Below are 65,489 nucleotides of genomic sequence, written 5' to 3'. Positions count from 1 at the left end.
TTGTTAAATATATGCTACCAAGTAGCTGGAAAAGGCTGGCTGAAAACCAAAGTCTAAAAACTAGGCTACATGAATTCAAGGCTAGGCTGTAGCTTATAGTAAAATAGGTCCTGGGATAAGAAATTCGGAATGACCTGCCAAAACCCTTTGTTAAAAAAAGAAAAAGCTGGACAATGAGCTGTGGTTTGTAATAAAGGCCTATAGGCACCAATGAATAATTTAATTTTTGAATAGCTATAGCCTATTGTTTGCTTGTTTTGTATAGGCCTAGTTATTTATTTTAAAGGCCTAACTGTTCAAACACATTGGGTATCCATAGACAGGTAGTCTTCTCTTCCATATGCCAGTCTATTGGCAATACATAGCCTTTCAAGTAGCCTATCTAATGATCACTGACTCTAAAACTCTTGTTTAGGATATGATGTGAAATAATATAGTTCACTCTGATCTCCTTAGTTCCCAGCTTTTATTTTGAAATATAATTGCATTCAGTCCTGGTGTAATGCTGTCTAACTTTTGGTGGTTTGACGCAGCTCTCCTCGCCCCAGGCGCGCCGTTGCAAACACCACTCTCTCATTCCCACTTTTAGTAACTCGGCACTCCCTCTAGTGGTGAAGCCGTGTCTGCAGTGTCCCGGGCCGGTAGCGCTAGCATGCTCCCAGAAAAGAGAAAAAAAACAGTGATATGGAGGAGGGTGCAATAATACATTTTGTTGATTGAATAGTTTGTAAAAAGCTGTTCCGTTGAAAAATGTGATCAGCTGTTAATAGTAGCAAACTTCAGTACAATCTTTTGGCACTTGTACTTCACAGTGGTTCAGTTTGTGTCCATTTCTCTAACTAGATCATGACATTGATTAATAAGAAACAATATCAATAAATCAACATTTCTATATAGTGAAACAATAGCTTAACAGTATGAGTGAGAACTTACTTCTTTAAATATTAGATCGTTTTATGTAAATACTTAGGCTACAGACCATAGAACCACTTAATTCTTGAAAACTGCCAGTGATCAATATCAATCAGATGCGATATGGCCAGGTTAACATTGGCGTCAGACGGCTGACCAATATGTCATTCCTATGACTGTGAGGCAAAATATGGAAGACAGCGCATTATATTTTTAAGGGTAATTAATTAATAAAACACCAACCGGTGTGCAGATAACAAAAGAATACCTAAAACGAAAGGGATAGAAGAAAGAAGAAGGGTAATTCCATTTTAACACAATACACACAACAAATAGGAGAAGATGTGACTGAAGAGCTTGGGGCAAAACATTGGACTTACAGAATACAATGAAGGTGTAAAGGGTTTTTTTCAACTTTAGGTTCACACAGTGAGTCACAGGTAGACAGGAGAAGTCAAGAAAAAAAAACTTTAACTAGGCCTATCTAAGGAACTCCAGCAACTGTTAGAAAAGGGAAGCAGAAGGACAAATGAAATTGCAAAGTATCATATGCTAAATAACGAGAATTGACGAATGAAGATAACGTCTCAGCAGGAGGACCGCAATGTCTATTTCTAAAATTCAAAAATACATTGGATGGAAATCTGATGAGCTAGGCCTGCCAGGCGGGCTTACAAATCCAGTTTTAACTGTTGGCCTATACTGTGCAGTCATAGGGCCTTTATAAACAGAAAGACAAATATTTTAAAGTAGGCAATGTCTTGTAAATATTATTAACATACTCAATTATACATGTATTGTAAAGGGAAAAAGCTTTTAAACTGAATTTGTAGAGGAAGCCTATCTGTAACTTTAATGAATGAACACTTAGAGATTTGAAGAAATGGTTGACAAGACAATCAAAATAAATGAATTTTAGAAATTGATACAGTAGTTATCAGAAGTGTTTGGTCTGCTTAACTGTTGATAAAGAAGCAGCTCACATATCCAAAACTACAAATATAAACACTAGGGGGGGGCCCTGACATGGTTTTATTTTATTGAATATTTCTCATGTAAAAACAAGATCATGGATTTGAGAGCTTCCTCAACAGACAAGAGGCTGACATAATAAAGAAGACGAGGGCAAACATGCTTTCAGAGATGAAATTCTCAGCGGGGAGGCAGAACTGGGCATAACACCTGCTTTCGGATGCTGGAATTAAACTTGACATTACTATTTAGGCTTAATGCATGAACTGCAACAGAGTAAAAACAACTAAAGTAGTGTGTTCTACAAATCACTTATTGAACATATTAATAGCCTAAATGAAGGATACGTAGGCATAGGCTATATTAGGCCTATTATAGCTTATCATTAGCCTGGCACCGCCCGCCTACTACTTCCACTCAATTTTCATTTCCCTTCAGTAGTCAGTCTGGGTGTGCGGTATATTCTTAGGTTTTCTCCGGACAGATTTCTGCCGGTCCAATCAGTGAACAGAAGGAGTGGCTCAGAAGCCGGCGCATGACATGGTTGGTTGGCAGATCCAGAGTGGCACTGGGCAGATCCAATAGTTTTAAACTTCAACAGACACTTCAAGTGAGTTCACGTTTATCAATTTTTTTTGTCGATTCCAGACCTTCTGTACAAATGAAATTAAGTACGATGGGCTGGTAGAACCAGGCTAGCCTATCATTGTATTACAATTACTAATGCATAATATAGGCCTACAATACTCAATAAATTACAAATATTGCAAAATTGTAGGGGAGAGTGGGTAGAGTTGTGCCAGCGGGGAAGTAGTAAAACCCCTATTTCTAGAAAACCATAGAAAATATTGGAAATGTGACCACATATTTAAGGATAGCCATCCATTAGACTCATCCTGTAAATAAGGGAGACACATGGAATAAGATTAGCTCAAAAAACTGTTTTTTGCCTTCCAAGTAAAATTTCTGTGATCAAGGTTTTTTAATTATTGTGTCTGAACAATTATAGACACATTTGAAAACATTTGACACAAGTTTTAGTGCTTTAGTATGCTACACTTTGAGTCTATACAGTTAGCACAATGTTATCTCTAAATTGCTGCATCATGCTAATTATCCAAAAAGCTGGGATTGGGGTGATTTGTTCCAAAGTGCCTGGGTGAGTTATAAGTAAGTAGGTAAGTAAAATGTATTGATAAAAGCACATTTACAACAGTTCGCACTGATCAAAGTACTGTACATAGTGCATTCAGTAGGTAAAATATGAAGATAAAATAACAATAACAAATATAAAATAAGACATAAAACCCAGACATCCACATATAAACAAATGTAGTAGTGCAGAGGTAAGATAGTTTATGGAGGAAAAGTCAGGGTGTACAGATGGGTTTTGAGCCTTGATTTAGAGGCAGAAATGGAGGAGGAATCACGTCAGGTGCCAGTTGGTTCAGCAAGCATGGAGCAGCTACTTCAAAGTAAATTTCTGAGAGTTTTGCCAGTGGCATGGCTGTATGCGCTTGTCACCAAAAAAAAAGTGATTGTCTACAGTAGCTCAAAAGAGACTTACATCTCCATTCCACTTAACGACACCACTGATGAGAGTTCAGATGGCCAGAAAGATGATGATGGTAACTTTGTCATTGTGAGCTTTGCAGGTAAAACCATTAGATCTGCTAGGCCTTGTTTAAGAAAATTGTCCTTCAATCTTTGTCAACTATTTACTTTGTTTACTTTAAATAAACCTTAAATGAGTAATTGTCTAATGGATTTGTCTTGCATTACAGTTTATGAGATATATATCAATGGCACAATTTACCCCATGGTATTCTCTCCAAAGGCACAACTCACCCCGCACAGGGGGCAAGTTGTGCCACAAGACAACTTTTTTTCCGAAAGCTATATTTCTTAAACAGTTAATTTCAGATCCAAAGATATTGTTGCCGGGGATGCACCACATCCTGAAATATACATACAAGGCCTCACTTAAAAGTCACTGAGTAAAAAGGTTGCACAGCTCCCCCACTCTCCCCTATATAAGTGCAGTGCATGAGTAAATGTAGCCTACTAGGCTACTTAACACCAGTGGTTAACATCAGCCCAGACCTAGCATACAGTATTGTGTGCTACCTCCATAGACTGTAAAAGTGTTCTACATATAATTGTTTTAATCTTTAAAGGTGCTCCAAGGAACTTTCAGTTGTTGTTCATTCTTGCAGTGGTTTTACAATGCCAGCTAATGCTATAGTTCCTGGGTGAAATGTATATACTGTTACATGTGTGTTACATGTCATATGATCATCAGAGGATAAACGAGAATGCTTAAGAAATATTTAAAGGTTCCTCATAGCACCTTTAAAGAAATATTAAATTAATAATTATGATAATGATTATTATTATTTGTATTTATTTATTTATTTATTTATTTATTTATTTATTTATTTATTTATTTATTTATTTATAGGTTTGAAAGAATTCCGAAAAAAAATTCGATCCCAGATCTCCCCTGCATTATGAATTCAGGGGTCCACTCTTTGAAGAGTCCACACATCGGCTATTTGTCAGTGTTAATTCAAATATTTTGCGCACACGAAAGGAAAGTGGGAATTCGTATGAAGCAACATACAAATAAATAAAGCAAAAGTCAAACTGTATTCCTGAAGTTGTGTAAATGTGTTTTTTGTTTCTGCAAAGCCAACCTTGACACCCCCGGAAGATACTCACACTTAGTACGGACCCCTCAAATGGTGTCTCGCGCGATGACGTTCTGTAGCACTCCTCGCTTTACTTTCAGTCCCTCTCCTTCTTTCCCGATGTAAAAAAATAAATAAAAATCCCACCCGGTAGCCAAAGCTACACTTCCCTTGGATATTAACAGCTGTCTTTGTTACCGCATGTCGATGTATTTGACGTCCCTTGTTTGCTCCGGTTACCCCATGCCTGTGCGCATCCCACCTCCCTGCGCTCTCAATAGATGGTGCAAGTCAAAATGTCAAAATCGCCCGTAGACCCACTGTCTGCTGTGGAAACAGGCTCCCAATCGCACTATTTTCAGGTAAAATCCACACACACTTTATACACACATCGTGTTATTATCACTGCCACCGAGTAAAAAATGCGGTGTAGGGAAAACGTTTGCTAATGCCTTTGCTACTTGTGCAAAACCGAGGCGTCGCGTTTTTGGCACCGGAATAGGCTACTTTTATATTTTAACCTTTATCCTTTTTTCCCACCTCCACCTTCACTGCAATTGTAGGTTGACGCTTGATAGATTAGAGAGCCAGACATCATAAAGTAGGCTCCATGCTTGCTTATTGTAGGCTAAACACACACTCCTTACGTGTTTATACATTTGCTGTTTGAGATCAGGCCTTTTTGAAGTGTTTTATTATCTACCGCTATGCTTTTTCTGCCCTAATGTAGCACAATTGGACCTTTTTCTGCTGATATTTTTATAGATGGTACCGACAGACCATGACTCTGACTCACCTGTAGCCTGAATCCACAGGGCCTGAACACACACACACACACACACACACACACACACACACACACACACACACACACACACACACACACGTATAGCAACATCCACACTGTCTTATTAATGGACGTTGCAAGAGGCTTGAGAGAAGTCTGTCATGTCAGTTTTCATTACACAGACCAGTGCGTGTTATGCGGCTAGATTATATGTGATATTTGGCAAAGCTGCTGCTCATGCTTATAGTAATTTATGTGTATGTGAGATTACAAAGAAAAGCCATAAAATCAGCACAGTGCAAGCTTATTTCATTATTTCTATCTATCTATCTATCTATCTATCTATCTATCTATCTATCTATCTATCTATCTATCTATCTATCTATCTATCTATCTATCTATCTATCTATCTATCTATCTATTCTCACCTGTGTATGTCTCTTTCATCACAGCTGCCCAGAAAGTTGCCTAAACGCAAGAGCCGCTTCAAACGTTCAGATGGCAGCACGTCTTCTGATACAACATCCAGCTTCATCAAGCGGCAGGTAAAAAGCCATTTGAGACATTTGTTGGTGTCTCTTTCCGTATTTATGCACGCATCATAGCCTAGCCTACTGTACATCATGCCATTGTAAAAAGCAGTCACAGGGCTCCATGTATACACACAGAGCTGCTTCCTCAGTTTTAGTTGTTGTTTTGCCCAATAGAGAACAGCAACATGCTTGAAAAGTGCCCCCTGTGTTACATCAACATCCTAACATGCAGCAATTTTTTTTAATTAATATTTTCAGGTCACGGAAGTGCAGAAAACTCTAATGGAGATCTGGTGATGTTTCAGATGAAAAAATAAATAAAGAGAGCGTCAGATTCCCCTGATGCTGATTTGATGGCATGTATGTAATCAAGACCATTTGAATGGGTATAAAGAAGAGCTGCTTGTAGTTTCACTGAGAGTCCAGCAGAGGGGGGAACTTGATCCCTGGTAAAAACAAGGTTGAAAGGAGTCCAGAGGTTTTTAACAAAACTTTGCATGCAGTGCTCATCCCAAACCGCTAGATCCCAGAGGTTCACAACAAGGCTCGATACATCAAAGAGAGAAAGTCGGGGAGAGTTTGGGAAGGATTCAAATATCTCTTATTCAAAAGGAGCGCTGTGTACTAATGTCAGAAACAACAAGCCGCTTCCTATAATCCTGCAGGCTTCACACCGTTTGTAGAAAATGTCTATCTTTTTAGTCCTGATAAATTAGTCTAGACATACAATAATAAGAGTAGAATAATATAGAATGGATTAGAACCAATCAAAACTTTATTGTTCACCAATGTAGGAAATTGTGTTGTGTTCACTGAAACATTTAAATATACACATCCATAACACTGACAGCATGACATAGTTGATAGATAGAAAATGAATAAGCAACTATTTTGATAAAGAATTATTAATTTAAGACATTTTTCAACCAAAAAGAAAAAAACACTTTTTGGCATACATCATTGACTAATCAGTCTTTAGGTTTTGGACTGTTGGTTGTATACAATAAGCAATATAATGATGACAACTTGAATTTAAGGAAATGTTTTATTATTTTCAGTTTAATGACTTTTTATGGAAAAGCAAATTAATCAATAATGAAAATAACTGGTAGTAGGAGACCCACGTACAGTATAGTGCTTAAGATAGCTACTACATCCTAAAAGTGAAAATCTAAAATGTTGATGGGAAAGAAGTTTCAATACCTCTTCAATAACTGTACTGTGAAGTGAAAAAGAATTTCCCCTAGGGGACAATAAAGTCTAAGTAGTGTCTAAACAATAAGGTGATTCATTGGCAGATAATTGCTTAATTTCTTTGAAAATTAATAATCTACAGTGATACTGTTGAAAGTTTGATAAAATGGTAAACTCATAAGCAGTTCAAATCAGGTGTTTTGCTGCCACCTCTTTACCTGGTCTTGGATGACCAGGAGCTTGATTTTGCAAGAAATGATAAATCATTTTTCCAAATAGTTTTTTTGTTTTGTTAAGTTGACTGAAAAATTACAGGTACTTCCTTGTTCCAATTTTAAAAAATTTCATAACTTTGTGACATTTTGTGGACCAAACCATTATCTTCCAATTAATTAATAAGGAAAAGAGCTGTTTTATTATTATATTTGATATGTTCAAAAATGTTAACCAAGCCTGTTGTATTCAACATTCCATTCCTGAAACATATAAATAAATACGTTGTCTCAGTGAAGTAACATTTAAACAGTGCAGAAAGCAACTTTTGTCCATTGCTGATGATTATTATAATTCATTGATCAATCTTCTGGTCAGATCCTTGATTAGTTGATCAATTGTTTAGTCTATGAAATGTCAAAAAAGTTGTGGAAAACACCCGTCACAACTTCCTGAAGCTTTGTCCTTTTTTACATTTTCTTTTATAAGTTGTATTTGTTTTCAGGAATACATCTCCTTATATCCATCCATCGACATCGATGCACCTATAGGTTTATGTATAGGATCATTCATACAATCAACATGCAGTTTTTAAAGCATAGTTTAAATGGTGTATCATATCACAAACAAGCAGCAAATCTTCCTATCAGAGAGGCTGGTCCAAACACCTGGTATTCTTGCCATGCTTGTAAAGCTTCAAACAATGAGTCCATCATCGAATCATGATCTTTTGTTGCAGCTTATGATAAATGTAGATGAAAAGGAAGTTGTTGAAACACTTCTTTAAAATAATGTTCCTTGTTTAAATGTGGGCATTGTGGGGTCAGCGATTCTGTCAAAATCACTTTTTAACAAAATATCAGTATTAATAAACAGCCTAGGCTCTGTAAACAGGCAGGATGCCAGCTGTTTAGATACCCTTTGTTTACATACCAGTTTACAGAGCCTATGCTGTGTATTAACACTAGATTTTTTCTATGCACCCAGAGTATGAACAGATAGTGGATTGTGAGGAGATAATCACTAATTCTGACAAAAAGTTAATTTGACAATAAGCGTTCTCCGACAAGCGTTCTCCAACAAGCGTTCTCCAGAATCGCTTACTCCACCTTTACATTCATTCTCCTAAGGTCTTGAAGAATACAGCTTTCCTTTCTTTCCAGAAGGAGCCATTTGTGTGACACATTATGAAAAATGCCTTTTGTTTCATGCGTGGCGCCAGTAGCGTGAAACGTTAGTGGGAAGGAACACAAAAGGCTGAGCAGGCATCTTTTTCAAGGGGTACCGGGGGAGGGAGGGGGGGGACATTAGTTATCGTGATCGAGGTAGGGGCAGAGGTGGGGGCTTAATGACAATATCCTGATTCCCTGAGAATATTGCACGGCTTAAAATATTCATGATGCTCATTTTGGAGTCCTCGGGCGATGTGATGAGTTGGTTCACCGTGGTTAACACGAAGAGTCCCTTTTACTTTACTTTCTTCATTTCAAATATTACCCTCTCTCTCTGCATGCACAACAGGCGACCCCCACCACACACACACACATACACAAACACACACACACACACACACACACACACACACACACACACACACACACACACACACACACACACACACACACACAAACACACACACATATACACACACACATACACACACACACACACACAGTAGGTGATCTAACAACGTGTTTACTGTAATGCAGAAGGAGTGAATTTCATAGACAGAGCATATAGTTTCTTGTCTGTGTTAGGGGTGGGGTGTCTATGGGGGAGAGCAGTGGAGTATGACTCATTTCTGCAGCAGGATACAATAAGCAGTATGCTATGCTGCCATAAGTGTGGATATATGTGTGATATGTTGGACATGAGGCTTTGAAAACGGAGGAGAAAATCTGGACTTAAGTGTGCAATTATAACATCAGTTTTGTCTCTACATGTGGATACCTGAAATGAACTTTTAATAACTAAGAATGTGATGTAGATTTATTTAGAGACGTGGTTTGATCAAGTGACGCAAAAACGGCGGTGTGTGTGTGTGTGTGTGTGTGCGTGTGTGCGTGCGTGTGCGTGTGTGTTGGGGATGAGTAGAAAAGAAGGTGTTGCCGGTGTCTGCTCCAGTGCAGGTCGTCCCTGTATAGGGGATGGGACACAGTGGTGCGGTCTGTCTGCATTTAGAGCATGTAGTGTGTTGAGAGAGGGAGGGATCGCTAGCAGCAGCATCACACCACATTAACCGAGTAAGTACAAATGACTCCCTCTACACAGCCAGCTTTCTTCTTCCTCTCCCACTCATCTCTCTGTAGCTTTTCCATCGTATTGTTGCCATTTGTCTCTCTCCTTCACCTTGCCTTTGAAACATGCCCCTCATTCCTTTACCTGCTTTACTTTTTGATTACAGACATCCCGTGTGCACTCCTTACAGAGTCCTGTTGTGATTGATCTGTTAACATACAGTACGCCTGATGTTGACTTTGATATTGATGTAACCACAGAAATGATTTATTGCTTTGTGTGTATCAGAGAGCCCAGCGCATGTGTGGAACTTGCTGACGTTGTATTAATGCCGCACAGTTAATCGAACACTTTTTGAAATTGGATATTTGCCTACTCGATTTCCAAATCACTGGAGCTTGCAGTTTTCTTTTTCTTTCCTTGTTTTGCTGTGAGGGAAAGGTTTTTCAGCCTCCTGAATAATATATTCTGCTGTACGGAATCACCTTCCTGCAAATAAAGGAAGAGATTTAAGCATAAGCATGCACTCCCTGCATTTAATTATAGATAATTTCAAATGGACTTTACAACCGACCCTCATAAAGCATGAGTAGTTTTTGAGTCATGTTTTTCCTGCTATCCACTTGCCCATTGGGTTTGGCCATGTTAGCTAGCATCCTAGCTCTATGCATATTGGTCTGTTGGTCAGTCCATTGCTTTAGTCCAAATGATGAACCATGACGTTCATTATATGTATTGTCAAAAAATCTTCCTATGTAACCCAACCTCAATTACATTAAATATAGTTTCACTGAGCAGCTAGCGTGGCTTAAGAACCTAGTCTTGTTTATTATATAATTCTCAGTTTTGACATTGACATATCGAAAGTAGGTTGTGCAATGAGTTAATTATGTATAATTGACAATGAAACATACTGCATTGAATGTCTGGAGTCTGCCATTATTACAATTGCCGTGGCCCTTGACCCGAACATGAACCCTTTGTTCACTCAGTGTGTTACTAAAAAATAATAATAATAATTTAACATGTTTATGTGTAAAACAAAGATCCCAGTGTTGATCTAGAATTTGTTTAGAAATACCTGCTGATGGGTTACAACGTTACAGACATAAATCATTAATCTCCATGTTATGCTGCATGACCTGTGGTTTCACTGTGACACCCAGCGTTTACTCAGCACTTAACAGAAGAGAGTGTTTCGACTAGCTGGTGGATGTAAAGAAGCATTTAGCAGTCAAAGAGCTAGCCAAGTTTCTTAGGAGTTGGTGGAGACCAAAAATGGAAGATATATTGAATACATCTTAACTCGTATTCAGAGGTGGACACAAACAAGTCTCCCAATATGTAGTAATGTTGAGTGACTCTTATATATATATTTTTTTTTTCACAAAGACTAGTTCCAAGAGGCTCTCCAGTTCTTCTGTTTTTCATATAGTAATGATAGTGACATAATGTTGATTTGTGCCTGGTCGGTGTATGAATAAGCATCAGTTTGCTAACCCATTCTCAATATAAGCTTTATAAGGTGATACTATTGTCAGTGTTGTGTTTACAGTTGTGTTGTGTCTGGCCCCAAGTGGCTCACAAATTAATGGAACTGAGCCAATGGTGAAGAAGACATCTCCACATGTCTTGCCATAAGAGAACGGGAACATCTGGGAAAATGTCAATTGTTAAACCACTGAACGATGCATCAGTGCCACCAGTGATTGAATTAACGCAGAAATTCCCCCGTGTTCCATCCCTAGACAGCAGAATGGCCCGCTTCGAGGACTCGACTAGCTGGATGACACACTTCCTTGTTGGCCCCTCCCTGTGGAGCCGAGGCCATCAGTGTTGCAGTGTGAAGAATAATCACAGAAGCAGAATAGGAAGAACCACAGTTAAATTTAGCCCCCAGACGGGGTCATTAGCAGTAAAAAAGAACAAAAAAAAAGATATCTTCAGAGCAGACGATCAGAGATGTATTAACGTTGTTACGCTCTGCATTGCAGCTTCCCTTCACCTTCAAAAGACACTGATTTCTGTTAAGTAACAATGGTGGTAACACTGTAGTTGTTTTTGTTGTGGTTGACTTTTAGGGTGGGTGGGGGGTTTGACAGGTAGCCAGGGAACAGAGTGTGCAGGTCCACAGTGTCATATCCAAACATAAATAATGAATAGCAATCACAGCCCAGGCAGCTCTTTGTGTTGTAATGTTCATTAGAAACAGCTCTCTGACATAACGCCTTTCCCCTGCGCCCACCACCAGCACCACATTTATTCCACTTTTATGTCTGCATGTGTTTGAGTGGGTTCCCTTCCCAGTGAAGACAGGGCAGCCGATACATTGAGAGAGAAAAATTCCGATTCATGTCTGTTTCAGACTCTAGCGCCGTCCTCCTAATCAGCCAGGTATGCAACTCTATCTGACCGTCCCTCGATCCGTGTGTCTATGTCCCCCCCCCCCTCATGCTGTGTGGATAGATATCTAGGTCTCACTCCACTCCTTCATAGCATTTTATTATGTTCTAATCTCATCTTCCCCGTGAGATAGCCTCGCATTATCTTGTCGTATAAATTGCTTATACCTCTCTGGCTTCTCCAACTGTCCTTCAGTCACTCTCCATCCTTGTAAACATCTGTCTCTTTTCAGTATATCTTGTCAACGTCTATCCCCCCCTCCCTCCTCCTCCTCCTTTTCCCTGTATCTCTTTCTATCTATCCCGTTCTCCCTCCTTTTCTCCCTCTCCGGCGCTGGTGCAGTGTTGCCTTGCGGAGCTTGTGAGTGCTAGAATTCAGATCCAGTTATCTAACGTAGACACACACACACACACACACAAAGAAAATAAACGAGGAGTGAGTAGGGTACGCTTGCCGTTTCTCTGGGACTTTATAAGTGGTATTGTGGATAGATTTTTTTTTATGTTTGTATCATATGTATGGCATGCATTGTGAAGTGCAGAGAAAGCAAAGGTGGTGGTTGTTTTTCATGTATGGGCACTTTTTTTTAGCCTGAATTTCCTTTTGTTGTGCCACTGCTAATTGGTCCTCCAGAGGATTTGTTTGTATATGTTGGCAAGATGGATGACCAGGACTAAGTCACTGCACTCTGGAGGAGAGGAAAACCAACGTGAGAACTGTATTATCTGCTTTTTGTATACTAGACCTGTGAGGGGGTTTATCTGTTTAGCTTTTCACTCATCACTTTATTTTTCGAATTCCTTGTTTGTCTCCTGTCTCACCTACTGTATCTCTTGCCTGACTTGGATTTGTTCTTACTGCAGCAGTTCTCTTTACTGACATATTCAGGACTGAGTTCCTTTTAGAGAAGCCGAACAGATGCCAAATATAGGAGAATTACACTCACAGACACACAAACACACACACACACACACACAGTTCATGTTATTTTCTCTTTGGAAATCAGCATCATGGTTACTGTCTTAATTGGAAATATGATTATTTTACATTATATAAAAGCTGCAACTAACAGTTACTTTCATTATCTTAATTATGTATTAACCTGCTGATTGAATGACTCGTTTTGGGCTATAAAATGTCAGAGCATAGGGGCCAGTACACAGTGTTGTTTTAAAAAAAAAATCTGCGCTAACAATATTCCAGTTACCAATACATAACTAGACAAATAAAAGTGTGAATAAAACCTTCACATTTGAGAAGCTGGAAACTAGCCATATTTATTTCATAAATGATTTCAATGATTATCAAAATATCTGCTGTTGATTAACTGATCAGTCGTTCTAGCTGTGACAGACATTAAGGACAATAATTGCAATAACCACATTATATATTTTGAGTGAAAGCACACAGCAGCACCTATGAAGTCATGTTCACCATTTTACCTTGTGAAAATTTCTCATTTTTTCATCACTTTATCTGTTGCTTTCGGTATATTGTGCCAGTGTCATGAAATCGCTTACAATGAAAAATGATAGCTAGCATATATTTTGCTAATGAGATGTCCTTGGAGAATAAACAGGGGTATAAAGGATGTATACAGTGCTGCACTGTGGGGGATGATGGAATGGATTGGGGCCAAGCAGGAGAGAAGAGGAAGCAGTTGCCTCCTTTGTGCTATATTTGGTCTACCAGAGGATGGCTGCTGTGGGAGAGCAAAGCCTTGTGGTGTAGATGCACACATGCTCACACATGAATGGAGACGGAAAATATTTGCATGCAAACCTGCACACAAAGACTGCAGAACAGAAAGACATGTGAAAGACAGAATTAGAAACAGAAGCAGTGGCTCTCCTCATCTGACCTATACCTCAGTAATGTTGGCAATATAAATCAAGTGATGAAATGGTTCATTCTTATAACACAACTATAATCCTTAGAATGTTCTCCTCTGACTCTCTCTCCTGACAGGGGTCGGCTGATTCGTACACCAGTAGACCGTCGGATTCAGACCTGTCAGCGGAGGAGGACCGCGAGGCGTATCGGCGTGAAGCCGAGCGCCAGGCACAACTGCAGCTCGACAGAGCTAAGGTACATCACACAAATCGCACAACACTACTACTTTTAAAATATGTAGGCCTACAGGTGAAGTCCCACCCCTAAAGTGCCACGATGGAGAGCAGCAAGTCATCGTTCACAGGCAGACCCTCCTCTTTATAGTGCTCTGTCTCCTGATTGGATAAAATCGAGCAGGATACTCGAAATTTTATCTGGCAATTACTGCAAAGCTGAATTACTGGGAGACTGCGTGTACTGTTTAAGTGATTGCTGTATGATTATTTGAGTGTTTTAACACATATTAACAAAGAAATATCACTCAAAAACTCTACTTTTCTTGGTCCATGCTGGTGTTTATTTCAACCAGTAAGAGTGAACACTGCTGACCAAAGTTTTTGGTCTGTTCTTAGTCCTCTTGTACTACTCTGAATTAGGAAATAAGGAACAGCAAGAAGTTATCTTTACTGTTGGCCTGCCATCTTTGACAGATAGCTTATTTCAGATGTTTCTAATTGTTGTTGGTTTGAAATTACAACATGTTAGCTAAGAGATCTTGAATGCAAAGATCTCATTCCCACACTTGCTGTGTTAAGAGCTCATTGATTTCATGTCTGCAAAGTTAAGTCGTAGTTCAGTTAAATAAGGTTAAGAACTTATTTCTAGCTTGTGCCGAAGCTGGACAAAGAACAGGCTAACTTTAACGGTCTTTGTGTATTATTGAATGGTTCAACTTTTCACTCCTGCTCGTGCTACACACTGCTTTCAGGTTGAATCGAAGTATAATTTGTTGATTTGCTGCACTGTATTATGTATTATAATTTTTCATGTTTGGGCTTTAGGAGAATATCACAGGTCACTGGTGTTAAAGTCAGGTCTAAAGTCACACAGTCTTTTTACTGCCATTTCTATGACCGACATGTGTTTTCCTTGTCCTTATTTATTGTTGCTACAGTCCAAACCTGTAGCGTTTGCAGTCAAGACGAATGTGAGTTACTGCGGAGCTCTGGATGAGGACTGTCCTGTCCAAGGAGCTGCAGTCAATTTCGATGCCAAAGACTTCCTGCACATCAAAGAAGTGAGTACTGATCTGTTGTAAATGACATTAAAACAATACAGATGATATGTGACAGCAGTTCTGTTGTCCCTTTGAACTTAACAGAAGTATAACAATGACTGGTGGATCGGCCGGTTAGTCAAAGAGGGAGCCGACATCGCCTTCATCCCCAGCCCGCTACGACTGGAGGCCATGAGACTCAAACAGGAGCAGAGACAAAGGTCCGTCAATAGAATCAAGCTTCTCAAAAGGACTCAATTCCACAATGTAAAAGTGATTTAATTTAGTACTTTGTTGTTGCAGGAAAACAGGGGGTAACTCCTCTAGTTTAGGAGACATGGTGACTGGGGGCTGGAGGACCACGCCGCCATCTGCAGGGGAATGTAAGTACTACATATCTTCCCCTTATTTATGCTAGAGCAAAAACCAAACTTAGTGCCCTTTGCTGTCTTCTATCTTTTTTTCTTTCATTGATTGTTATGTTCTTGTCTTTACAAGCCAAACAGAAGCAGAAACAGGTAGGTTTTGCAGAGATTTTAGATTTATTTATTCTATTCAAGCAAAACACATCATCATAAGGAATTATCAAGTTTGAAATTTCATTTACATGGGTGTTGAATCATTTTTGTTGCCTGCCGACAGAAACATTAGTTTGATATTTCATAAATGAGCTGCCTCGATCCATCCATTCCTTTTTATTTATTCCTTTTTTAATTACAAATGAGAGTGTTGCAACAGTGGAATGTGCGTTATTATTTTTATTAATGAAAGTCACAGTAACAAGGGGGCTCATCCACTTATAATGGGAAGGAGACAATTGTATCATTATTTTCTAAGCGGTTAAAGCTGGGGTATATATGATTTCTGATTGGTCAAAGTTAACATTAGCTATACACTTTGACCAATCAGAGCGAGACCGATTCTCTGTTCTTATTGGCTGTTGGGACTGTGCATGCACTTTGGCACGACTTTGTTGGTGTAGAGCGTCAGGGAGGGACCATAGGGGAGGGACCAAAGAGAACAAGTGGAGCTGTTGAGGTATTTGAATTCGAATCTCTATCCCAACTGCCATTTTCTCCCCAAATCCTCCACCCCAGCTTTAATCCCATTTTATGTTTGTATTCAACGTTTCTCAACAAACCAACCGTACCCGCATCCTTTCTAACCCTATCTCTCTCTTTGTTCTCCATCCCTGTCCCCTCATCGTCCCTTATTTCTGGCAGGAACACATCCCTCCTTATGACGTGGTGCCCTCTATGAGGCCGGTGGTCCTCGTGGGACCATCGTTGAAGGGCTATGAGGTCTGACTCTCTCCTATTTCACCTCCAGAATTTCTGCCTCACACTGCACTTTCTTCTCTGTTTAAGCTGTTTCCTGCACTGATGCATATTTCTATTGTTTTAACCCGAATCAACTTTATTGGTAGAGTATGTTCAAGCATTCATGGAATCTGACTTTGCTTTCTAGCAGTTCTTAATGTACGCACAGGTTAGGTACAAACTAGGTTTGTTTGACTAAATTGTAATCTCCGGAGTAGTTTTAATACAGTTTAGTGATAACTCTTTTTGTACTACATTTTGGCAGGAATATCTATGCTTCTACAACGTTAAGTTTGCATTTGTCACTACATTGAATGTGATGTATTGTACACTTTTTTTTATTTTGAAGGTTAGTGCTGGGTCTGATTAAACAAAACTCTGTTTCTTATCTCCTATCCTCCCATATAGGTGACGGACATGATGCAGAAAGCGCTCTTCGACTTCCTTAAACACAGATTTGAGGGAAGGTCAGTAAAATGGAGGGAATTGCAAAATAATCTCTGTAGCTGTAGTACAGTCAGGCCTTTTAATCAATTTGATCACAAAGTTTCGCTGCATTATATTTTTCTTTCTCTATATTTGCGTCCACCTGCAGAATCTCAATCACCCGTGTAACTGCCGACCTGTCTCTGGCCAAGAGATCCGTCCTCAACAAAAGACCCATAATGGAGAGATCCAACACTCGCTCAAGCCTAGGTGAGTGTGCTAATGTCTGCATGAAAATATATATTTTGGTGTAAAGAAGCAACAATGTGTTAAAACCCACAAACTCTAATTTGTCTTGTGTGTGCAGCGGAGGTCCAGAGTGAGATCGAGAGGATATTTGAGCTCGCCAAAACCCTGCAGCTGGTGATTCTGGACGCGGACACCATCAACCATCCAGCGCAGCTAGCCAAAACCTCCCTCGCACCCATCATCATCTACGTTAAAGTTTCCTCACCAAAGGTACATTCGGGTTAAAGTCGGGTGTAATTAGAAGGAAAAAAGAAAATAATATTAAACCCAAAATGTAACAACTGCTCCATAGTGTAACTGTGGGCTGAGTCCAAAACATAATATCTTATTGCCTATAATGTAACAACTCATTACATTTTCGGTCAGTTACTACTACATTATGGAGCAAGCAACATTTTATATTTTTCTCCTAATAGTTTAATAATTGTATTACATCATAGAGTGAGCCAATCATTTATGGATTAAATGGCTCATTGCTTCAATGTATTGTATAGTATCATAAACAAAGGGTATAATTTTGTTACTTGATTGACAAGTAATCACATTTTGGGCTCTAACAAGGCTGCTCTCTCTTCTTTGACTCTTTTTGAAATCTCTCTGTCAGGTGCTCCAGAGGCTGATCAAATCCAGGGGAAAGTCCCAGAGCAAGCACCTGAATGTGCAGTTGATGGCTGCAGACAAGCTCTCTCAGTGCCCCCCTGTGAGTGGACGGAGAGGGTCATTTTCTTTCCTAGTACTATAATATGAATATGTTATTTGAAGTACTACAATTAACAAGGTGTAGAAGAGATTACATGTTAGCTTTCTCACATTAGCATTTAGCTTATAGAAGGTGTTTAAATTTGAGCGATCCCCATTTAGGTATTGTTTTTTATACTTACTTTGTATTTGCTCAGGAAGATGGACCAATAACACCCTCATTCAGATATACATTTAATTTCATAAATATGATTCAAAAAGTATTGCTGGCTTGTAAATATGTTTATTTTGGTAGTCCTTTACAGTTAAAAACATTCAGCTAGCCTTGAACTTTTATTTTGATATAATGTAGAAAAAAAAATCCATGTCGATGGGGACATGACAGAAAACGTTTTATATATGACCTATTTTTAAAGTTTCACGTCCTCAGGGTGGGGAAGTCAGAAAGTGTTTAGAGATTGACTAACACGCTGTTGACAATAAGTCACATTTTAAAAAAACAGCCTTACCCTTTTACACATCATGAAAAATGACTTGAATGGATGTTTTTACCTTTGTACCTTTGTTTCTGCTGCATGTGTTTACCAGTTTGTCAGCTGCAGATACAATTATCTAATTCTATGAGTACCTTGATGTTTCAGTATGTTTTTATCCACTTGCAGGATATGTTTGATGTCATTTTGGATGAGAACCAGCTGGAGGATGCTTGTGAGCATTTGGCTGAATACATGGAGATCTACTGGCGCGCCACTCACCTCCCTCTCAACACCCCTCTCAACCCCTTATTGGAGCAGACTCTGATGACCCCACCCTCTGCCATCTCCAGCCAACAGGTGAGTCTAAATCCTCTGTCTGTTTAAAAATCAGGAGCCCAGGGTTTTTTTAATACTGTTTAAGGAGTCCTGTTTTTGATCATGTGTTATGTTCTCGCTGTTAACCATCAGATTCTCACTCCTTTTTTTTGTTTTGTTTTGATTGTCTCCAGTTGTCTTTGTCTTGGTCCTCTCACTCATCCATGATTAACATTTTTGCAGTTTTCTGAAACACAGGAATTAATTCAATGACCGCTTACAGAACAGGGTAAGTAGTAGGGTTTATATGTATACTTATATACATATATATATACTTATTTATATATGTATATTTGCACTCTCAACCCCAGCTATCCCCCTCACAAACCACCAGACAACTTGAAGTTACACAGCAACTGAGACAGTAAATTAACAGCATTTTATTCATTCAGTTCTCAGCACAGAAAAAGATGTCATTGTTCATCGCACCGTATCACTTTACACTTATTCCTTTAGCCAATGGTCTCAGGTGAATCGCTGCTCCTCAAGCTTATTCTAGGAGAGAAATTCACAACGATCCAGTGTAACGCCATAACCAAGAACGTTGTGTTTGAAATTCATGAGACATTTGTGTGACAAAAATCTGACCGTGGTGTGGACCATCCATTTTTGTCCAAGCATGCTTTGTGAATGGTGCCCCCCCCCCCTCCTCCTCCCTCGCTCGCAGTGGCACCCAATGCTATCTTGAATGACAATGCTAATTAAATGCATACGATTAATGCTTAACTATCCCGTTCATCTTATCTAAAAGCATAATTTACACAACAATTAACTGAGACCATAACTTCTGTACGATAACATTTCTGCCCGAGAGTAACCCCCTGACCATCCATTTCATGTGTCTTATTGGCATTTTGTTTTTGGTGTCTGTGATTTTAATCTGTTCACACGAACAAAATGCTGTCCACACTGAGAAGGACTTTGAAGAGACTTAACGCTGCTGCATGCCAGTTATTAACATCAACCCTGATATATCAGTGCATATATTGTACTAATAATCCTACTGACTTGTTGTGACTTGGATCACTGTCTTTTACTGTAGTGCCACTATGATCTTTACATTTTTGGTTTCTAGTTCAATGTCTCTACTAGTGGACATAATGCGATGAAATCACTTTGCAACACTTAGCATGTTAGCATTGTCATTGTGAGGTTTTAGATCAGTAGAAATAAAACGGTTAAATATCCCAGAGCCAGTAGTCCATTATTTGTAATGTACCTAATCCTTTTGTTACTTGCAATCGAGTCATGCATGATTCCTCACTTATACTGTAGGTAAGCATAGTCATGTGGGTTAGGTTTTTACTAGGGCTGTCAAGCGATTAAAAAAATAATCTAATTAATTACAGGCTCTGTGATTAATTAATCTAAATTAATCGCATACTTATATGACACTTTTATGCCTGTTTATAAACAACTGTAGGCCTATAGGCTACCGTTCGTCTCTCTCTCTCTCTCTCTCTCTCTCTATCTCTCTCTCTCTCTCTCTCTCTCTCTTGAATCCTAACACTCTCTATCTCTATCTCTATCTCTCTCTCCCCCCGTCTCTCGTAACCTCTGTCTCCTCCTCTCAGCCAGGTTTCTATATGAAATAAATTTAGGAACTACTAGCGCCGAAAAAAACCCACAAAAAAACAAGCAGGCTAAATGACGACTGTCTATCTCCCATAACAGACAGCACTGTGCTGCCACAGGTGCGGTGCGCATAGCCTACTATGCCGACTCATTCACCGTCCTACTCATAGCCAAACATATTGACAGACACACACACACACACACACACACACACACACACACACACACACACACAAAGGAGGAAAAAATACAGGCATATGCTAGGAAGAGTGAGAGGGGGCGGGTGTCCGTTTGCAGCTAGCAAACAAAAGTGAGACACGGAGGAAGATTGAGAGATACTGTTTTGAACCTACATTGTTAATTAGGCACCCACTAAATCAATAATGCACAGACACTGCGGAGAATAACATAAGACGTATTCCTACCTTCATGCTTATTTGCCCGGAGCAGCCCGTAACACATCCATAGAGCCCTCGGCCCCTTTCCCCTGCTTCTTTCTTTACTCTTTAATCCCGTGCGGGCCGTGTCCGCAAGCTACAGTGCTGCTCCGCTATTGCCTCACCTCTTTTGCACCGGGTCAAACGGCAATATAGAAGTGCGATTAATCTGCATTAATTTTTTTAATCGCGTTAATTTTTCTGTGATTAATTAATCGAAATTATCGCGTTAATTTGACAGCCCTAGTTTTTACAAAATGTATGTACAAAAAACATCAATACAAGGTGTACCCACACACTGGAATCACAGCTCCCTTTAATTGTATTTACAATGTTTTGAAACATCACTAAGAATTAAAATGAGCTATGGTTAATTTTTGGGAAATAGAGTCAAAGGAGGTTTTTAAATTTCTAAACAACACTGGGATTTGTGTATAAAGGTTGAAACTGGAAGCTGTGATTGTTCCTCCTGGTTGTACTGGGTTTGAAGAGATTCCTTCCTAAAGCCATTCCAATGTAAGAGATGGTAGAAATCCATAAACTTATTCTAGCTTCAGCTGATCTTTGATCTCTTACATTGCAAACCCTTCAGGGGAAGGATCTCTTTGTGGCCTGTGGAAGAGGAGGAACAGTTGCTGCTATACCATAAGCTTTTTCAATACACATACGGGTATGTATGTGAATGTTGTTCTAAGATGGACCTCCTTCAAAGTCCTCCATGATGTAGTGTTTGTGGATGAAAACCAAATAGAAGAATACAAAAGAAGTCACCAGAAAGTGACAGCAAACCTCCTTTTGAGATGTTGCCTTGGTTTCAGAGCTGTTTTGTTTTGACTCTCTTTCCTCCGTGAATACTCCATTTCCTCCAGAACAAGAACCAGCCTACGCCCCGTGAGGCGGCAGTGGCGGGCCTGGTGGGTGAGGAGGAAGAGGAACCAGGGGAGGAGGCCCACTCCCCCCTGGAGCAGGACAGTCTCATGCCGTCTGACGAGGCCAGCGACTCCCTGTCCCACGGCCTGCGCCTCAGGGGGAGAGAGGGGGACGCAGGGGAGGTGGAAGAAGAATTGGAGGAGGAAGAGGAGGAGGAGGATGAGTATGCCTCCCCCTGCCACGCTCGCTCACACAGGGACATGTACCCCCCTCACCGTGGGCACGCAGGCGGGGCCCACAGTGCCAACGGCCACGAGTCTGAGGACAGGCTGCTCCAACGCGAAGCTCATCAAGGTCACAACCAGAGGAACAACCGCCAACGCAGCCGCCCCTGGCCCCGAGACACCTACTGAGGAAAGGAGGTCCTCCCCCCCCACCTGCCCTCACAGCCAGCCCTGCAAACATCATACTGTCCCCAACAAACCCAAATAAGTAAATCAGCTCCAAAGTTTAATTGGAAACTAACAGAAGTAGATGCCCAGTTAATCAAGCAGACAACTTGAAGTCTATTTTTTAAAGTATTTCCAGATGCTCTCTTCCAAGTTCCCAGTTCGGTCTTCCGATAGCAGTCAACAGGGCTACTCACCTCTGCATTTGAAAGGTTTCAGGCTATCAGCTGTACGCAAACGCAAGCTTTAGCTGCTTTGCCTAAGGTCTCTATTGTAGGATGTCTCATATACTGGCCTTAAAATTCCTAAGACTTTAAAACTATCTTTAGTATTGCATGTATGAGTATACTTATTTTAAGACTATTTGCACATTGACGTCAGAACAGGAACTGAATGATCTTTTACGGATAAACTAATGTAGGAATGTCTACTGTTATGGGAAAAAGTAATGCATTCGATTACAATGTACATACTGAATGGGCACCTGGTTTTGTTCCATTGCTACTATGTCTGTTTGATTTTTGTTAATATGGACTTGTACTTGTTGTTTCAGAGAAATGTTGCGATCCATGTGTTCGGTCAGTTTGAGGTCTGAAGACGGCGAAACACAGTTAATCAGACTATATGTCTGAACGGTAACAGTGTAATGAATCTGCAGCAGTGTCTCCTGCAGTACAGTAGGCTACACTCCGGGTGTCGCTTGTCTTTGTTGTTGCACAATCACTCTCTCTACGCCTCTAAAATGGGGCACAGGAATGTAAAACACAACAGAGAAAGGGGAACGTTATCATTTAAAGGGATGAATTATTTGCCAAACTGCTCGTTTACATCGAATCAATCCCATATATCAAGCACACGCTGCACCAGATGCAGCTCCTCTTCAAATCCGGGCTTCAGTGAATGTAAGCTTGCATGCCTTTTTGCACCTCCAAAGCACCGCCCGTCGTCTCCATAACCCCCAACCGATCACCCTGTAATTCGATTGTAGCACGCTATTGATTGTAGCATCCACAGTTTCTACTCTATCCCCAGTCCCTTTGTTCGTCTTTTGCCAAACATAGAGTTACGTTTGTGTGCTTCCAGGTTTAAGGTTGTTTACCATGGCAGATCCTCAGGTGTAAGTCCTACACACTTCATCGCGCTCAACTAATCACGTAACGAATGTGTCGTGCTCGTGAAGGACCCGTAGCACCGGTGACACAATGTCATTCTGTTCCTGCACCACTGTTTAGTCAGTGAGCTGATGATCGAGTACAGATACAGTGTGGCTTTAGGAGTGTTACTGGTTTACTGCTTCCATGTCTCACAGGTATCTCTCACGCTCTCTAGTGGTCTGTATATTTTGAAGAGAGATAAAGAAAAAAAATCAGCATGATTGAAAAAAAAAGACAAAAAATCTATGCAAGTGTTGCATGAAAATTTGATTGTTTCTTTTTACAGTTAAGTATTTTAGTAATGCATCGATTCTGATTCTCCTAGTTGTCTTGTAGTGATAGTCTTGTCTCTGGGGCTACTCACTCCTCACACCACTAACAACACTATGACTAAAAAAAATCAGAATGCGTCAGTTTATTTTTCCACACACATCAATATCGTTGAAATTTTTCCACAATATTAGTTTGACACTGGTTGAAACACCTTGAAAAGTAAATTAATAAAAAAAAAAATTGTCCAAATTCCAGATCAGGCCTGCAATATTTTTTGGGAATTTGTGATTTAAAAAAATGTAAATTAATGAGTGTATTATTTAAGCCCTGCATGTCTTAGTTCACCAATGAGCTACCTTCATTATATTTTGGCAGAGTATGTTTTTCAAAGCGGACCAATCTAGCAACTGATAACACAGTTGAGGTTTTATCAATTTATGAAGCACAATTTTTACAAGGGTTATAATTTAGTTTTCCTCTGTCTTATTCTGTATGCAATACTAAGCCTAACATTGAAAAACTTTAAACGCCTTAGACCATCTGGACTTCCTCTTTTGTGTGAGTAGAGATATAAAAAAAAGAAAAAAGAAATTAAAAAAATTGCACTACTTTCTTTTGGGGATGGTTGCTTTGTAATGCAACAACTGCACTAAATATAACCGTGTATCCACCAGACTACCACAGCGTGCTAGCGTGACCCAACACGCCTCTTCCCTCTATTTATCAAAAGAGACAGCAAATGTGTAAAAAGTGAGACATTTCCTGCCTGATGCTGTATAGAATGCTTTCTATTTGAAAATAGATTTACAATGCTAAGTAAAATATGACAAACAAAAATAAAAATGACATTTTATGTACTTTTAATATTGTCCTTTTTGTGTTTAACTGTAATACACCATGAACTTTTATAAAAGAAAATCCCAAAGTATAAATCCTAATGACTTTGGTGATCGTGTCTCAACTATTGTATGGATGCCACAACCCAGTTTTCATCTGGTTCCATCTACTTTGGTTACTTCTTAAACTAAAGTCATGCGCATCTGTCTCAGCTGTACTTGTTTTGTGTCAATGAGCAACTGTTTGCCTATAGCATGCTTATAAGCTACACCTTTTATAATAGGTCCAGGGGCTACACTAAGAACAAATACCGTCTTAACATTAACGTGCTAGCACTGTCATCGGGAGCATAGGCCTCACAGACCTACAAGCTTGGTGATCCTTACATTTCTAAGTATTGCAATTCATCATACTTGTACTTTGATTATATCATGTATAATCTTTTAAGCAATATGATCATTTAATCCCCTGAAAACATAGAAGCTTAAGAATGTATGTATGTATATATTCATGGAAAATTAAGCAAGAATCAAACTTAAGTTCAGAAGAATTCAACTTTGGGAACTTTTCATACATACTTATTCATATTACACTCACACACAGGAGCACAAGTTCAGGATTAAAAGCCTTTATTAGTTACATGACTTGTTCATAATAATGACTTGCCATTGACAGGGAACTCAAATTAAAGACAAACTTTACATGAATAATTCATGTACAGAATGTTTTTCATTAGTCACCCACCACCTGTTAAACTAGCTACCCAAGCAGTACACACTCGACGTGAGTGAATGCATAAAAAAGGGTAAATCGGGGTCAAATTCATGTAATATCACCTGATTTTACTTCAGATGAAAAAACTGTTTCATGAACAAGCCATGTATCTAATAAAGAATTTATTTTCAGTACATCCACATTATTCCTGCTCCTTTACATCTGAGTGTGTGAATCTTTCTCCTCTTGTTTTAACCCCTTTTCTGCATCTAAGTTTTACCCACTCTTTCACATTCGTAATTTAGACAGTGATGAGCCAGAGGTTGCTGTTTACACTTCATACCAATGTTTATATTGACAACAATGAACTGTAATTTAGACAAACATCTGAGGCAAAGGAAAATGTCATCACTGCTTGCATTGGCCTCCTAAACATTCAGAAAACTCAAAACAATTTTATAAAAATGCACAACATAGCACTTACTACTCATCTACACTCACATCTGGGCTGGCATTTATCAATAAGTGAAGGAAACATTTATACAGTGCAGATCAGTTAATGCTCGCTGATCCTGGATCTGGTTTATAGAAGCAAAAGCAAACATCTTATTGACTGAGTCCACATTTGCACATCTTTGAACTGAATAAAAATATTTGAATTCACACACATCTGATGAGGACTGCCCAAACCAGTGTGGTGATCATTTTTGCACCAGTTAATTATCTGTCAGTCTGATCTTTTCTAACAAACAGACGGGGTGAAAATACATAAACAGAGAAGAGGGAATGGGAGGCAAAGTGGAAAAAGAACAAAAAAGAAAACGGCTGTAGAATACCTAGAGATAAAATTCCTGAATAAGACAAGACAAAACATAAATGCCGATAAAGTCCAGAGTAAATCAGGCAAAGATGGTCTCCTCGCGTCTCTTCTTGGTCAGGATGGTTCCAGGTTTGTGTTGAGCCTCTGGGTGGTTGGTCAGCTCCGGGGGGCAGGTGGACACCGGGCTCTCCATGATGGCCTGCTTCAGGTCATAGAACACCGCCGCGTCTTCCTTAGTGAGGAAAGTCAAGGCAACACCACTCTTACCTGCACGACCCGTACGACCAATACGATGGATGTAGTCTGTGGGAGGAGAATCAGGAAGAGCACTTTGTTAATAACGCAAAGTCTGATTGTTATGTTTTCAAATGATGACTGAAAGGAAGAAAAAAAAAAATCAGACAAAGAAACAGAACGAGGCTCCTTACCTTCAATGTTCTTCGCCATGTCGTAGTTGAGGACCATCGAGACGTCATGGATGTCGATACCTCGACCAGCAACGTCAGTGGCCACCAAGATATCTTTGGCTCCAGCTTTGAGGTTGGACAGAGCAAACTCTCTCTGCTCCTGGCCTTTGCCACCATGAAGTGTGCAAGCATTGTACTATGTGAAGAAGAAGAGTTTAAAAGGTTAAATGATTAGAAATAAGCAATACACATTGGAATCACTACTTAAAGAGTTGTTAAATAAGCAGATTTGTCACAGCTCAACAGCTATTGGTTGAGCAAAGTTCTTCAGGTATACATTTGCCCAAAAGTGCCTCTTTTTGTTAGTTTATGTTGGCAGGACAAAGCACACAGTTTGATGAAGCAGATTTAAAGCACTTAAAGTTATAAAGAAAGTATTGGTATACATTTTTTATTTTTATTTTTTTTAAAGAACCAGTGTTCTAATAATTTACAGCGACTTACCCCCATCTTCTCCAGCGACTTGGCCAGCACATCGACACCCTTCTTCTGGTTGACAAAGATGATGATGGGAGGCTCGAAGCCACGCGATAACACCTCCAGCAGCTTCTTCCTGCACCACACAAAACCCAAAACCACTCAGTGACATGCGTCGACAGAAATACACTCAAGATGTTTGCAGATATATATGTGTGTGTGCCTCACCTCTTCTCTCCCTCTCCCATGAGCAGGACCTTCTGTTCCACCCTCTCGTGAGGTTTGCCAGCAGAGCCGATGTACACCACAGCAGGACGCCGCAAGTAGTTCCTGGCCAGTCTCTCCACAGCAGGAGGCATGGTAGCTGTGAACATGACCGTCTAAAAAGAGTACAAAAACACAAATATTAGGTATCCAAATGTTGTTTACAATTATAGGATGCCAATACGACTGAAGAGGAACTTATATATTCAATAGAAACTTAGTGAGGACCAATGCAAAATATTGTATTTCAGTTACAGTTGTCAGTTACAGCTGTCATGAGGGATGGAAGACATGTACACTCAGTCAGTGTTTAAAAAGGATAGGCATTAAAAGCAAGCGCTTCAGCCTATTCCTGTTTTGGATTGCAGGTATCCTAAATTGAGTTGTGTGTACTTGGTCAAACATTTTGTAAATATATTGTCATTGTTCGATTCTATCGTTGTTTAAAGAAGTTAGTCTTAGATAAACCGTCAAATAAACAGCGAGAGCGCCTGGTAGCTGCACAACAGTATTGTTTATCAAAATGTAAACATACTTGTCTGTATTTATGTTTTCCGGACTCGAAGTTCAGCTTCATTTTCTCAGGGTCCTCCGCTTCCTCTGTGTCTGGTTTCTGGTTGCTCACTGGGATGTACTCCAGGATCTTCTGGACATCTGGCTCGAAGCCCATGTCAATCATACGATCGGCCTCGTCCAGTACCGTGTATGTGCAGCGGCCCAGGACCAGGTATCTGTTCTCCAGCACGTCAATCAGACGACCGGGCGTGGCAATCACGATCTGTCACACGGGTTAAAGAAAACAGTTGTTGAGCGCGAGCGTCCTTAAATGATGAACATACAGGAGCTGTGTGTTTATACAGTAGTGTCTGAAATGATGCTTTTGTTTATTTGTTTAGCTTAAAAACATGAGAAATGTTTCACCTCGCAGCCCATCCTGAGACGGAAGCCCTGGTCCTCCCTGGAGATTCCTCCGATGACCGCCACCGTGCGGATGCCGAGTGGTTTACCAAACTTTAAGGTCTCCTCTTCAATCTGCTGCGCCAACTCACGCGTCGGGGCCAGGATCACAGCATAGGGACCCTGGTCAGAGTCTTCAATCCTGCACAAGCAGCCAATCAGAGAGCAGTGGAATGGCTTTGATGGTAATGTGGATTTTGAAAAAATGTAGAACATGACTTGAGATTATTCTAAACAGGCAGTGTTACCTGTCGATCTTTGGCAGGGTGGTGATCCAGACCAGCAGTGGAATGAGGAAAGCCGCTGTTTTACCGCTACCAGTCTCGGCCACACCAATGATGTCACGGTTCTGTAAACCAATAGGAATGGCCTGCCTCTGAATAGGTGTCGGTTCCTGGATTTTAAAAAGAGAAAAAGGTCATTACTAGTGTCAGTGAGGAGGTATCTGTTTTTTAGGTCATATAAACTATAAACTAAATATACAGCATAAAGATTTACATTGATGTGCTTATCACAGTTACAAAAAATCCAACTCTCTCTTTTGAAAACTATGTGAGCTGACCTTGTAGCCACATTGGTCGATGACCTCCACGATGTGCGGGGGCAGATCATACTCCTTCCAGTTCCTGATGGGGTTGGGGATCTTTCCTCCCTTGGTGGTGATGCTGTAGTCCTCCCTGAAGATACGCCAGTCTCTGTCCGTCATCTCGTCCAGCTTCTTCTGACCCCAATGTCTGTCGTCCCAGCGCTGTTTGGCTTCCTTCTTACGCATCTTCTTGAGTCGTACCCTGAGGAGGAGCAGAGCAGCCAGTAAGTTGTTGAGTCGGTACAAACTGTTTACCCAAGGGCCAACCATTTTAAATGAGATAAACAAGTATTTTAGACTGATGTTCTACCTTCCAGTCCGCTTTATTTTGTGGGTTTAGGTGAGGTTTTAAAAACAACCAGTCTGCTCTCTAAAAGCCACAAAGTGAGCCTACCATTTCTACTTTTACTCACTCTTCCTGCTCCTTCTCCTCCAGCGTTCGCCTCGTCTCCATCAGGTCACCGTAGAAATGGGACTGATCCCTTTTCTGCTGCTTCAAGTCGATGCCAGCGATGAAGCCTCGTCCGTACAGCTGCACGGAATGCTTTTCTTTGTAACTGTGGAGACCGAGTGGAAACATCTTATTCTCTTATCTTATTGTTGAGACAGGTACACATTCTAACACACAAAAAACATTTTTTAATTGAAACATTTTGTAGAAATACAATGTTTTCCTGAAGACTCACATCGGGTTGTAGTCGGTTGAAGTGTCTTCAGAGGCGTCCCACTCAAACACAAACTTCCTGTCGTTCAGGTGCCGAGTTCTCCGGCGTTTCTTGAGCCCACCCAAGTAACGCTCCTGTGAAGATCAAATTAGTCCATTTAAAATGTTGGATTTTAACAAGAGGGTTTGATCATGAATACCAGAAGTTAAAAGGTAAACAATGCACAAGAGCTTACATTTGTGTCGCCGTCTGTTTAACCGAAGGCTTAAGACTCAGTTTAGTTCAAACTGTCAAAGCCAATATTTCATCTGTTCTACACAACAGTGCAGTTTCTGTAGAGACAAACCTTAATTGCGACGAGTTCTTTGCTTTTATCTTTTTCCTCTCTGAGCTTTTGTCGCCCGTCATCCTCTCCATTCCCGTCTTTCTCTCGATCCATGCGCTCCCTCCGCTCTCGTCTCTCCCTTTCCTGGGGGTCCTCTGTAACACACACACACACACACACACACACACACACACACACACACACACACACACACACACACACACACACACACACACACACACACACACACACACACACACACACACACACACACACACACACACACACACACACACACACACACAGTAAGAATCATTACGCTTCTTTAACAGTACATGGATCGATTAAAACTGAACCACGGGGCTTCAAACACACCCATCATTTTTCTCCCGATGTCCTGGAACGTCCTTCTCTTCTTCCTCTCGTCTTCCATCAACTTCCTCCGTTCCTCGGTCTCTTGCGCCCTGCGTTTCAAAGCCTCGGCTTCTCGCTCGGCCTTGGAGAGGAACTTGGGCTGAAATTTTTATATAAACAAGCAGTTAGGAAAAATTCAATTTTAGGATTTAATAATAAAAAAAGTGAACTTGAAGAAATGAAAATGGCTCACCTTTGCCTCGGCTTCCTCTTCTGCCTTCTTCTTGGCGAGAAGTTCTTCCAGAGATAAAGGTTGGGCCTGAGCAGAAACAACACGGTTCAATCACCCAAAAGAACAACCTTAAAAAACAATGGAATGGAAGATTTAACCGAACCTCCACCTCACCTTCTTCTTTTTTTCATCTTCCTCTTCTTCTGTTTTTATATCCTTCTTTGATTTTTCCTTTGACTTTGGCGATAGACTTCTATAAAGGGAAAGTGAATTCAAGCAGGTGTTTCAAAATTAAAATCATCCATTCATTGTTCATTTGATGTTTAACTCCAGACCAGGTCACACAAAAATAATCCGTCTCAATGATCACTTCTGCACAACTGGAATGTGTGGTGGTGTGTTTATCTGCACAGTCCCCCCTTTTTGTCTGAATTTTACATCGTACAATATGTTAGTTTTGTTTTGTAAACACAAGATTCAGACTAAGCTCCACCCCAGCTCCTTCAGGCCACCCCACTTTTCACAAAACGAAAAAACAAACTTAAAGTTGTTCAATAAATAATGGAAAAAAAATTATAATAATAAAATTTTTGGTTTTGCTCAGAGACAGTAAATCGGCATCGACACGTCATGTGACACAGAGCAATGTATTTCAGCGTTCACACACCTGGACCTCCTGCTGCGATCTTTATCTCGTCGATTTCCATCTCTGTCCTTGCGGTTTCTCTCTCTCTCCTTGTCTCTGTCTCGTTCCTTGTCTTTATCCTTGTCTTTCATGCGGCGGTCTCTGTCATTTTAACACAAATCAGACACAATGTTAAATCACAAAGAAACATTAAAAAAAAGGAAAATAAGACAAATGCTATGAAGGTAATTGAATAATGTTAATCTAGTGTTAAAGTTTTAATTACGTCACCTATCTAAAGATTTAGAGCGACGGTCCCGAGAGCGATTGCGTTTGCGTGGAGGTGAGACTTTACGATCCCGCTCTCTTGACCGGCTGCGTCTTCTCTCTCGTTCTTTGGTCCCTGAGGCCTCAGCAACATCCTTCTTGTCTGGGGTGTCTGCTGCCATCTGCAAACAAAAAGAGCCAGTGTGAGTTGCTTTGTCAGTGTGAACTAAATCTGTTTTAACCTTAGCTTGGAGAGGTTTTTAATAAGGCATTCTCATCTCCTCTATTTATTTTTTATGCACAGTTGAGCTTCAAGTTATTCATAGAATATATTGTTCCCATGGGTTTAAGTTAATTTGAGAATGGAATGAAAGAAGGATTGCATGCATATTTTTATTTTGTTCTATTATTTGGCCTCCCAAAAAAACAGCCAGTTGTCACAACGAACAGGATTTCTACAGTTTTAAGGAGACATAGAGATTGTAATACCAATTAAGCACTTCAAATTATATTCAAATACCTTAAGGAAATAGTGAGTGGATATGAGACCTGAACAAAAAATAAAATATACAGCATAAAACGGTTTTGCAAGCGTTGGTCGGTAACCAGGTGGAAACTATATCCTTCCAAGATATGAATTACTTGTATGGTGGGTTAAAGCCACAAGTTTAACATAATCTTAATAAGTTATGCATTTTAGACATGTGTTATGGTGCTGTTTGTGTGGTTCGTGTTTCACTTTTGAAAAATCCATTTTCAATTATGAAAAACCGAAGTTTAAGATGATCTAACCCTGATTCAAGGCAAAAGACAACACAGTAGTCTTCCATATAACATTTAAAAAAAAATCATATACAGTGATAGTTTTACGACGCTGAAGTTGGCAGCTGATTCGCAGCAGCCGATTCGGCAGTTAAGGAAAAGTTAAGGGATTCTTAAGGAGCGGCGAAGTGACTGATTCTCCGTTGTTTAACCCCCTAAATCGCCGCAGTAAAGCCACATTAATTAGTCTAGATTATCTAAGAGAGTCTAACCATTCTTTAAAAACTGTTTAAAATTGATTTAACCTTTATTAAGTTTGTTTAAAAGAAAGAGAGGGGAGATTTCACTGCTTTTTTTGCATCTGGACCACATTAGAACTGGTCCTGATTGAAAACCACTGCACCTAGACTCTTCAAATCTGGACTAAAATATCGCAGTGAGGCTATAGATTATAGAAAACATAGTTTCTGATTTGTGAAACCTTTTTTCTATTTGTGAAAATGCAATAAAGATACATTTCAAGGTTTTTTTGGGGTCCACACCGCATTAGAACTGGTCCTGATTGAAAACCACTGCACCTAGACTCTTAAAATCTGGACTAGAATATCACAGAGAGGCTATACTTTGTAGGAAACATAGTTTCTGATTTGTGAAACTTTTATTCTATTTGTGAAAATGCAATAAAGATACATTTCAAGGTTTTTTTGGGGTCCAGACTGCATTAGAACTGGTCCTGATTAAAAACCACTGCACCTAGACTTTTCAAATCTGGACTAGATTATCACAGAGAGGCTACACATTATAGAAAACATAGTTTTTGATTTATGAAACATTTATTTTATTTGTGAAAATGCAAAGAATGCACATTTTAATGTTTTTTTTTGGGTACAGACCGCATTAGAACTGGTCCTGATTGAAAACCACTGCACCTAGCCTCTACAAATCTGGACTAGATTATCACAGTGAGGCTATAGATTATAGAAAACATAGTTTCTGATTTGTGAAACTTTTTTTCTATTTGTGAAAATGCAAAGAATGCACATTTTAATGGTTTTTAGGGGTCCAGACCGCATTAGAACTGGTCCTGATTGAAAACCACTGCACCTAGACTCTTCAAATCTGGACTAGAATATCGCAGTGAGGCTATAGATTATAGAAAACATAGTTTCTGATTTGTGAAACCTTTTTTCTATTTGTGAAAATGAAATAAAGGCACATGTCAACGCTTTTTTGGGGTCCAGACAGCATTAGATCTGGTCCTGATTGAAAACCACTGCACCCAGACTCTTCAAATCTGGACTAGAATATCACAGAGAGGCTATACTTTGTAGGAAACATAGTTTCTGATTTGTGAAACCTTTTTTCTATTTGTGAAAATGCAATAAAGATACATTTCAAGGTTTTTTTGGGGTCCAGACCGCATTAAAACTGGTCCTGATTGAAAACCACTGCACCTAGACTCTTCAAATCTGGACTAGAATATCACAGAGAGGCTATACATTATGGAAAACATAGTTTCTGATTTGTGAATCTTTTTTTCTATTTGTGAAAATGCAAAGAATGCACATTTTGATGGTTGTTAAGGGTCTAGGCCGCATTAGAACTGGTCCTGATTGAAAACCACTGCACCTAGACTCTTCAAATCTGGACTAGGATATCACAGAGAGGCTATACATTGTAGGAAACATATTTTCTGATTTGTGAAACTTTTATTCTATTTGTGAAAATGCAATAAAGATACATTTCAAGGTTTTTTTGGGGTCCAGACTGCATTAGAACTGGTCCTGATTAAAAACCACTGCACCTAGACTTTTCAAATCTGGACTAGAATATCACAGAGAGGCTATACATTATAGAAAACATAGTTTTTGATTTATGAAACATTTATTTTATTTGTGAAAATGCAAAGAATGCACATTTTAATGTTTTTTTTTGGGTACAAACCGCATTAGAACTGGTCCTGATTGAAAACCACTGCACCTAGACTCTTAAAATCTGGACTAGAATATCACAGAGAGGCTATACTTTGTAGGAAACATAGTTTCTGATTTGTGAAACTTTTATTCTATTTGTGAAAATGCAATAAAGATACATTTCAAGGTTTTTTTGGGGTCCAGACTGCATTAGAACTGGTCCTGATTAAAAACCACTGCACCTAGACTTTTCAAATCTGGACTAGATTATCACAGAGAGGCTACACATTATAGAAAACATAGTTTTTGATTTATGAAACATTTATTTTATTTGTGAAAATGCAAAGAATGCACATTTTAATGTTTTTTTTTGGGTACAGACCGCATTAGAACTGGTCCTGATTGAAAACCACTGCACCTAGCCTCTACAAATCTGGACTAGATTATCACAGTGAGGCTATAGATTATAGAAAACATAGTTTCTGATTTGTGAAACTTTTTTTCTATTTGTGAAAATGCAAAGAATGCACATTTTAATGGTTTGTAGGGGTCCAGACCGCATTAGAACTGGTCCTGATTGAAAACCACTGCACCTAGACTCTTCAAATCTGGACTAGAATATCGCAGTGAGGCTATAGATTATAGAAAACATAGTTTCTGATTTGTGAAACCTTTTTTCTATTTGTGAAAATGAAATAAAGGCACATGTCAACGCTTTTTTGGGGTCCAGACAGCATTAGATCTGGTCCTGATTGAAAACCACTGCACCCAGACTCTTCAAATCTGGACTAGAATATCACAGAGAGGCTATACTTTGTAGGAAACATAGTTTCTGATTTGTGAAACCTTTTTTCTATTTGTGAAAATGCAATAAAGATACATTTCAAGGTTTTTTTGGGGTCCAGACCGCATTAAAACTGGTCCTGATTGAAAACCACTGCACCTAGACTCTTCAAATCTGGACTAGAATATCACAGAGAGGCTATACATTATGGAAAACATAGTTTCTGATTTGTGAATCTTTTTTTCTATTTGTGAAAATGCAAAGAATGCACATTTTGATGGTTGTTAAGGGTCTAGGCCGCATTAGAACTGGTCCTGATTGAAAACCACTGCATCTAGACTCTTCAAATCTGGACTAGAATATCACAGAGAGGCTATACATTGTAGGAAACATATTTTCTGATTTGTGAAACTTTTATTCTATTTGTGAAAATGCAATAAAGATACATTTCAAGGTTTTTTTGGGGTCCAGACCGCATTAGAACTGGTCCTGATTGAAAACCACTGCACCTACACTCTTCAAATCTGGACTAGATTATCATAGTGAGGCTGTATATTGTAGAAAACATAGTTTCTGATTTGTGAAACCTTTTTTTATTTGTGAAAATGAAATAAAGGCACATGTCAACGCTTTTTTGAGGTCCAGACCGCATTAGATCTGGTCCTGATTGAAAACCACTGCACCTAGACTCTTCAAATCTGGACTAGAATATCACAGAGAGGCTATACTTTGTAGAAAACATAGTTTCTGATTTGTGAAACCTTTTTTCTATTTGTGAAAATGCAATAAAGATACATTTCAAGGTTTTTTTGGGGTCCAGACCGCATTAGATCTGGTCCTGATTGAAAACCACTTCACCTACACTCTTCAAATCTGGACTAGATTATCATAGTGAGGCTATATATTGTAGAAAACATAGTTTCTGATTTGTGAAACCTTTTTTCTATTTGTGAAAATTAAATAAAGGCACATGTCAACGCTTTTTTGAGGTCCAGACCGCATTAGATCTGGTCCTGATTGAAAACCACTGCACCTAGACTCTTCAAATCTGGACTAGAATATCACAGAGAGGCTATACTTTGTAGAAAACATAGTTTCTGATTTGTGAAACCTTTTTTCTATTTGTGAAAATGCAATAAAGATACATTTCAAGGTTTTTTTGGGGTCCAGACCGCATTAGAACTGGTCCTGATTGAAAACCACTCTCTGTGATATTCTAGTCCAGATTTGAAGAGTCTAGGTGCAGTGGTTTTCAATCAGAACCAGTTCTAATGCGGTCTGGACCCCAAAAAAACCTTGAAATGTATCTTTATTGCATTTTCACAAATAGAAAAAAGGTTTCACAAATCAGAAACTATGTTTTCTATAATCTATAGCCTCACTGCGATATTCTAGTCCAGATTTGAAGAGTCTAGGTGCAGTGGTTTTCAATCAGGACCAGTTCTAATGTGGTCTAGACCCCAAAAAAGCGTTGACATGTGCATTTATTGCATTTTCACAAATAGAATAAAAGTTTCACAAATCAGAAACTATGTTTTCTATAATCTATAGCCTCACTGCGATATTCTAGTCCAGATTTGAAGAGTCTAGGTGCAGTGGTTTTCAATCAGGACCAGTTCTAATGTGGTCTAGACCCCAAAAAAGCGTTGACATGTGCATTTATTGCATTTTCACAAATAGAATAAAAGTTTCACAAATCAGAAACTATGTTTCCTACAAAGTATAGCCTCTCTGTGATATTCTAGTCCAGATTTGAAGAGTCTAGGTGCAGTGGTTTTCAATCAGGACCAGTTCTAATGTGGTCTAGACCCCAAAAAAGCGTTGACATGTGCATTTATTGCATTTTCACAAATAGAATAAATGTTTCACAAATCAGAAACTATGTTTCCTACAAAGTATAGCCTCTCTGTGATATTCTAGTCCAGATTTGAAGAGTCTAGGTGCAGTGGTTTTCAATCAGGACCAGTTCTAATGCGGCCTGGACACCTAAAAACCATTAAAATGTGCATTCTTTGCATTTTCACAAATAGAAAAAAAGATTCACAAATCAGAAACTATGTTTTCCATAATGTATAGCCTCTCTGTGATATTCTAGTCCAGATTTGAAGAGTCTAGGTGCAGTGGTTTTCAATCAGGACCAGTTCTAATGCGGTCTGGACCCCAAAAAAACCTTGAAATGTATCATTATTGCATTTTCACAAATAGAAAAAAGGTTTCACAAATCAGAAACTATGTTTTCTATAATCTATAGCCTCACTGCGATATTCTAGTCCAGATTTGAAGAGTCTAGGTGCAGTGGTTTTCAATCAGGACCAGTTCTAATGCGGCCTAGACCCCTAAAAACCATCAAAATGTGCATTCTTTGCATTTTCACAAATAGAAAAAAAGATTCACAAATCAGAAACTATGTTTTATATAATGTATAGCCTCTCTGTGATATTCTAGTCCAGATTTGAAGAGTCTAGGTGCAGTGGTTTTTAATCAGGACCAGTTCTAATGCGGTCTGGACCCCAAAAAAACCTTGAAATGTATCTTTATTGCATTTTCACAAATAGAATAAAAGTTTCACAAATCAGAAACTATGTTTCCTACAAAGTATAGCCTCTCTGTGATATTCTAGTCCAGAATTGAAGAGTCTAGGTGCAGTGGTTTTCAATCAGGACCAGTTCTAATGTGGTCCAGATGCAAAAAAAGCAGTGAAATCTCCCCTCTTTCTTTTAAACAAACTTAATAAAGGTTACATCAATTGTAAACTGTTTTTAAAGAATGGTTAGACTCTCTTAGATAATCTAGACTAATTAATGTGGCTTTACTGCGGCGATTTAGGGGGTTAAACAACGGAGAATCAGTCACTTCGCCGCTCCTTAAGAATCCCTTAACTTTTCCTTAACTGCCGAATCGGCTGCTGCGAATCAGCTGCCAACTTCAGCGTCGTGATAGTTTTGACAATGTGCAGCCTTGTATCAGCTCATATCGATTAAGTGATCAGCTTTCATGGCATTGATTTAAAACAAGTTTCTCCAGCGAGTACCTGAAGTTAATGTGCATTAATAATCGTAGGCTAAAAGTTAACACTTTAAAAACTGTATTGGTCATAATGGGCTTAAATATGGAGCCAGAAATGTAGGTGAAGTAGCCTAACTGAATGAATTTCGCACCTCACGTTAGCTAACAACTTAGCAAAACAGGCTAAGTAACTATCATCAATAAACTGCCCAAACATGGAACATATAAAGTCTCCCTCCAGTCAGACAGTTTACATTTCATAAAACACGGCAGGGGAAACGTGTAGTGTATCATATTTAACGCTCACCTTCTTCACTTTAGTCAACAAAAACACTTGCGATCTGTCTACGCTTCAAGAAGACGCCATGTCCACCAGACACGAGCTGCAGATAGCAGGGGTTTGTGGGAGTTGTAGTTTGAGCAGCTCAACACAAACTGGAGACAAACATTATGTAAAACTACATTTCCCAGCCATGTAGAGGCTTTTTTTCTTCTCTCAGGACCCTTGATTGTTTGGCACATGAACACCTAAGTGCCTGAACAAAAATAGCTTTCTGTTTGTAATTTTAGGCACAAGGTGGCGATAGCGTAACAAGTAACTAGGCCTACGTTTTTTTTGTTTTTTGAATGAACAGAATTTGATTCTACTTTAATAGTAGATTCATATTTTAACAACTGAAACAGAATAACCATAAATGTACACTTAAACGCCACACAGTTTATAGCAGTATAGCTAAAAATCTAACCTGAATCAGTTTTGTAGATTACATTTTAAAGGCGAAGTAAGCGATATATTAAAGTAAGTGTTACATCGCTCTTTATTCATACAGTGAACACTTATAGTGTGCGCATTTCATTAAGCCGATCTCTCAGTCTGTCACCCTCTGCATGTAATTGGCAAATAAACATTTCGGGGATCCCACTACTGATAACCAATCAGAAGAGAGAACGCTACAAACCGACACCCGTCTCACTGCCGATGCACGTGCACAGCGACAGATGGGTGAATGTGTATGCGCCTACAATGGCGGAGCAGGTAAAAATGATGGTTTTTATCATGTTTTATCACACTTACGGATCTGAGATGATGCTAGATAACTCTCTGCTTGAAGACCGCAGTGCATTAATGTGGTGAGGGCTTTCTTTAGCCTATATGTCTATGGGTGAGGGAGGGGACTGCTAACTGCAGTCACTGACAGGAAGTTAGCTAAACTGACCATTCCGCTTACTGAACCTTTAAATTGAAATATGCATCCAATTCAACTCCTTATAAGGTTAACGGGTAGGATCGACCATGATGCTATCTTCCCTTCCTCCATTCACAGCAGAATGTGTAAAGTTAATGGTTCATGATTGAAGGTCTATCTATCTGTCATATAACAACTACAGAACAATTAATCGCATTTATCTGTAAGCTTTTACACAAGGCGTGTGTGTGTGTGTGTGTGGGGGGGGGGGGGGGGGTACTTAAACAATGAACATTTGTGTAATACAATATCTGCAGGATAGGAGCCAGGCCTATCAGTTTATTGTTGACCGTATAGGCTGAAAGAGCAGCCATGATGAAATAGCTCTTTCAGTGCCACTTAAAAACAGCAGATTAACATTCAAGAAGGGCTGCCAGTACAGAGACCAGACTATGTTTTCTTTCTCCTGTAATCTAAACCATCCTCTGGGGTGTGATGTGTGCGTGCACATGCTCCTACAGACAGATAAAAGACATTTTTAGGTGCTTCTGTGCTTGACTTTGGCCCAGTATCAGCTCGATGCTGATTCAAATTCTGGACCTGCCTTCTCGTCCACAGAAGATCAAGAGAGATTTATGGAGCTCTTCTGAAGGTGAAACAGTTTCAGTAGAGCAGATCAAAGTTGATGGTAGAAAAATAAAATGGGGGAAAGATACCAGGGAAGAAAACAATAGACTGGCAAGATATTTAAAGTCTGATTCTCCAGTACCTTTATGTTCTGAAGACTGAGGACGAAAGCTGCACTTACATATGCCATACATTAACTACTAATGTTCATAAGGGCTATCATGTTGTTTAATGGAGGGAATCTGTTCCTTTCACAAACCCTTTTCTCAGCAGACATTATGATTTGTCATAGCGAGAAATCCACAGGTGTATAGCGTTGATGATGGCTGTGTTCCATTCGGATGTCTCAGTAAGCCTGAACAGTGAACCTCTGTGGTCCTAAAATTTGACTCCTCAATATCATGCAGTCATTGTTATATGTGCTTTTCTTATGTGTTGTCAAAATATCTATTGAAATTAGGCACTTTTCACAAGTGATGGAGTGATGCAATATAAGGCCTAAGGAGACTGAATGAAACACCTACGGGACATTGCAGGGCCTTTAAGACACATCATCAAATAATCTCATTTGATAAAGAACATGAACAACCAAAATTTTGTAAAAAAAAATGTTTTGTTAAGTGGTGCCAGTCTGTAATGTGATATGTGTTCACTATATTTAAAAACTCTTAAACTCTAAAATGTAAAAAAGTAGCAGTAATCCTGTATACAAAATACAGAAATAATATTTCCGTATTTTGTTTACAGGATTACTTCTACTACCTGTATATTATTCATTTATATATTGTAGACGGTGAATTCAATTTAGATTTATTATCACATATGCAATTATGATTCACCACAACTAAAGAATGAGCCATGAAAGTGTGATTATATCATTTTGCTGCATCGGAAATATCAAGGTGGTATTATTTATACTCAATGCCCATGACATTTTGTGTCCCTGCCAAGTGCCGACCTGCCTCACTCACACACAAACACAGTGTTGATACTTTTGTGCTTCACCGTTGCCATGGCTACACTAGGTTTCCCCATTAGGAGCTTGGTCTTATACAATACGTCTGCATTTGCCTGAAGCGAGTTTTACACAGTGAGGGTTTTGGTTTACTATTTTGGAGCCGAAAAATATGTTTATTATCATCCCTCTGTCATTCTTCTCCTTACTGTTTGGTTTTTAGTGTGTTCTACAGTGAAGATATAACTGAAGCGCAGTGACAAGATGCAGGAAAATGAAGAGACACATGAGATAAACACTTGCAGGCACAATTTACTGTAAGTTTTGAAGCAAATACTGTTAGTCCATTCAGCTACTGATTGTCTCTTCCATCCTTTGATTAATTAGGTGTGTTGTATGTCTGACTAGAGGAGGAATAAAAATACCCAGATTATTTTCCCAGATTCAACTTTGAATACATTCTACAAGCAAAAATAACTATGGCTCTACATGGTTTGTTAATGATTCTTCAGGTCTGGATGCTGACCTGTGTTCACCCAGCGTTTGTTGTATAATGATGGGGATTACCTCATTCTGATCATTAACAGTTGACAGTTGATGTTAAGATTTATGCAAACATAGAGATCAATATTATAGGACTAACAAATCATGTTGTCGAGGGTTGGTTCTTTGTACTCAAAAGACATTTCAATTAAAAGATTTAATATAGAAATGATTGCACCGTTCTTGAAGCCCTGGAAACAGAATTTTTGGCCTAATGATTGGATGGCACAGTTACGACTGCTGTTATCCAGATGTTTACATGACGTGAAACCGTCTCCCTCAACTCCTGACTGCGGTTGACCCCCATCCCAAGCACCTCATGTGCCCCAGCCTCAGCTCCCTTCCCCCAATATTTTCCCGTGGCAGGCATGGTTGTCTAATTAAAGCGCTAGAAGAGCACTCACTCTTGACATGCCCTCAGGGTGTGCCATACGGGGCGCATGGGCACGAAGGGGGGGTTAGATCTGGTGAAGGTGAACAGTGTGGAAGAATTTTCTAGGTGGGGGGGAGTCATTATTTGGTGGATCATGGGAAAGGGGACCAGGGAAGGCTTATTTACCTCACACATGGGGGTTCGACTTATCATTCCGGCAGACCTGAACTCAAGCACTGGTGTGTGTGTGTGTGTGTGTGTGTGTGTGTGTGTGTGTGTGTGTGTGTGTGTGTGTGCGTGCGTGCGTGCGTGCGTGCGTGTGTGTGTGTGTAAACCCCTGCTCACCACTCTGCACTTGGGAACGAGATAAAACGCTTAGTATACACAGCACACACTGACACACATTCGTACACCAATTCGCATGTACATCATCACGCATGGATGCCCTCAGCTGCAAACATAGAACTCACAGACAGACACACACATGAACAGATAATGGGTACAATTAACAGTAACACACCATTGAGACAAAGAAACTTGGATGAATGGCAGCAATAACTGCAGGAATAAATGGATTTAATTTGATAAAATCACATGAAGAATCGTATTTATTGAATATTTAATGGTCAGGGCATTATGTACTGTATGCTAATCCAGCTAGATATGGTTAGTATAAATGTGAGTCAGTCCTCAGGGTTTGAAGCTATAAAAAAGGCTTTCTGGTGATATCCAAAGCACACAGACAAAAACAGCCTGAGAGAGCTGCTTTGCTGTCTGAACTTGTCACATCAGAAAAGCTTTGCACTGAGCAATGAGACAGAGAGGGGCCGATTGATTGAAAGAAACTTCACTTATAATAATAAATCTGGTACTATCAGAGAAATTCAGCTTTGATTTTTCTTTTGTTATTTTTGTCCCGGCTGCTTTCGCTTTCCGTCTTCTTTCTTTCTTTCTTTCATTCTTTTTTAGGCAGAACAGAATGTATAGCTATTCAGACACATGTAAAAAAAGAATAAGAAATAAAAGCTTACTTAATAACATGATATGCTCACGGCCAAAAAATAGCACAACAAATAACCCCCTGTAAAACCACAACTTGCCTTCTTTACATTTGGTTCTAAAGCAATGGAGATATTAGGCCAAATGCATTTATTTTTTAGCTCTAATGTTGACCTTAGGACAGAGCCAGGCTAGGTCTTACACCCTGCTTCCAATATTTATGCTAAGCTAAGTTAACCTGATGCTAGCCGAGTTATATGGAACCTTGAGTCCGGAATAAAGTATTCATTCATTCATGAGAGTGGTGTCGATTATCTCATCCATCTGTGTGAAAGGAAAAACAGTTTAAAGTACAGCGATTGTGCAGACATACTTGAGGTTGGGAAATCATAGAGAAAAACAATATGTGGAGGGACATAGTGGCAATGTCTGCAGCACAGAGAGGCAGATGCCAATATGGGACATTGGGGAATGTCGCTCCTTACCCAGCTGAGCCTTTGACATACAATCCTATTTTCCATCCAGCCACACGAGTTATGAGTCTGTCAGAGCAGCTGTGGCAAGGCTCACTGTTTTAGTGTGTGTGTGTGTGTGTGTGTGTGTGTGTGTGTGTGTGTGTGTGTGTGTTGGCATATAAGGGAATGTAACCTATATGTCAGTCTGCAGATAGCTCATCAGTAACCAAGCAGCATACTGTAGCTTTGCAAACCCTCAACCCTCTCATCAACCCCCCTTTTTCTTCCTTCTCTACCACTGCGGTGCTGCAATGGTCTGATAGGTTGTGTGTGTGTGTGTGTGTGTTTTTTTATACGTGTGTCTGCGCTGCCATGTCTGATAGATGATGTGCTTATCTGGTAATGAGCCCCACTGCACTGCAACCATTTTACCAATCCCCCCCGAGAGGGTTTCAGATGGCAGCACTCTCTCCTAAATCATCCTCCCTCTGGATCCTGTTCCTGAACCGTCTCACGGTCTCTGCTGCGGGCACCTGTCCATCCAGGGAGGAAGGGACAAAGGTCTAGATAGATTGCACAGGTCACCTCCTGCCGACCTGTTCATTAGTTTACATCAAATATGTCAGTGCCATACAAGTGTCATTGTTGGGTTGCACAATTTTCAAACATTGGCTGATTCTTTCAAATAATCCTGGACAGAAGGGTAATTCTATCAATAAATCAGCAGTCTGGCCCCTTGTGTCCTTCCTGTGACTTCAATTTTTATTGTGTCTTTATGTAGGCTATATTTGAGTAAAAAACAATACAGTAGGCTATATAAAACAAGACACAATCATGCAACATTTAATTATAAAATAAACGCAACAATACAATGCACAATGTGAGTCCTAAAGGGCTGTACAGTGAATTTATTTTAAAGGAAGGATTCAACATTTTGGAAAATACAAATGATAAGATCGATACCAATCATATCTGTCGGGTAAGTAGGCCAATGTGCCAATAAATACTAAAATTGTCATTTTAACACTTTGATGTTTGTACGAATGAAACAAACAAGTTAAAGAATGTTAATTTGCTAGTTAAGCGGATTGTGTTACTCTTAGACCGAACAAGGCTAGCTCCTCCCTGTTTCCAGGCTTAAGTCCAGAACTATCTCTTTAAATGTAGTCTGCAACAAAGACAGCACAACAACTTCAATAGTTTAATCTTCCTCATTGAAGGGTCAGGCTCAGTACACCTTGTTGGAGGATTATCTGATGAAGAGACATGTAATGACCATGGGCCAATTTTTGATAAATGTGTGTTTGAAGCCTATCTGTGTAAGAGAGAGACGGGGAGACGGAGAAACTGTAGACAAAGATAAGAGAGAGGCTGGCAGCCATGTTTATCCAAAAGTAGTCCACTGGTCCATTTCCAGCTGTAGAAAATCAATGCTGGAGCAGACAAGAGATTGGTGACGCAGAGTATATTCTCACAATTTCCCTTGTCACCTATATACTGTACAAAGTTTAACGGATGAGGAGGTCCTCAGTCTCTGCTGTATCCTGTGTGTGTGATAGTTTAGGAATGGCAAACATTCAGCTTCATCCATGTCATGTTGTCAGTGAGCAGAGTGTGACAGCAGGACGTGGCCTATCCTGATAAGAGTTGATATCTGTCGACTGAAAGACTAAGCAAATATAGCAATGGAGGTCAGGGAGGATGGTTGGTTACATAAAGAAAATCAGTAGACAAAGGAAATGGCAAAGACAGCAATATCAGAGGGAAATGCTCAAGTATTAATATTGTTGGTGTACCTTGTTCAGACTGTCAAATTCAAACTAGCTTGGTAGCTTGTAATTGTAAGACCTTAGGAAGGACTTCCAGTTGAGTTGAGGATTCATTAATATGGGTTGCTTCAGCAGCAAAACAATCTTATCCAACAACAAATCCACTTTTATCAAACAAAAGTATTAAAAGTGGCAAGCTCGCAAAACGAGTCATGTATACAACATGACGAATGTGGCATTGAACATGTGCGTGTTAGTGTGTGTGTTGGGGACGATGAGGCTCGATTATTATCATCATCTCATTGTAAGCCAAACAGACCTTTGGGACTGAATGAAAGAGTTCAGTTTGATATCCAGAAATCTGTTTGATACAAAACTGACTGTACTCAATTTTAAAATTGAGTTAAAACTATTTTCATTATCATTATTGTGTAGAGCTATATTATACTGTTAAAGCAATAGAATAATGTAGGAGCATTGAATTTGCTGAAATTAGACTAATGCACTTTTTTCAAAAAGGTTCATATAACTGCTTGACAAATCTCAATAATCTAAATGAACATTAATTACATTTATTCATCCACTAACAATCTACTGGGTTATAGGCAGAAATAAACACTGACTTGTAAATCAAATCCACATTTTTATTTATTTAAATAAAGATTTAAAGAAAGTATGACAAACAACAAATACAGAATTCAATCAATATTTAAAGCCGTCATGGGCAACGTGACACCAACATTTTCTTTTGCCTCAGTAACTTTCTTTTTGGGCATTTTTTAATAAAACAGTTTCATGAGGAAACTGATGTACAACAATGAAAGTCTGTCTGTCAAAAAAACAAACAAACAAAACATGTAAAATGACGCCTGTGTAGGATAGCACAATGCACCAACTGGGAATGAGAAGTGAAAAAATCGCAGAGCTACAGGGCGATGTTTTCAGACGGCATGCTGTTTCCAACAACCCACTCATGGCTGCGACCAGCGTGGAGCCTTTAAGGCCACGCAGAGATCACAAGCCATCCCCCGCTCGCTCCCTACAAACATCCACCCGTCATCTCATCAGTGGCTTCTCCCCTAATGCTACAAATAAAAAAGGTGAGGCACCCTCTCAGAGAGCCATCCCTTATCTCTCCGTGAGGCAGGAACCCCGCTCAGGCCTGATCCCCTGCTCGCACTGTTGCTAGGCAACGCGTTAAATTCCTGGTGCTTCTGTACATCCAGAGGACTCGGGGCTTCCCGGTGCAGACCCACTAATCATCAAGTCCTCCATTAGCTGAGCTGTCAACAGCCGCTAAGGCCAGAAGACTCAAGTGAATACAAGAACGACAGTGACCAAAACACCAAAGACAGCCACACAAGACAGACAGCAAGTTAAAGTCCTCTGGGGGGAGAAACAGCTACAGTATAATAACTGGAAAATGTCAAGAATACTTTTCAGGGAAGTTGCAAAAAATTAAATCAAGATATTTTTAAAGAATTAAAAGATGGTAGGAAAACCAAAAATGATTCTCCAGACAGGACCAGCCTGTTGGTGTGAATACGCTAAACCTTCACAAATATTCACAGGGACATTTAGTGTAGAGGCAGCTATCCAGGCTCTCCAGAGGTTAAAATGGAGCACTATTTTAAATATTCATAAGGAGAAATAGATATTTCTGACTTATTTTGGAACATTAAGATAAGAAACCTTTGTTTTACCAAAAACTGGGACATTTAGTGTTGATGCAGCTATCCAGAGGTCAATATGGAGGATTATTTCTAATAGGTTTTTCATAAAGAATTTAAAACAAAAAGATTTCCGAGATTTGTAGAGATAGGAGAAATATTTTTTAGCTTGAACACTGGTATCGAAAACACTGCTATTCATTAAGCAGGAAACGGTAAGATTCCGCATCATTAATGTAACATCCCGCCTTGTGGTTTTATAACACTGAATAACTTGGACTCCTGTGGTGACAGAAACGTGCTCAGAGCATCTTTACATAGCTCTGGCTTTTGTGTTTTTCTCTTTGTCACAACATGTCCGCCCTAGACTCCTTGGTGGCTCATCATGCGAGTGCTGAGTCACATTGCGTTCGTCCTCCCACTGTCTTTTGCAAGGGAACGCTCTTGCTTGCCAAGTCCCTCCCTTTTCTCCCCATGTTTTGTTTCTCCACTGTCAGCTTTAATTTACAAATTGAATACTGCAAGGGAGTCAGCGGGGGAGAAAAATTCATTCAAGCCGCATTTTCTGTAGATACCCCTTCTTGTCACTGTCAAGATTTTAAGTTTAATGTCGTCACTCTTCCTTTATCATGACCTTAAGGAGACATTTAGATAGAGAGATGGATGGGAGAGGGCGCCGCCATCAGAATTTCAATCGTGTCTCATCAGAGTAATGCTGTGTTTACAACCACTTCCCCTGTATAAAAGACGAGGTACTGGCCTTGAATCTCTCACCGCAACCTTTACGTGAGGAATCTACATCTTAAGAGCATCTGTTTATTTTTCCCTTTGTACGGGTGTATATTTATTTAATTGATCAGACAATATTTTTCACAAATCTAGCACTTTTTCACATCTCTGCAGTGGGTGCTGGTGACAAGTCACAAGTCAGAGTTGAATACCGAGAGTGTAGAAAACTTTTTTCTGAGTGGTCGAGTTTTCAGGAGGATTCTGCAAAGGAGAGAGATGCTAGAAAAACTCCACATCATCACTCTTTCCCTTGCACACCCTGAAACCCTGCTGAACATTCTGCAGGCCGCTTGTCCTTGCTCTCTTATTCTTTTTCCCCCTCTCTCTCTCTCTCTCTCCAACATAAACTCAGCAGTTTTCACATGATGGAGCAGCTCTTGTTCTTGTCCTTGCTGAAGGAGAGGAGCTCTGTCTTGCTGGGCAGGTGCAGGAGTCTCTTGGAGAGTCTGCGCACAGGGCTCGGTTTGTTGGCGGGCTGGAGTTTGTTCATGCAGGCAAGAGCCGCCGTACGGAATACGCTGTGGATGCTCTTCTCTGACGTGAAGGCTGAGCACTCCAGGTAAACCTCCGCTCCAAGATGCTTGGCCAAGGACAAACCCTATGATGAACAAAGGAAACAGAGTAAGCTACAAAAAGGGTTTTTTCTACGAGTGCCCAGTTTAGAAAGGAGACGGACAGACAGACACTAGTGCCTTGTTTCCCCTGAGCAGTAGCCTACAGTACTGTTTGGTACGAAAATCCTATGATCTGGCATGCGTTTCCACTGAAAACAGTACCCTTACTTGGTAGGCGATTAGGCAGGGTATAAGCGGGATGGGGATAGCCGCGCCCAGAGCCTTTGAACAGCACTGGACGCGGCAGCTAACTAACTGTCGTGACATCATAGCAGCGGGAGGACACAGTGTAGCCCGGCAATACATTCAATGAAGAGGAAGAATGCAACATAGTAAACAAAGAGCTGCACGCCCTAACCCTAACCCTTTCTCTGCACACACAATTATTCATTATTTCCGAGGAGATTACACTGCGGTTTATCTCTTGCACGGAAATGACGATTCTGTCCACCAATCAACGGACTGCAGTGTGTAGCTCCATCCTTTTGTGACCCTTTACGACTGCTTGGTACCACTCAAGGATGACAAAAATCAGAAGGGCTATGTACTCTTCCCAACTTTTGAGAGTGGAAACGCAAATAAATGTGTGCCATACCATAGTGAACTGAATTCCTACCGCTCAGTTAAAACGAGGCTTAGGAGGAAGAAAGCGTAATCGTGGAACAAACCTGTTCATGGGAGACTGGAGTCTGTTTCTGATTGGACAGTTCCATGCGCGTACATACGTCTGTGCGCAGGTCTGTCTTGCAGCCTATTAGTAGGACCCGTGTGCTGGGGCAGAAGTCCTGGATCTCAGCTTTCCACTGCAAGGAGAACAGAAACCGGTGTCAAGTAGTAGCACATCTTGCAACATATAAAGAGTGACAATGGGGAAAGGGCAAGTTTATTCAATAAGTAAAAATAAGTTGTATGATTGTGGTATTGTCAGCCTGTCATGTTCAAACTGCAAGTAGTTCATAATATTACCTTCTTCAGTGCACTGTCTACCGTGTCTGGTCGGCTGATGTCAAAGCACAAGAGCACTGCATCTGAGTCGCTGTAGCAGAGAGGTCTGACGTTGTCGTAGTACGGAGAACCTAAAGAGACAGAGTACAATCAGTGTGTGTTCTCAGAATCAACAGCTTACAGTTTTAGGAACATGAAAATGCCACAGGGAGGATATTTTCTATAGTCCTCCCAATCTCTTTTTTCTATGGTCCTACGGGCTACCTTGATTTCCAACTGACCAAAAAAAAATTATGATTTTTTTTTTTTTTTGTGCTAGCAAGCGCGATGTGTGCTTGTGTATGGTCATATCTGCGCGAAAGGCCGCGATTTGCAGTAAATGATTGTCCACATGTGTCTCCAAGTGTCTCTTTAGGCTATTTAAAAAGAAATCAAGCAAGTAGACTAATAATAACATTAATTAATTATTGGTTATCGCATCACAGAAGGCCTATTGGCCTATAATAATAAAAAAACACCACCATTTTTTGAATGAGATGCAAACCTCAGTGAATCATTTGCTCTTGTTTCTCTGTCCTGAGATTCACACAGACTGAGCAGTCTTGTTTAAATATTACAAATTGAGCTAATAAACTGATTTTTTTTTGCTGCAGAAGTTATCACAGCTAATTTTTGTTATCTAACTTGATAATAAGGTGATTGTATGCAGAATGCTTGTGCCAGAAACTCATACAGTGGTTTTGTACAGATAAATAAATAAGTAAATATTAGCAGGTTCTCAATAGTATTTCAATTGGGGGGGCGCGAAAAAATTTCTGTCCCCTAGGGGGGGCATGACAGAAAATAATTGAGAACCACTGCACTAAGCTCAACGCCTTCCAAAAGAGAAGAAGAATTTTTCCAGTTATGTAAACTAATAAGCTCACTGAATCACCCATCACTTTTTCTTCTCATTATTACTCAATAGCAAACCTAAGTTACCAAACTTTTGTTCAAGAAAAACAGACCAACAAGATGTCCCGTAAAGATAAATCAACATTACTCCATATACTCTTTCCATGGGATACTGTTTAGCTTGCAAGTTTAGTATCAAAAGTACAAAATCAAAGACACTACGTCTGAGAACAATTTTAATCTATTATGTCTGTGTTAAAATGTAATCTATTTCCTTATCATATAGAAAATAGCTGGCTCATTGAAACATATTCATCTTGAAGCAGAAGTTTGACATTTTGCAGCACACTTTTGTTTGCTTTTAGTGGGTAGTTAAGAGGAAAGGTAAGATAGGCTACCACCAAATATGAAGCACAGCAGCCGGTTAGTTAAGCTTATCTCAGCTTTGTTTATCACAAACTCTGAAAACAGGAAAAAGACGCTAGCCTGGCTCTGTCCAAAAGTTAAAAAAAGCACAACAGCAATTCACCTTTTTATGTGCGGTTATGTGGTAAATCTGGTCAAATTCATAACTTAAACAGCATCTTTACACTTGGTACCAGTGCACAAAGCCATGCTAGCAGTTTCCAGTATCTTTGTTAAGCTAAGCCAAATGAAAATTGGCATCTTCTGTGGTGTGTAAGATTACTGAAGGACTTTGTTAAGACCATCCATTGTTTCAAAAGTCAAATATTGTGAACTGTTGCACTGTATTTTAAAACATTGTCAAATGTATGCAGAAATCTGGAGGTAATATTTGAGGTGCTTCTTCACTGCATGAAATATCCTTGCTTTGATACTGTCGTCGTTTTTAGTGAAGCTAAAGCTAAACTCTGGAGAATCTGCACATGCTTTGTTGACGTACTGCATAACAGATGACATGGGGGTTAGGTCAGCAGAGAAGGACCTGACAGATAAGTGCCAGGCAAAAAGTCACTAATGTTGACACAGGCTCTATCTGGACTGAAATACTGAAGATGCACCTTCTGATATTTATGATGACATGATGAAAGCACATTCTGACACTTCACCCAAATACGTTATTGACCAGTAGGAACTTTTAATTTCCCCATATTTTAAAAATTCTTACGTACACTAGGCATGCCCTCTGTTGTCCCATAAACAAAACACCTTAGTTAAAAGAATGCGAATAATGGTGTGAAGGATTTCCCGCTACGTTTCCATGAACATTACAGCTTCCCAGCTATAAGTAGAAAATATTTCACAGGAAGGCCCCGGTGCTATAAACAGACTGGAAGGATGTCCGCCCTCTATTGTCTTCCCCATGCCACCTAGTCGCTCCCCACACAACAACGGTAAGATTAAATTTCCTACTCCTTTCCTCAGGGGCCAAATGTGAACCAGAAGATTTCCTTGCAAATATAAAAAGAGGGTTTAATTAAGTCCGGAATAGATATTTCCGTCTAGCTTCTACCGAAAATAACTTTCTCCTCCTGAGGCACTGCTGAAACATTTCTGCAATACCATTACCACCAAGAAGCACTACCATTCAAAAAGCTGAATCTTTGACCTAATTTTAGAAAGTAGGAGATCTTATACAACTAAAAGCTTTTTTTGTGGGAATCACAGCAGCAGTCATATAACTATCCACGGGTGATGTAAGGCTTGAGAGAGAGGAGGCAGAGAGATCTAAAGAGCACCCACCGCCTCCCACACATTAACAGCCCCCTGCCTGGACACACTAACACAAACACAAACAAACACACACACAAAAACCCTTTCAGTTGAACAAACATTATGCATTAAAACTGTGTCCCCCTGCTCTCAAAGAAGGAACGTGAATGAAAGGAGTTGGACTCTTCATCCAAAAGAGAAGATAAGACCGGGTAAATCTTGATCAAAGATGCAACATAAACTGGAAAAAGTTGATTCTGCGCCTTTTTTTCACTGTGAGAAAGTTTGTGTCACACAAAGTTAAAGTCTAGAAAATAATATTATGCTAGCGAAACACCCTGAAGCAGGGTTATCATGGATTAAACAATTAGCTTCAGCTTCTTTATTTGCTGCCTTTTCTCTATCTTATGCTACTGTAAACTGCATTTATTTGGACTGTTCTGGTTGAACAAAACAAAATATTTAAGATGTAAATTTTTGCTTTCAAAAATGTTTTTATTTTTCAAAATTCTATTACAATGGTTTTGTCGATTAATGGAGGAAATTTGCTAATGAATCATTAGAAATAATGTTGCAGCCATTAATAAATAAATGTAAATAAATAGTAAAGCTTCAGAATGGTAAGAAACCTACAGAGTGAAAGGATCTGTCTATGTGTGTGTGTATTGCAAATGTAGATAGGTCTTATGCAATGTTTTATCTGGAAAGATACTGTCCAGAAAGTTTTTCCTTCGTGGGAGATAAACACACAAACCTACATAAGTTCAGTTCTGGTCTAAGTTGCATAAGAGCTTATTTTCTCTTTTTTTTTTTAGGCAGCGAACACCATAAGGCAGTGAGGAGGTTGTGCATATATTTTTCGCTCAGTCTCCCTCACTTGTGCCTTCTGTTCACAGCCCCACACAAACACTCACTTGCCCAAAGACTTCCACCCCCTGCGTGGACAAGGCATCCCCCTGTCCCCCAGTGAAACAAGCCGTCCACAGGCCAACTGGCACTGCTCTACTTCCTCTGAGCACAATGTGGTTATGAAATGAATCTATACTGGGGTGGACGGCTATTGTTATTGATCCTATTTAAATAACTTTGCTATAGGTTTAAGGTCATTAAGTCAGAAGCCCCACACAACTTTAACATAAATTGTTGAACATTTTTAGACATTTTGGATCCAAAAACCAAGAGAAGTGACACTTGTGCAACAAAATACAATAATAATTTTCTTTATTGTGTAATATGCTGATTACTTATATATATTCTCCATTAATCTATCTACAGTTTTCATAGAGGTCATGGTGATAAACAGTCCAAAACCCAAAGATGATCAGTTTACAGTGATTTAAAACCGAGTGATATTTTTTCCTCTTTTTTATACACACTGAATGTACACTACAGCATTTTTGTTTGTGGTTACGTCTTAAAAACTGATCAATAAAAAGTTTGAAAAAATAAAAAAGAGAAATGCATCAGATCCTCACATTTAAGAGGCTGGAACCTGCAGTCTTACTTATCAAAAACTCTATTTACCAAAATAGCTGCAGACCGATCGCCTTATTGATTATAGGTGCACAAGTACACGAGACAAAGACACTTCCATGTACCTTAATTAAAAAATATCAAATAAAAACCATGATAAAGGTCGCACATCCCACTCTTGCATGGACTTTAAAGAAACGTTGAATAATCCAGAAGTTATTTAAAACAATTAAAATAAAACTCTGATAACATTGAAGTAACAATTGAATGTTCAAAATCGTATAGATCAGACTGATATGACCCATGAGTTTAAAGTCAAACCAGTAATCATAACTAAAGGATTGCTGACTGTCTGGGTATAGGCCTACATGCACGGCAGAACGTCACAGGGCTGCAACATTGCGGCCAATCCTGGCAGACGTGTTGCTCAGGCCATTGTCCTGCATCAGTCCACTCAAGGAAGATCTCTAGTCTGATTTCACACCAGTGAAAAGCTGCTTAACTGCATCAAAACAGGATATACAGATAGTGACGTCTGCGTAAACAGCAACAGCACTGTTTGTAAGGTTCATTTACAGTTGTTACCTGACTCGGAGACGGCTGTCTTGTTGGGTGGGTTAACAAATTCCACATATCAAAGCCATGAATACAGTCCTGAAATCAACACCCTCACACATTGCTCAAGCACAAACATTGACTGTGAAAACTAAGGGGGAGGGATTATTTATTTTATTTTAATTGGCAGTGATTCAAAGACAGAGGAGGGATGAGATAAAAAAAAAACCTTTTACCCAGTGTCCTGTTTCAACAAACTGTGGGTAAGTTGAAAACAAATAAAGATAAATAACCCTCACCTGATGTGTCCCAAAGGCTGAGCTCAACACGCTGGTCTTCAAGCTCCAGACAGGCTGTGTAGTTCTCAAACACAGTCGGGACATACGTCTAGAAATGGAAAATAAAGGAGAAAGGGCTAGATTGAAATTTACCTAATTCATAATTTGGAGGGTAAAATGTAAAAAACAAAAACAAATGTCCAATACAAGTCACCAGAGATGGAATTACTGCAGCAAGAAGTAAATAAAAAAAAATAAAAAATATATCTTCATATTTGTGAAGCACTGTTACTTTAAATGCTTTACTGTATACTTCCCAATCTCAAATCCTATAGTCACATATCTTCAATAGGACAACTCTAGGGACCTACTATAAGTTAATATATGGCACCAACGGAGTTTAACACATTATAATCAGCTGTATTTTAATTTGTTTTTCTTACACACACACACATATAGGCTACAGCAAGGATTAAAAAAAAGCAAGCAAGAAAGGGAAAATCAACATTTAACAACTATGTAGGCTACAGATACAAACATGTATTAGCCTAAGAGTTTATAAAACAATGACATTTGTAAATAATAAGACAAGAGAGCAAAGAGTGCTGGAATAATATTGAATGGTGCATGTTACAGGTTTGATATGAACATGTAAGAATAAATAAATGTTAATAAAAAATTTGTTTTTTTATTCTTCATCGGGGGGGAGGGGGGGTAGGCTATTAACAATGCACAAACATGATTTGTAATTTAAATTATGTATTTATTATTTTGATTCAGAATAAGAAAGCATAAACAACCCATAGCTTTGTTAATTGAGCTCGTACCTCTGGATAGCAGTCCTTTGCCAGGACTTGTAACATCGCTGTTTTACCGCATTGGACGTCCCCGACCAGCACGAGTTTACACCTCGCGACAAACGGCTGCACGAGACGTCTTTCCTTCATGGTGGGGATGAAGACTTTGTAGAGAAGAAGGTTAATGACGGTAAAGTTGAGTAAATCCTCTCGGTTACAGGCAATGTTACTTCTGTCCTTATAGGGAGAGTGAGGCAGACAAGACAGAGTGAGTAGTATTCAATGAGGGAATCACTGCGGAACTTTATGTTGTCGCGCTAACCAATGAGCGAGTAGGGCTCGAGACAGGGGGGAGGAGTAGGCCAGTGCACGAGGTTATGTGTTGGGAATGATGGATGGGTTACTGCAGGGCCATATAGTCTACCCGGGATTTTAGAAATTCTGATATCATTTTTTAGTGCAACAAAGTAGCCTACTTTTCTCAAGAACTGCACCTACGTCCAAATTCAAGGTAGTCTGCATGTGATACATTTGTCTAATAACTTTCATAACTAGGCCTATATTTTTCACTATACAGATTCAATTCATCAATATAAAAATGTAATCTACAAGAATTCTGATGTATTGTTATAGAATACCCCCGGTGTGGTGTGAGTTGTGCCTTTGGAGAGAATATCATGGGGTAAATTGTGCCATTGATATATATCTCATAAACTGTAATGCAAGACAAATCCATTAGACAATCAGTTATTTAAGGTTTGTTTAAAGTAAATAAAGTAAATATTTTACAAAGATTGAAGGACAATTTTCTTAAACAAGGCCTAGCAGATCTAATGGTTTTACCTGCAAAGCTCACAATGACAAAGTCACCATCATCATCTTTCTGGTCATCTGAACTCTCATCAGTGGTGTCGTTAAGTGGAATGGAGATGTAAGTCTCTTCTGAGCTACTGTAGACAATCACTTTCTTTTGGTGAGCAGCGTATACAGTCATGCCAATGGCACAACTCTCAAAAATCACTAGCTGCTCCGCCCTTGTAGAACCAACTGCCACCTGGAATATGCGATTCCCCCTCCATTTCTGCCTTAAAATCAAGGCTCAAAACCCATCTGTACACCCTGGTTTTTCCTCCCCATTAACTATCTTACCTCTGCACTATATCTTTGTTTATATGTGGATGTCTGGGCTTTATGACTTTTATTTTTGTTGTTATTTTACCTTTTTTACCTACTGAATGCACTATGTACAGCACTTTGGCCAGTGCAAACTGTTATACATGTGCTTTTATAAATACATTTTACTTACTTACTTACTTACTTACTTACTTATGACTTACCCCAGGCCCTCTGGCACAAATCACCCCAAACCCAGAATTTTGGATAGCAGTTTAGGGCTGACATCGTGCTAACAATATAGACACAAAGTGTAGAATACTAAAGCACTAAAACATGTGTCAAATGTTTTCAAACATGTCTATAATTGTTCAGACACAATAATCAATAAACCTTGATCATGGAAATTTTACTTTTTTGAAAGGCAAAAAACTGTTTTTTGAGCTTAAATGTGCTTATATCTTATTCCATGTTTCTCCCTTCTTTACAGGATGAGTCAAATGGATGGCTCTTCTTAAATATGTGGTCACATTTCCAATTTCTTCTATGGTTTTCTAGAAACAAGGGGTGGCACAACTTCCCCACTGGCACAACTCACCCCACTCTCCCCTATATGATGTCGCCCCACCTTTTCCAGCTGTTCACGATTTTACCCATAATCAACTAAATATTTATTTCTTAAAATGGAAAGAGAATTTACAACCTACAACCTCATATGAAAATTTGATTAATCTTATTGTTTTTAGCATTGTTTTTGTCTTTTTCTGTGCAGGTGTGTGAATATAATCAAGAGGCCAGCAGTCATCAGCAGACTATCTTTTATCTGACCTGGTTGTGTGTGTGTAAGTACAGAGTTCATTGTGAGGTAAATTTCGACTAAACATCTCTCTAATGTCTTTTTTAGTATTTTGTGTCCACCATGTTAGGGTGCATGCAATAATATTTACATGAAACATAGCATGGTTGTATTTGCTATGTGTATATAACACCATACAGGGCCAGGCGTTTCCTACCATTAAAAAAGTTGACAGATGGCTTCATCAGTCTGAAGTATAACAGTGACAGTGTCATCCATTTAGAGAGGAAGTGGAGCATGGACTAGATCTGCTGAACATTCATGGAAACAACTGCTCAACTGTCACAGACGGCTCTTTGATGTTTGACATTAATGTATAGCGTGAAACACCTGCTGCCGTGCAGAGAAAAAAACTGGTAAACCTTGTCCCTGTCCATCTTGCTCACTGACATTCTATGGGATGTTTTTTTTAACCTTTATTTATACAGGTAAATCCTTTTGAGACGGAAGACTCTTTTTCAAGGGAGACCTGCTTTCCTTTCCCACGTTACCATTCACACACACATAGCAGCAGCTAACTATCGACATTCACACGAGGCAAGGTGGGTGAAGTGTCTTGCCCAAGGACACAACAACCATGACACAGGTGGCAGGGCGGGGATCGAACCTCCAACCCTTTGATCATCAGCCGACCCGCTCTACCACCTGAGCCACAGTCGCCGGATGTGTTCCGCCCCCCACTAATAACCAACACAAACACTAACCTACTTTGACTTTAGTCAAGTCAAGTCAACCATATTGTCAATTTCTGCAGTATGTGCCAGACATACAGAGGAATAAAAAAAATAAGTTTCTTTTCGACCCACGGTGCAATAAGTATATAAGGACAAAATAAGATAAGTATATTTAAATAAATTGGAGCAACTCCTTCATGTGCCATTTCTCCCTTTTACTGGTTGGAGGTTGGCACATGTTCTCCTTTAAGGTGCTGCGAGGAACTTTATGTTTTTGTTCATTCTTGCACCCCCTTTGGACCAACGTGGTAGTGTTTTTACTATGCCAGCTATTGTTCCAGGGTGAGTAACCCATTACAAAGGCATTAAGAAAAACTATAAAAAATAAAAATAACATTCTTTGCACTGATGATCTCGTTTGCTGTAACAGGTAATTTATGATCACCAGAGGAACAATTTGACTGTTTAAAGATATTTAAAAGTTACTCATAGCACCTTTTAAACAACTGTCTCCATCCTTCCTTCAATTCACTTAAAGATCAATAATTACTCCCTGGTCCACATCAGGACGTAACAAATGGTCTTAAAGTATCTCTGTGCACAGATTGGAGAATTTCCAAATGTGGAGGCTTAAATGTGGTTCACATACGATCTTTTACATTTAAACTTTGTTTTTGTAAGTATAATTTGTTATTTGAAACATATATATATACAAATATTCAAATGTTTTGTTTATCACAGTTTTCATTAATTGAAACAAGAGTCATTTAATAAAACTGAGGTTGATACATAAAGAACAATGCAGTGGGTAGCTCTTGAATGTCAGCAATGCATGGATGTGTGGCATGGCATGTGTAATGTGCAGGTATTGTTGGTAAAAATATGGTGCAATATGTATATTGTATAGCCTAAGATCTCAGGAGAGCTTACTCAGCTGACGGCCCTCCCATGTCAGCCAATTGTCCACTGAGGTTGGCAAGGACAAATTCCAAGACAGTTGGTGGGGGACATTGATAAAGGTCTCACCTTGACATATATACAACACAAAATAGCCTGCAGGCTGGGGTTGAGAGGATAATTGTTGTTTTCCAATGTTTTCCTGGTGAAAGACCACAGGTGAACTTTGGTCATCTGAAGATACTGTGACTTTCATATCAACCCCAAAGTAACCCTCCCAGTGCACAGCGAACACAATGACCTACATTTTCACCCCGTGTTTGGCCTTACCTAACTTTCCCCACTGACATTTTGATGTTGTGTGTATTTGTGTCTGTCAGTGGATGTTTGTAAGCTGAGTCTCTTGTTATGCTGGTATGTGAAGTCTGCTTACACAGGCACAGGAAAGCTCAAGCATAATACATACCATGAATGCATGTATATATGTTTGTAACATTTGCTTCAAAATGAGTGGATGCCTGTAGAGAGAGACAGAGATAGAATGTTAATCAATAGTCTATTTCAAATCATTTCTAATACAGGACTCCCCAAATAAAACATCACATCCCTAAGGCTGGCAGCAACATCATTTACATAATTCAAGTAAGATGTGGTTGAGAGCTTTTGCAATATGTAAATCAGGGTATGATTAAAGAATATTACCATAAACAGAAGTGCAATCATGTAGTGGAAATGTATTGGCAGGGCTTGTCTAATAATTGCTCTTGAATAAAGGAGGAACTATATGCATTAGCATTAATCTAGAGCAAAGGAATTCCACTTACAGCTAATTCTGATACAACAACAGATGGAGCGTAGTCCTCACTCTCAGCATCAGTTTTGCACAAGAAATATTGATGTTAACATTTTGTTTAAGCTTCATACCTACTGTACACAGTGAGGGAGGTTTACTTTTCGATTTGATACATTTAGTAGCCGCACTGTTTTAAAACGATTTACATAATTTCTTGGCATTTACATTCAGACAATTTACCATTTTGTGCGAGTGACAGAGGCATGGAAAGAAATTGTAGAGAACGGTTCCGATGACAACAATGGACAAGTCAGGAGATGAGATGAGATGAGATGAATAAAATTATAGCTCCAGTCGCAGTGCAAGAGGCGACTGGTATTTTAAATCAGAAGTACAATAACTACAAGTGCTCTCGTCGCTGCACAGCTCTTAACCTTCAGTGTGAACAGAGGCACTTCAGTCAGATTGAGTTTGGGAATCCGGATGGCAATACAACACAAACCACGCAATTATTAAGCCATCATTGTTGCCACCAGACTGTGAACCACGCAGACTGGTGGGTATAGGACAAAGGGGGGCATCACCCCAAAAAAGTGCCCTTTTCAAATGTCAAAGCAAAGGTTGTCCTTGCACATGTATTAACAGTATCTGACTGAGGAGAGGACGGCATAACTTATCCGAATATAAAAAAAACAGAAGAACATTGTTTTGCATCCCAGGCTACCTCTACCACCGATCCATTGGAAACCTTTTAGATTTTAACCTCTTCCTTGGGACTATGTGTTCAATTGACCTCAGCTAAGATTTTTTTCGTTTTCTTTTTGACTGTATCAAGAACAGTAGGCTATTTCAACGATGTGCTATGATGAAATTGAGCATCACGTTCCTGAAATGTTGCCCTGAGTGGTAACTCCTGTAAATGCTCTTGTGAAACTGGCCTGCCCTCTATGGGTGGAAGAGAGAAATTACAGTCGAAACGAAGTCATGAAACATTTAACAGGATCCAGTTATCTCTCATTTTTGCTGGAGTGAGTAGCCTACTCCTCTTCTCCAATGTTGATAACAGACATAACTAGCAGCATAGTTTATGTAAGGATTAGTCGAATGAGGCTAGGCTACATGTGAGAAATTCACTGAAAATACTTCTAGGCACTGCAAATAACAGATGTTATTAGCATATAATATACATTAATATATAATATAATCTTGATGAACTCTGGGAGGCATGTTCTTTGCTATTCCTGATGACTTCATCAATAAATTGTATTAATCATTGTCGAACCGCATGGATGCAGTCCTTCAAGCTCATGGAAGTCATACAAGATATTAAATATGGATCTCACAGCACCACTACTTAATTCACTGATGTCATGCAACATATTACTTATAGGCGACAAAACTTGTCTTGCCAAAATCTGACCTTTCTGTGCTCATTAAATGATCAATATTTCTTCAGTGAAGCATATTTATTTTAGTAAAGTAAACATAATTTGGGGGGGTTAGCTTTCATATGAGCCATTTCTAAAACCAATGGATTAATTAAAAGTCAGGTTATAAACTGTACAAAATGGATGGAAGTGACAAGACTTTTGTCCGGGACTGTATAGAGGGATAGGCTACATGTAGGCCTGTTGACTCCAACGTTTTCATCTTTTGAAAATGAGTCTTAATTTTAAATATTTAGGAAGGCTAAAGAGTAGGCTAATCATGTAGGCTAACTCTTCAATCAAATAGCCTACCCCTCCTAATTGTCTTTCTTTTTCTTTCAATTTTCTTCTTCCTAAAATGTAGGTCTATTACTTCACCTTTTACTGTTTTAGCTACTGTATATATTTAATTTCCATTGGCTGTGTTTATTTTATGAGTTGATAAAATAAAATAAAATCACATTAGAGAAGGAAAAACTACACACCCCATGATTCTCTCTGCGCTCTTTGACACTTCCGCCTTCCCTTTCTTGTAGGACGATTTTTACAAGGATGAGTAAAGCTTTGAAGAACGGCAGTGAAACGTCGTGTAGAGTGCGTTAATCACACAAGTTTAGCTCTACTATCGTTGCTCTTTTGCTTTGCTTTATAGTTACTAAAGGAATGATCTTACTGAAAGGCAAACTAAGGAAAATACGGAAAAGTTTACCCGTTTCAGTGACGTCAATGTCCTATCCTTGTCTCATTGGTCCACTCTTTCGCTTGAGATTTTTTCCCGCGTTCCCCTTGGTGCAAAACAACCTGAAAACACACACTGAGCTGTCTGTCAGTGTGTAGTGCAGCTAGATAGCTTCCTGGTGACAATTTAACGTGTATAAATCGGAACCGATATTATTGAATCAGGCAATGCCGTCCTCGGACTATGACTCGGCCTGTCTGCCGGATTTATTACCGCTGTACTACCGACGCCTGTTCCCCTTCTCACAGTATTACCGCTGGCTGAATTATGGCGGAGGTGAGTGCTCACACCACACGCATGGCAAGCTAATATTAATGTTTACTGGTTATTTAATTGACAGGAGTCTTGTTCGTTACGTTTTGTTCAACGTCCATGCACGAGTCATAGAGCTAACAACATGATGGAGACAAATAATTAAAGACACAGGGAGATAGAGGGTCGGCTACTTTCTCCACCCCAACAGCGACATTTTAGTATTACACACAAACACACACACACACACACACACACACACACACTTTCGAAAAAGTACTATTAAATTCAAATTTAAAGAATTATGATATGATATAACAGAAGGGTGTGTGTGTGTATGGGGGGGGGGGGGGGGGGGGGGAGATAATACAGTGTATCAAACCCACAGTGAAATCTGGTGGTTGGAAAATTCAAGACTGCGATGTTTTGCTGTGCTGGACATGGACATGCACAAATACAAAATAAAAGTATCTTGCCCAGTGGTCTCAGACATGCATAAAAAAAGTTACTATACTAGATTTCTATAAGTATGATAAAATAAGATGTTAAAACTTGACTGGAAGTTATTACTGTAAATTAAAAGTAAAATGGGAATTGTGAATAGCAACAGAGCGGAGTCTTTGGAGATGAATTGTTGTTTGATTGTAGATTAGTCGACTAATGTGTTACATTTGTCTTTATTCAACCTCAGTGTATAAGAACTACTTCCAGAACCGCGAGTTCTCCTTCACGCTCAAAGATGACATCTATGTCCGCTACCAGTCGTTCACTACACAGGCCGAGCTGGAGAAGGAAATGAACAAGATGAACCCTTACAAGATCGACATCGGAGCGGTGTACAGTCACAGGGTGGGACTGCGTTGCTTTTTGCTTTTTCATAGGCTTTTTGTGTCACCGCAGACTTACTGATAAAGTTTAATCTGTTTGTGACCCACAGCCCAATCAACACAACACAGTGAAGTCAGGGACGTTCCAGGCGCTGGAGAAGGAGCTGGTGTTTGATATCGATATGACGGATTACGACGATGTCCGATACTGTTGCAGGTAAAATGAGTATATGTGGTTCCCTTTGTTGGTGCACTGTGGAATAATTGCAAACACCCACTTTTTTTTAACACATAGTAATTCAGCAGCATGTCCTGACAATCACACCACTGAGAAATATTGATTTCAATTTTAGTGCGGCAGACATTTGCCCCAAGTGCTGGACCCTGATGACCATTGCCATTCACATCCTGGATAGAGCTCTACGAGGTTTGTTTGTCACTGATTGATGTGTCAGGAATCTGTTGTGTTATGTTCTAAAACAAGATTCCAACACTGTTTTGTGTCATGTATTTTTATATTCTAGAGGACTTTGGTTTCAAGCACCTGCTGTGGGTTTATTCTGGCAGAAGAGGAGTGCATTGCTGGGTGTGTGATGAAGCGGCCAGGAAGCTTTCTGTAGCAGCTCGCTCTGCAGTTGCAGAATACCTCAGTCTGATTAAGGTGACAGTATTTGAGCTTTTATGACATGATTAGGACTGTTTTGTATTTTGTCGGATTCATTCACTATTCAATCAAAAGAAAATTAATTGACACCCATTTACAGTATCTCACAAAAGTGAGTACACCCCTAACATTTCTTTAAATATTTCATTATATCTTTCCATGGGACAACACTGAATAAATGAAACTTTGATACAATGTTAAGTAGTCAGTGTACAGCTTGTATAACAAAATAACTCGACACACAGCCATTAATGTCTAAACTGATGGCAACAAAAGTGAGTACACCCCTAAGTGAAAATGTCCAAATTGGGCCCAAAGTGTCAATATTTTGTTTTGCCATCATTATTTTCCAGCACTGCCTTAACCCTCTTGGGCATGGAGTTCACCAGAGCTTCACAGGTTGCCACTGGAACCCTCTTCCACCCATTCATGACGACGTCAAGGAGCTGGTGGACATTAGAGACCTTGCGCTTCTCCATCTTCCATTTGAGGATGCCCCAAAGATGCTCAAAAGGGTTTAGGTCTGGAGACATGCTTGGCCAGTCCATAACCTCTACCCTCAGCTTCAGCAAGCCAGTGGTCGTTCGGAGGTGTGTTTGGGGTCGTTATCATGTTGCAGTACTGCCCTACGGCCCAGTTTATGAAGGGAGGGGATCATGCTCTGTTTCAGTATGTCACAGTACATGTTAGAATTCAATGAACTGTAGATCCCCAGTGCTGGCAGCACTCAATGCAGCCCCAGACCATGACACTCCAACCACCATGCTTGACTATAGGCAAGACACACTTGTCTTTGTACTCCTCACCTGGTTGCCGCGCAACACTCAGAACACCATCTGAACCAAATAAATGTATCTTGGTCTCATCAGACCACAGGACATGGTTGCAGTAATCCATGTCCGTAGTCTGCTTGTCTTCAGCAAAGTTTTTGTGGGGTTTCTTGTGCATCATCTTTAGAATAAGTTTTCTTCTGGGACAACAGCCATGCAGACCAGTATGATGCAGTGTGTGGCGTATGGTTTGAGCACTGACAGGCTGACCCCCCCACCCCTTCAAGCCCTTCAGCAATACTGGCAGCACTCATACGCAGTGTTGGGAATAACGCCGTTTAAAATAACGGCGTTAGGTAACGCCGTTTTTTTTTCAGTAACGGGGTAATCTAACTAATTACTTTTTCCGTCGTTACAACGCCGTTATCGTTACTGAACGTTAAATGCGGTGCGTTACTATAAATTGATTGAATAAACTGTGTAATCCGAACGCACCCCTGGCTCCATACTACACAAACTACTAGTGAGGAGACCGGTGTGTTTTAAATTGTGTTTTATTCAGTGTGGATGACATTATAACTGTCAGTTAGCGTCAGTCAGCCGGAGCGCCTGTTTAGTGAAGTTTCTTTTTCTTTCTCTCTCTGTTGTGTGAGCGTCCACGTTGCCGCAGTAACCACCTATCGATCCACGGTTGAAACGTGCTCTCCCTGAGTTTGTTTGCATCGCCCTTGTGAGTAAGTGCAATAGAGTTTCCCGATCTCTATAAATTATAATTAATGCACGTTATTAAACGGCCGTGATTCGCCGGTTGCAGCAGCTGTTTAGCGTGTCATCACGAGCCGAATATTGCTATTGTTCTTTTCCTGGGATCTGTATGCTGCTGTGCATGTTAAGGAAGGAAATAAACATAGGATAAATCCTTACTCCTCCTCTCATCGTCTCATGCTTCATAGTCTGACGTTTTTGGCCTTAAGTGGTGTGCCAACACCCCTGAAGTGAAAACAGTGATATAGCAGATCAGCACGGTACATTCAGCAGTTTCCTCTGCTACTTTTGTAGCAAAATACTTGAAGTGCAGGATAAATATTGAAGGTTATGTAGCCTACAAGTAGGCCTACCTGTCTGTTCTACTCATTTCAACTGACTTGTGAAAACTGCTCAGAAAAATCCAAATTTGTTGACATATAGCAACTTTTTTTTTACAGTAGACTAAAGCAAATAGTTACTTTCCCTGGTAACTAGTTACTTCTATTATAAAGTAACTCAGTTACTTTTTGGAACAAGTAATAAGTAACTATAACTAATTACTTTTTTAAAGTAATGTTCCCAACACTGCTCATACGTCTAGTTTCCAAAGCCAACCTCTGTGTATGACGCTGACCACGTGCACTCAACCTTCATAAACTGGGCTGCAGGGCAGTATTGCAACATGATAACGACCCCAAACACACCTCCAATAGGCCTTTCACACCGCCGCAAAATCGGAGCTAGTTCTGGGCTTGTTCGGAGTTAGAGCCAGTGTTTTGGTTTCACACCGCCAGAGAGCCTGCTCCGGGCCGTAAAAACCGGGGGAACTCATACCCCAGGATTGAGCAGGGTTTGATAAGAACTGCTTGCGCGAACGGTTGGGGGAGGGATTATCCTGACCAACCAGAGCAACTCAAACCTCATGCCCGCCATATTTAAAAACACCGCTACTACGAGACGTAAACATAACATAATTACCGAACGTAGCGATCAAATTGACCGGCGAGAATACGCTGTATGGGTCCTGTTTGCTTAAGAAAGCAAAGCGAGAGCCAACAAGTGTAAAAATAAGACGTATTCGCCGCTGTTGTTGTGCTTAAAGCTAGCGGTAGCTTTAGCGTTAGCCACAAGAGCAGCGGCGTCGGGTGACATACACACACGTTTACAGTGACGTCATGACGTTGCTCTCTTGCCGGCTCCATAGCTGTCTCCGGTCGATGTGAAACCAACCGGTTCATAACTGGGATAAGGCTGTAACCAGTTTTGAACTGACCCCAACACCAGCCTGGAACTGACTCTTGGTTCATTTTGGTGTGAAAGGCCTACAAGACGACCAGTGGCTTGCTAAAAAAGCTGAGAGTAAAGGTTATGGCCTGGCCAAGTATGTCTCCTGACCTAAACCCTATTGAGCATCTTTGGGACATCCTCAAACGGAAGATGGAGAAGCGCAAGGTCTCTAATATCCACCAGCTCCGTGATGCTGTCATGAATGGGTGGAAGAGGGTTCCAGTTGCAACTTGTGAAGCTCTGGTGAACTACATGCCCAAGAGGGTTAAGGCAGTGCTGGAAAATAATGGTGGCCACACAAAATATTGACACTTTGGGCCCATTTGGAAATTTTTTGTTAGGGGTGTACTCACTTTTGTTGCCAGCAGTTTAGACATTAATGGCTGTGTGTCGAGTTATTTTGAGGGGACAGTAAATTTACACTGTTATACAAGCTGT

The 65,489-nt window shown here is 39.8% G+C and overlaps 4 protein-coding genes across 4 annotated transcripts in view; 2 read left to right on the top strand and 2 right to left on the bottom strand.

Annotated features, from left to right (window-relative positions):
* Positions 1 to 4,855: 4,855 nt before the first annotated feature.
* cacnb3a (calcium channel, voltage-dependent, beta 3a) lies at positions 4,856 to 21,950 on the top strand (the record flags this gene model as incomplete). The annotated part of the gene is made up of 14 exons (XM_080031810.1): positions 4,856 to 4,936; positions 5,814 to 5,906; positions 13,911 to 14,030; positions 14,950 to 15,072; positions 15,157 to 15,272; positions 15,355 to 15,434; positions 15,550 to 15,569; positions 16,275 to 16,352; positions 16,779 to 16,837; positions 16,966 to 17,066; positions 17,164 to 17,315; positions 17,710 to 17,805; positions 18,467 to 18,637; positions 21,537 to 21,950. 14 exons carry the CDS (start codon positions 4,856 to 4,858, stop codon positions 21,948 to 21,950), a joined length of 1,704 nt encoding a protein of 567 aa, XP_079887936.1.
* A 2,338-nt stretch (positions 21,951 to 24,288) lies between these two features.
* On the bottom strand, positions 24,289 to 37,791 carry ddx23 (DEAD (Asp-Glu-Ala-Asp) box polypeptide 23). The gene is made up of 17 exons (XM_080030341.1): positions 37,716 to 37,791; positions 30,968 to 31,125; positions 30,719 to 30,838; positions 30,226 to 30,304; positions 30,073 to 30,138; positions 29,841 to 29,979; positions 29,487 to 29,620; positions 29,162 to 29,274; positions 28,889 to 29,032; positions 28,452 to 28,677; positions 28,138 to 28,283; positions 27,854 to 28,031; positions 27,468 to 27,710; positions 26,897 to 27,048; positions 26,696 to 26,804; positions 26,213 to 26,387; positions 24,289 to 26,087 (listed from the first exon to the last, which is right to left on the bottom strand). The coding sequence occupies exons 2-17, from the start codon at positions 31,123 to 31,125 to the stop codon at positions 25,864 to 25,866; spliced, it is 2,406 nt and encodes an 801-aa protein (XP_079886467.1). The 5' UTR covers positions 37,716 to 37,791; the 3' UTR covers positions 24,289 to 25,863.
* A 7,245-nt stretch (positions 37,792 to 45,036) lies between these two features.
* Positions 45,037 to 54,242, bottom strand: rnd1a (Rho family GTPase 1a). The gene is made up of 5 exons (XM_080030794.1): positions 54,036 to 54,242; positions 53,230 to 53,317; positions 48,356 to 48,465; positions 48,058 to 48,192; positions 45,037 to 47,373 (listed from the first exon to the last, which is right to left on the bottom strand). Exons 1-5 carry the CDS (start codon positions 54,153 to 54,155, stop codon positions 47,134 to 47,136), a joined length of 693 nt encoding a protein of 230 aa, XP_079886920.1. The 5' UTR covers positions 54,156 to 54,242; the 3' UTR covers positions 45,037 to 47,133.
* Positions 54,243 to 60,517: 6,275 nt separating this feature from the next.
* prim1 (DNA primase subunit 1) overlaps positions 60,518 to 65,489 on the top strand; it is a 7,527-nt gene continuing 2,555 nt past the window's right edge. The window contains exons 1-5 of the mRNA XM_080031771.1: positions 60,518 to 60,780; positions 61,448 to 61,605; positions 61,694 to 61,800; positions 61,937 to 62,010; positions 62,108 to 62,244. Coding sequence (XP_079887897.1) covers positions 60,672 to 60,780; positions 61,448 to 61,605; positions 61,694 to 61,800; positions 61,937 to 62,010; positions 62,108 to 62,244 — 585 coding nt within the window. The 5' untranslated portion in view covers positions 60,518 to 60,671. The remainder of the gene's footprint in view (positions 60,781 to 61,447; positions 61,606 to 61,693; positions 61,801 to 61,936; positions 62,011 to 62,107; positions 62,245 to 65,489) is intronic.

The sequence above is a fragment of the Ammodytes marinus genome (assembly GCF_949987685.1).
Source record: "Ammodytes marinus genome assembly, chromosome: 7".
Lineage (NCBI taxonomy): Eukaryota > Metazoa > Chordata > Actinopteri > Uranoscopiformes > Ammodytidae > Ammodytes > Ammodytes marinus.
This window is presented reverse-complemented; position numbering and strand designations above follow the sequence as displayed.

Bases quoted from the DNA above. Each gene is read 5' to 3' on its own strand.
- ddx23 (XM_080030341.1), bottom strand. From the start codon at position 31,125: ATGGCAGCAGACACCCCAGACAAGAAGGATGTTGCTGAGGCCTCAGGG. The intron at 29,275-29,486 runs GTTTGTCTCTAC...TGATCTTCACAG, and splicing joins AAGAACTCGTCGCAATTAAG to GAGCGTTACTTGGGTGGGCT. The intron at 26,805-26,896 runs GTGAGGCACACA...TGTGTGGTGCAG, and splicing joins ATGGGAGAGGGAGAGAAGAG to GAAGAAGCTGCTGGAGGTGT.
- rnd1a (XM_080030794.1), bottom strand. From the start codon at position 54,155: ATGAAGGAAAGACGTCTCGTGCAGCCGTTTGTCGCGAGGTGTAAACTC. The intron at 48,466-53,229 runs GTGAGGGTTATT...CTGTCTCTTTAG, and splicing joins CAGCCTTTGGGACACATCAG to GTTCTCCGTACTACGACAAC. The intron at 48,193-48,355 runs GTAATATTATGA...TTCTCCTTGCAG, and splicing joins TAGACAGTGCACTGAAGAAG to TGGAAAGCTGAGATCCAGGA.